A 72,089-nucleotide genomic window follows, 5' to 3' on the forward strand; every position below is an offset into this window, starting at 1 on the left:
TGTCCTAAATATGGAAATCCGGGTCTTATGACCATTTTGGAATCCACCGAGGTCCGGTATCACGCCGTGTATTAACCTCAAAATGAGTGCATGAATGCAAGTGATTAGCCAAACAACGTCTCCGACCTCACCCGACACGTCGCCACGTGTTCTAGCTAACTTAAAGTCTCTAAAAAAAATACCCTAAGGTAAATGTCGATTCTGCGACAAAATACAATTAATCATAAACAAAAGAGTGCAACCACTCACGACAACTCTTCGAGTCATCAATGCTCTCACGAAGTCTCACGCTTCTGTGGAGTCTCACACATTCACAAAGTCTCACGCTTCAGTGAAGTTTTATGCTTTCACGAGGTCTCACGCCTCAGTGAATTTACACACTTGCACGAAGTCTCACGCTTCAATGAAGTTTCATGCTGTTCACGAGGTCTCACGCCTCAGTGAAGATCCATGCTTTCCACAAGGTCTCACACCTCAGTGGAGTATCACGCATTCACAAGGTCTCACACCTCCGTGAAGCTTCTCGGCTCATCCCTTGGATGGCTAAACAATTGCTCCCAGAGCGAATGAGTATTAACATACCCAAAACTCGAAATCTTCCCAACACTTGGATCCGACGACACTTCTCATTTTCCAAAACTAAACATCAATCCAAAGCTTGCATCCGTGATTGTTATCTTTATTTAAAGGTTTAGAGGTTGTTTAGTATCTTATGAATTTCTTAATAAAAATAGCTCTTTTTGTCTTATCGTATTCCCTAAGAGTTCAAAGTTCCCATAAACCCAAGTAATTCCCTGAGAAGGTCTCGATCCATTGGAGCATGACAAGGTCCGAACTCCGTTCGTCCTTTTTAAAACTCTCTCAAAATCTCATAAAAATTCGGCATGACCTGCCCGCAATCCTCACTTTTCAGAATCTCAGGTACAAGTGTAATAGCATCATTGAAACAGCTCAACCAAAAGACATAAACAGCATATTCCAACACATCCTAAGTTAACCATGTAGCACATAGCATGTGAATCATTTAGCACACAATATCATGGCATCAAGTACTCAACAAGTTCGGCCGAAGCCTCAGAAATCATTTCAGACATTTAGCAATTAGGTGCATAACACATAAATCAAGTCGAATTTCATCGACACCTAAAGCATTATCTAGTAATTCAGAGAGTAGCCCTCACCGGTGGGTCTTCCAGCTTCCTCCTCAAGATGTTCTCCAAACTCTTCTCCTTGATTTCTTGGAATCTCCTCAAACGAACCTTAAGCAAAAATCACAGAAATCAACACCAAGAGTCAGAAACTCAGCAATCAAAGAGTCCTAGGGTTACACAGTACACTACTACCTCTGTGGTACGACAATCTAACGCGTTAAGACAAGTTTTCGAAAAATCGGATTCTCCTCCCCCCTTGATATAGCTCTCGGCCACTTTCCTTAATTGGAAGGGTCGATTTTTCTTCGATCAAACTTGGTTCCTAGGTTAACATAAGCCGTAACTAAGACGGTTCTAGGCTCGGAAAAATTTTCGGATCGAAAACTGATATAGGGGTAGTTTGGTCATTATTTTTAGCTCAGAATTTCAAAATTGGATTTTTGAAAAACAAATTGGATGGGGACGTCCACAACGACGTTTATGACGACAAATCCTACTAGCACTAAGCCAAGTCGATAGATTAGAGCGTAAAGGTTGCGACTTTGGCGAAAAATGGGTATTTAGGGTAGAAATTGATCCCGGCGGCATTTCGTCGACATTTGACAAAATCTAATCCGCAGAACACGCTCAGGAGCATGCAGGGAAGAAGTTTAGACGCTGAAATCAACTGATTTGAACAGTTTTTTCAAAAACCTCAAAATTTTGAACTCAGAAAGTCGCAGGAGAAATGGACAGAAACGACGATTCGAAGGAGAGTATAGATTACCTACCTCGAGGTCTTCGATTAGTGACGAACGGTGAAGCAAACGGGCAAGAAACGACGAAGATCCGGATCTCTCTCTCTCTCTAGAAACTCGCGGCTTGGAGGGGTGGGGAAAATGGGTTTTGTGAAAAAAATCTAATTTTTCAACTATTTATAGGTTTTGGAAAAAACGGAAAAATGATTTTTTTGCGATTCCGATTTTTCCTGCGCGTTCCTCTGCGCATTCTAAGATAGGTTCTGGCGACAGAATTCCAGAACTCAAAATAGAATTCTTGGAATTAAACCAAAAGATCCAAAATCGGCATAAGTCGGTGTAAGTCGGTTTATCCCGAAAAACTACTTTTTGCAGTGATCGTCGGATGAGAAAACTTCCTTCTGAAGAAAGATTAGGAATGATGAGAGAAGTAGGAGAACGCGGGTGGAATCTTCATTTGAGTTTCCGGATAGAAAAAGTCTTCATCGTCTGTCGATCTTAGGTTTTTCGAACTATCAGGGATTCCGTTTCGGCAAACTTCCGAGAATTGGAATTTGACGTTCGTACATTCCAGGATTTCGCATCGAAATGGTTGTTTAAGGACGGAAAAGAGAAGTTCTAACATTTCTCTGAGGATTTTTGGAATTAGTTTCCATCGTGTCCTAAAGCGTAAATTAACTATTCACTAATACCTTCGACCTAGGATTTAGCGTATGTTAATCGTGCTATAACCCTTTCGGTTTTTCGATACATTCTTGGACTTTTCCTGAACCTCTTTCCTTCCCAAATTTATCTTAATCAAATAACTCTTTTATTTTATTCACTTATCCAAAACGTTAAAACTTGGGCCTTACAGTTGCGTCGTCCTTTACAGGGCGGGGTCAGTCCACTCTCCAAGAATATTCTTTCATTTATTGCTAAGTTTTCAGAAGCATTTATTTCTCAATCATTTTATTAGGAATTGTGTAAATACATTCTCAAAGCTAAGGCTTCTTGTGCATCCTCATTTATTGAGTTTGACAAGCTTGAGATAGTTTAAAACTTGTAGTTGCTGATATCGGTAACCTATTATAGAGGTAGTTTGAAGAGCCTATTAAAATACTACCGTTTAAGCTGCCTGAAGAAATGTCATATACTTGTAACTTGTGAGTACTTACCAAAAAAATCCTAAAGTGAGATAGGAGAATAGAGGTAGCCCTAATTGTCTTGTGAAAAGTACTAGGCATCTTTTGTGGTCTTCTATCCCTTTTCTTTTACATATTCTAATTGAACTAATGTAAAATGTATTGAATTATGTTTCGAAGTTTATATTTTTAACTCAAACTCTTTATAAAAAATCACTTTGGTTATAAGGGAGTTATTTCTGCATAAAACTTCTATGGTTCCACTCGAGTGTCAATTGTCAAGCCTAACCAACATGTGTTGTATCATCAGAACAAGCTGATAGCATATTCTACCCATTAGCACATATTGTGTTTTTTATTAATAGAAAGCTTTGTAAGACTAAGATTTGGTCATGTAGTACAACTCTATGTTTTGATGATTACAAGGTTACTATTGTGTATGAACAATTATGGTACTCTAACATTGTTTTCTTAGTGTTCAAATGACAGCCTCTAACTCTGGTCAATACTCACACTTATCAGAAGCATTAAGCCCAAAGATTAACAAACCAACGCAACGCTTTCGCACTCACTATGTTCTGATTGAACAGTAGTATATGCTTCAGAAGTTCTAAAGATGATAAGCTCTGATGTAGATTCAAATCACTTAAAGTTCTGAAGACCAGAAGTTCTGAAGCTCCAGAAGCTCTGAAGGTACATATGCTTTGAAGGTTCAGAAGTTCTGAAGGTCCAGAAGCTAAGAAGTGAAGATTCTGAAGTCCAAGAGTAAGCTGGCTCTAAAGACCAAGTACTTCCAACTCTGATGTCTAGAAGCAGAAGATACGAAGGTCAGAGGATCCAAGCTTCCCTCTAACTCTGATCACCAAGCTTCACAAGTTCCAACATGAAGCGTCGCCTGATCAAAAGTTAATTAGGATAAGGCTCACGTCACTATCCAAGTACAAAAGCAGATGTTCTATCCTGACGACCTTACCTAAGACGTTCAGCCACAACAGAATCTGGAAGTTTCGGATTTGCCCTCCAACGATAGCATTCTATGCAACGGCTACAACCCTAATCCTTGGAGTATAAATAGAGGCTGAAAATGGAAGAAAGCAGCCAATATACTTTGTTCAAACTCAAGCAATTATACAACTATTCTCTTAGCAATCTTTCTTCAACCGTTCTTATTGTGTTTACCTTAGCTTTCTCAGAAGCATTTCATTGTAAACCCAAAACCTTCAAACAGTTAGTTTGTTTTCCTTAAGGGACCAAGGTTGGTCAGATCCTTGAGAAGACTAAGAGTGTGAATCTTAGTGTTTACTAGTTCATTGTATTGTTAGTCACTGAGCAGGTTGCTAGTGCAGTTGTAACAAACTTTGAATATGGATTGCCTTCATTCTAAGAAGGAAGAAATCACCTTCACGGGTGGACTGGACTAGCTTGAGCGATTATCAAGTGAACCAGGATAAAATCCTTGTGTGCTTCTCTTCATCTCTTATCTTTGCACCTTGTGTTGTTTATCTCGAAAAGATTTGTCTAAATCTTAAGAGGTCAAAAATTTATTTTGAAAACGCTATTCAAACCCCCCCCCCCTTTCTATCGTTTTTCATACCTTCAAGCTTTTCACACATCTTGTGAAAAGATTCAACCCTTTCTTGTTTCATCTTTATTCACTTAAGTTGGTATCAGAGCTCAGGTCTAGGGAAAGTCAGAATGCATCTGTTTATTATATTTAATCACAATGATATGTAGAAGATCATCACTGAAGACGGATACGTTCATATGGAAAATGGAGTGTGTGTCCCTAAAGAGTCCTTGACTAATGCTCATAAAAACAAAATTGCTGAACTCTAAGTAAAAGTTTTATATAACTTTTGTGAGCATGATAAAGTTTTATGTGAATTTAGTCCTTGTAATTTTTTTTTTTCATTTTCCATGTCCTTAAAATTTAACTTTTTTATTTTGGTTCTTTTAAAAAAAATCATTTTGAGTCCCTCGAACATGTGTTTTGAGTCCTTCATAAAAGACTAAAACCATATGGCTAGGTCAAATGGCTTAATTTTTAAGGGAATATACTTCCTCCAGTCCTTACTATAACAACCAAATTGGTACTCCCTCCGTTCCCTATTATAAGTTACATTTTTTGAGTATTTTTATCTCATAATATAAGTCACTTTACATTATCTATGAAACATTAATTATATTTTTCCATGTTTATCCTCATATTTAATACTCCATATTCAAACAGTTTTCATGTTTCCCAAAATTTTGCTTGATTTTCAAGATCCCTTATAGTGTTTTTTTTTTAAAACTACAAATTTATTGCTCTTAATTAACTTTCTTAATCTTAGAGAATTGGGTAAAAGTGACTTATAATAGGGGACGGAGGGAGTAGTATAATTTGGTCATTTTTATAATAACTAACTTGAAATTTGTGGTACATTAATTATTTTTTTGACAAAAATACTCTTATTTAATTGAACTTTCTCCATTTTTTCCACTCTCACAAGCATTAATAATGCATAAAAAAAAATTAAGAAAGTAGTTTATGAGTATCGAAAATAACTGCTCGTGCATTCGAAGACAAGAATTTTAGAAATTTGATAAAATTTATGGATAACTTGAATGCAATAAACTAAATTAACTAAATTTCTTACACAATGTGAAGTAATTACTTAATTTTTATATTAAGGACCTAGAGAGTAACTCATTTTTAGTGGACTAAAATCATTTGCAGAGACCAAAATATGAAACATAAGAACACCATACAGCGGTTGCGACGCCCTCTGCCGCCCTTGCCTTGCTCGATGTGTCATGTTCATCGTTCGTGCTTGGTTCGTGGGTTTGTTGGACCTGACCTTCATGTGCGCCACCAAGAACTCTCCTGGCTCTTTCCTTCGACGAGGCTCTCTTCTGCTCCTTGGTGTCATGGATCGTTGTCTTGGGTGTGGCGATTTTAGGGTTTTTGTTGGGGTTTGGCTGTTCCTACAGGGTTTCACGTTTTCAATCATGGGGCTTGACGGTGGCTGAGTGTTCTCAACGACTGAGCATGTGGATTGAAGCTTTCAGTGGTGGCCGTTGGTGACAGGTTGGTGTGGGTTTTTGGTTTCTACTGCACAACGCGACGGTCGTTGCTGCAGCAACGGTGGTCTGGCGGTTGTGTTGGAGCCGCTCACCGCTGGTTGCTATTTTCTCATCTGGTCTTTTATCACTTTCTAGTTGTTATTTAATTATTTGTCTTCGTTTTAAAATGGGTAAAATTGATGATTTTAAAGAAAGGATTACTGTTTTAATCAAAGATTATCTATGTTGCACGGGTACACCAAAATTTGCAGAGTACCCGTACCGGGTACGCAGTGGGTACGTACTAGGTACGTACCCAAAAGCACCGCCAAACAGAAAAATATGGGTACAGTGTGGGTACGTTTTGGGTACATAGATGGTATGCTGGATAAGTTTTTTTTTTTTAAATGAAAAATGTTCAAAACTCTGTCGTTTTGTAGTTTTTTATGTAATTTTAAAAATTAAAAATTTATTCTCAATTTATTCAAAAGACCAAAACCTAATTTACCTTTCACTCTTTCTAACATATGGCTGCTATGAAGAATGAAGAGAAAGAGCCGCTCACGTTCTTCTTCCTCCCATCATGCCATCATTGAATCCACCTTTCTGTGATGACTTTCATGTTGGTCTTTGATATGAGTATTAGCCAAGAAATATGAGTATTGTACATTAGGAGTTTTGATATTTTTAATTAATAATATTGTGGTAGAAAACATTATATTTCAATATATATATATATGTATTTATTTAAATATGTATTTATTTAAATAAATAAATATATAATTGGTGTACCCGAAACCCTGTTTTTTTTTAAAATGTCGTACCCCGTACCGGTACCGGTACCGTACCCGTATCCGTGCAAGATAGAAGATTATAATTCTTCCTGTAGATATATAAAAGAAAAGATATATAATTTTAACCAGTTATTTATGGATTTGTCATTTATGTACCTGCTTTGATATGGAAGTTGAAAATTAACGGATTATTCATTTTATTCCACTTCATTATAAACCAATCTTTTTCTATGGAAGTTGAAAATTAACGGATTAAATTATTCCTTTCCCTAAAAAAAAACCTAACCTTGTTATCTTTTTCTTCATTCCAATTTCCAATCCACGACGTGCTATCAGCGTAGCAGAACTCCACTCTTTCCTCTCCGCCGCGCCGCTCCTTCTTTACAATGTCGTCGTCGTCATTGTTGTTAAGGTTAAAGAGGTCTTCGTTTCTTTCCATCTCCACTTTTCTTCTTCCTTTTCACTCTCACCCTCAATTTCATTCTCATTCTCATTCTGTGCCTTCTCATTCCTTTCACAATCCTGATGATGTTGTTTCCTTCTTCAATCGCATGTTGCGAATGCGTCCTACCCCTTCAATTATCGAATTCGGTAAAGTTTTAGCCTCCCTCGTTAAGACGAAGCATTACTCCACCGCCATTTCGCTTTCTTACCAAATGGAGTTCTGTGGAATTAAGCCAAGCCTTGTTACTATGAACATCTTGATCAATTGCTACTGCAACCTAGGTCAAATCACTTTCGCATTTTCTGTATTGGCCAACATTCTCAAGAGAGGTTTTCAGCCAGATACCATCACCTTCAATACTCTCATGAAAGGTCTCTGTCTTCGCGGCAAGGTTAAGAGAGCACTACAATTTCATGATGATGTGGTGGCACAAGGATTTCGGTTTGATCCTGTCAGTTACGGGACATTGATCAATGGGCTATGCAAAATGGGGGAAACAAGAGTTGCTTTGGAGTTGTTGAGGCGGATTGAAGGGCGAGGGGTTAGGCCTGATGTGGTAATGTACAGCACAATCATTGCTAGCCTGTGTAAAGATAAACTTGTAAGTGATGCCTGTGATTTATATTCTGAAATGATTGTCAAGAGAATATCTCCTAATGTTATCACTTTCAATTCTTTAATATATGGCTTTTTATTGTGGGTCAATTGAAACTAGGAATTTCTTGGTTAGATGAAATGACGACGAAAAACATCGACCCAACTATTTATACTATTAATATATTGGTCGATGCTTTATGTAAAGAAGGAAAGCTGAAAGAAGCTAAGAACATGTTAACGGTGATGATGAAACAAGGTCTGAAACCTGATATTGTTACTTATAGTTCCTTGATGGATGTTTATTGCTTAACTAATGAACTAAGCAAGGCAAAATATATATTCAACACCATGGCTCAAAGAGGAGTGACTCCTAATGTTTAGAGCTACACTATCATGATTAGCGGGTTCTCTAAGATTAAAATGGTGGATGAAGCCTTGAATCTCCTTGCAGAAATGGATTGCAAAAAGATTATTCCTAATACAGTAACCTACAATTCTCTTATTGATGGTTTATGCAAACCAGGGAGCCTCTCTGAAGCTTGGGAGCTTGTGGATCAGATGCATAATAGAGGTCTACCTCCCAATGTATTCACCTACAATTCTTTTTTCGACGCTTTATGCAAAATCCACCATGTTGACCAAGCGATTGCTTTAATTAAAAAAATTAAAGAGGAGGGTATTCAGCCGAATATGCACACATACACTATACTTATCAATGGACTATGTAAAGTAGGAAGACTCAAGGATGGGCAAGAGGTTTTTCAGGATCTTTTAATTAAAGGCTATCATCTAGCTGTCCAGACATATAGTGTTATGATCAATGGGTTTTGTAAAGAAGGCTTGTTTGATGAAGCCTTGGCCTTACTGTTGAAAATGGAAAATGAGGGTTGTATTCCTAATGCTATAACTTTTGAGACAATTATTCATTCACTCTTTGAAAAAGGTGAGAATGACAAGATTGAGAAACTTCTTCATGAAATGATTGCTAGAGGTCCACTGGAAAAATAGAACTTGGTAAGATGCTTTCGTGTTACAAGTTATTTTGTGTTTTGAAGGTAAGCATCCAATCTTTATTTTATTTTATAGATACACACAGCGAGCAAAGTGTTATGGACTACACAATGGGCTCACTTTCTCCATAGTTTTACTTTTAACTAAAAGTCTTGTGTTCTTACTTGTTAGGTTCATTTTGATATTGTAACAATAATAATGATTGATTTGTTTATTATGAGTCTTGACATAAGTATCCTTTTTGAAGGGGGTGCTTTGGTGCAATGGTTGGAGTTGCTTTGGTGTATGGAGGTCACATATTCAAGTCATAGATAGAATCAATCAATTGCAAATGCAATGTAAGGACTGCCTACAATAGACACACAAATAACTATCGATCACCCTCAGCCACCTGACTTTCAAAGTGCTCCAACCAATTAAGAGCTTTTTTTCAGTCTATGCTCATTGTTATTGCTTAGAATAGACCACATAATGCCCTCCCTCTGTAACACTGCTATCCATAGCATCCAAATCTGGGGACAATGCAAAAAAATGTGTGCCACTGTCTTTGTTGTAGACAAACAAAAAATGCAAGATGCACCATTCTCTAAGATCACCCCCCTTTGTTCCAAGTTCTCCTTTGAAGCAATTCTGTTCTTCTGCACCTGCCACAAAAATAAAGCAATTTTTGAAGGTAAGATAGGCCTCAAGAATTGTGGGACAGACCATCCCTCCTCAGTGAACCATCAGGCTTCCACAACTGCACACATAGACTTGACACTGTAGAGCCCCATATTATCATGTTTCCAAATTATGGAATCTCTGTCCGCTCTCTCCCCCTGTTTGGGAACCAAAGTCTGAAGAAGTGCCTGTAATTCATAATGCTGTTGTCTCTCCCAATGCATTACATGCCCTCTTATTAACTGCCAATGCAAACACCCGAGGGAAAGCCACTTTAAGAGGCGCAGAACCTACCCAATGATCCAACCAGAAAAATACACCACTTCCCCTCCCTATCTGACAAGCCATACCATCCCTAAAGACATTGCCCACTAGCCCACTATCACGCCAAACACCATACACATCTACCAAAGGCTTAGATAATTTTTTCACATCAGCCGGGTCAACATTATAAGATATCAGCTGCAGTGGTAAACCATATTTTTTACAAACCACCTCCCTCCATAGAGCATCTCTCTCCCGACCAAACCGCCACACCCACTTCAAAAGCATAGCCTTATTTTTCCATTCAAGAAAACCCACTCATAGGCCTCCCAACTGGGTACCCTTACACAAGTCTTCCCACGCTATCCACATAATTTTATTTTCACCAGAGGGGCCCCCCCATAAGAAACGACGCATAATCTTCTCTATCCGCTGAATTATCCCCTTCGAAGCTTTATAAAGAGCCATATAGTACAATGGAATAGCATTCATAACATATTTTATCAAAACAAGTCGCCCACTTAAAGTCAAGAAACGGGAACTCCACAAACCCAATTTTGCAGTCATATTTTCCAGCACCGGATTCCAGAAAGACGATCTTCTAGGATTGCCACCCAAAGGAGACCCAAGATAAATGAAAGGTAATGTACCGATTTTAAAATTCCACCAAGTTTTAGCTTGTTGTACCATAGAAGACTGGGCTTTCATCCCATAAACAGCTGATTTATTAAAATTTACTTTCAACCCTGAACTGTATAAGTAATCTTTAATTTCCATGGCCAGAGTCTGGAACTGAAGCTCATCACAATCAGAAAACAGCAAGGAATCATCTGCAAACTGTAAGTGATTTATGCGGAACCCCGACGCCAATTCAACTCCACATGGTGCGTCCCCTTTCAGTAACTGATTAAGCATGCAAGACATCCCGTTTGCCACAATATTAAATAGTAATGGTGAGAGAGGATCACCCTGACGTAGTCCCTTCTGAATATTAAAGAAGTCAGAAGGCGAGCCATTAACCAGAACCACTAAAGAAGCTGTTGAAACACACCTGCATCCAACTAATCCATTTTTCCCCAAAACCCATTTCCTGCAGAAGCTCCAGCATAAAATCCCATTCAACATTATCATAAGCTTTTGCAAAATCAATTTTAAATAGCAAACCTCCTTCTGGCCTTCAAGCCATGGTGTGGACAATTTCATTAGCAATTAGAGAGCAATCTGCAATCTGATGACCTGCAGTGAAAGCGAATTGATTCTGACTTAACAGACCTGGCAGCATCAAACTCAAACGCACAGAAAGGACTTTTGACAGCAGTTTATAAATACTTCCAATTAAGCTGATTGGCCTGTAGTCCGATATTTCCTCTTGTTGACCCCTTTTAGGTATAAGAGCTATAAAAGTAGAATTTAGACCCCTCACCAGCCACCCTGACATGAAAAAATCATTGAAAAAACAGAGTAGTTCATCTTTAATTAAATTCCAGAATTTTTTGAAAAAGTCCATGCTGAAGCCATCAGGTCCTGGAGCTCTATTCCCATCAAAATTTTTTACCACCTTCCATATTTCCTCCATTGTAAAATCTGCTTCCAAAAAGAGCTTTTGTGCCTCCGACACTTTATTTAATTTGATGTTGGAGAACCACGGCCTAGGACCACCATCCTTACGGAAAAAATTAATGAAATGTGATCGCATAGCTTCCTTTATCTCCTCTGGAGTAGTTAACAGACGCCCACCATACCTTAGTTGCGTGATGGTTTTCTTTACTGTACGTGCCTTACATACACGATGAAAGTATTTTGTGTTTCTGTCTCCCTCCTTCAACCACCTTACCCTTGACTTTTATAACCATATTATTTCCTCCTCACGGTATGCCTGCCACAAAGCCTCTAAAACCATCCTTCTCTCCTTATTCAGAGCCTCTGGACCCCCCTCTGCTTCCAACTCACTCATCACCCCCTGTAATCTCTTCTCTAAATTTGCAATTTTTTCTACACCCCACGCACCCTTCTTTCTACGCCACTCTCTAATTTTTCCTCTCAACCCTCTTAGTTTTTGTTGCAACACATAACCCGACCACCCTTGATACTCAGCAGATGTCCACCAAGACTCCACTAATTCCTTAAAATCCTCCTCATCAACCCAATGGTTAAAATAATAAAATGGTTTTGGTCCCGAATCAGGCACCCCAAAAAACAAACCCACCGCCCTATGATCAAATACATTCCATGGTAAAACAGATTGAGAAATATTAGAGAACGTTACCAGGACCTCATCAGACACCAACCAACGATCCAAGCGACTCCAAATCCCGTCATTACGGCTAGAAAACCAAGTATAATCGCCATTATTCAGTGGTAAATCCAATAAATTACTGTCTTGTACAAACTGCTGAAAGGATGAGTCACCCACATCAAGGACACGTCCTAAAGTGCGTTTAGAGGCCAGTAGCACCGCATTAAAATCTCCCCCTATGCATACCAAACCGCCATGTCGTAAAACCCGTTGCTTTAGAGCTTCAAGACAAAGGCTACGATCCGTCACAGAATGAGGACCGTAAACATTTCCAATCAACATTGTTTGATCAATATTAGGCAACTTCACAGTCAGCAGAATAAACCACGTTTCTACGACCACTGTCTAGACCTGCAAAGAACTCTCCCTCCACAAACACATCAAACCCCCTAGCTGTTCCAACAGAAATAGATTCAGCATGCTGCATATTGAGACTTTTAGTCCAAGAAATTACTGTACGCTCCCGAAGTTCATTCAGTTTGGTTTCCTGTAACAGAACCAGTTCTGGTTTCAAATGCAAAATTGCTTTCTTCACTACTTCCCGCTTCGTTGTTTTTCCCAAGCCGCGCACGTTCCATGTCAGCCATGGACCTGACATATTAATTAAGGTGTGGATGATTTTGACGAATTTGGGTTTCTAAACCACGAAGCATCAAAGCCTCTGATCCTCGCAGTTTCAAACGTTTTCCAAGTAGCCATGTTCTCTGAGCTCTAGTTGACACTCCATTCTCCCCAGGAACCGACTCTAGGAAATCAAGTGGGAGGGGTTTCGATTTGTTCTTGCTTCCCTTAGGACGACCCCGCTGTGAAGACTTCTTTGACGAATTTGTATTCAGGTCGTTCTCTTCTATTCGAGTCACAAGGACAGCAGCAGCAGCAGGTGTGACTGGACCAGGAAACACAGAAGATGGCGAAAGTGGTGAGCATGAACGAATTTTTACCTCAGGTGTGGAAGCTAGGCGCACTGTAGCCTCTGGTATTGCACGATGTCGAATTATTTGGTGTGGTGATTGTAAGATCAAGTTTTGATCGAGTAGTACAACTCTATGTTTTGATGATTACAAGTTAACATTTTAGTATGAACAATTATGGTACTCTAACATGTTTTCTGAGTGTGCTCTTAACAGGCTCTGACCTTAACACAATCTCACACAAATCAGAAGCACTGTGCTTAAAGAGTGACGCAAGCAACGCTTTCGCAATCTCTATGTTCAATCTTAACTGTAGAAAAGCTTCAGAAGATCTGAAGATAATCAAGCTCTGATATGGACTCAACTCACTTCAAGTTCTGAAGATCCAGACGTTCTGACAACCCAGACACTCTGAAGGTTCAGATGTTCTGATGGTGTAGAAGACTCTGAAGATCCAGAAGCTGAAAAGTGAAGACTCTGAAGTCCAGAAGCAAAATGGCTCTGAAGACCAAGTACTTCTCCTCTGAGTTCAGAATCAGAAGATACAACGGTCAGAGGATCTATGCTTCCATCTGACTCTAATCAACAAGCTTCACAAGTTCCAACACGAAGCATTCCTCTGATCAGAAGTCTACTAGGTTAAAGGTTAAGTCACTATCCAAAGTAAAAAAGCAAATGTACTATCCGGACGACCTAACCTAACATTCTCAGCCATAACAGAAGCTGGAAATTCCAGATCTGCCCTCCAACGGTAGCATTCCCATGCAATGTTCAAACCCTAATCCTTGGAGTATAAATAGAGGCTGAAGATTGAAAGATGCGGTTGGAAGATTCTCATACGCGCAAGCCATATTCAAACCTTCTAAGCATTCTTTCTTCATTGAATTCATTGTGTTTACTACAAGCTTTTAAGAAGCAATTTCTTTGTAAACAATATTTCTTAAATAGTTGTTTAGTTTACCTTTAGGAGATCAAGGTTGATCGGATCCTAGAGAAGACTAAGAGAGTGAATCTTAGTGTGAGCTAAGTCAGTGTATTGTTAGTCACTTGTAGGTTTCAAGTGCAGTTGTAACAATTATCTGATTAGTGGATTGCCTTCATTCTAAGAAGGAAGAAATCACCTTAACGGGTGGACTGGACTAGCTTGAGTGATTCATCAAGTGAACCAGGATAAAATCCTTGTGTGCTTTTCTAATCTCTTATCTTAAGCACCTTACTTGTGTCTCGAGAGATTTGATAAAATCTTAAGGTGGAAGTTCTATTCTGAAAACGCTATTCAAACCCCCCCTTTCTACCGTTTTTCATACCTTCAATTGGTATCAGAGCGCAAGTTCTGATTACCACACCAAACAGTGTTCAGTGATCTGGGCCGGTGTGAAAAACAAATGGCTACCACCAGTGAAACGCAAAAAGATGGCTACAATGCAAAGCCTCCCATGTTCGATGGTCAAAGGTTCGAATATTGGAAAGAAAGAATAGAAATTTTCTTTCTGGGCTTCGATGCAGATCTCTGGGATATCATTGTGGATGGCTATAAGCGTCCAGTTGATGCAGATGGCAAGAAGATCTCCAGATCAGAGATGACTGCTGAGCAAAAGAAGCTCTACTCACAGTGTAACACCCCGATTTCGGTGGCGTCACTTTAGTAACCAAAAATCAAATAAAGCGGAAAAGCAGGTATATTTTTTTTTCTCGTTTTGTTTAAATAATAAACTTAAAGACTTGTCGAAATAAAGACTCAACCCAATCGCGATTAACAGCGACTAATATACAATATAAGTACCGCCCTTGCTGCAACTAAAAACATCGTCACGAGCGTCCTCAAGAGACGGAAAGTAACGTCATGTAACTGAAAGTAGTGCCCGCAAGCAAATAAGTGCAACCCATAGTCAGAGTCATACGTTTTATAAATACAGTCCTCCAAGAACGTAAGTCAGCCTAAAACGGCCTCCAAAAGACCTCCTACGTCCGACAAACTCCTTGTGATCCTCATGGAAGAGAACCACACAACAAGCTTATAGTCGGGGACCTACCCTGCCCCAAAATAAGAAATGGCAATCAGAGCTATGACAACAACACCCGATATACTACACCCCTAACATCGACCCTCATCTAATCCTGCATGAAGTTCGGTTCCACGTCGAAGGCTCAGTAATAGTCATCTCGCTCCGGGTCCTCCCCGATTGACGAACCATCACGAATCAGTTGTTGAACGTCTGGCAGCAGGCCGACCGCCCAAACACAAACATGAACACAAAGCCAAGGCGCGAGGGTCAACTCACATAATATAATAGATAATACAAGCAACATGTGAAGAATAAGGGGGTATATATATATGTTATATATATACATATAAGTTCTGTATTGCCTTCCCTAAGGTATATACATGGCATGTTATCGAATCTTTAGTAACAACACAATATTCAATATCTCAACAATTCAACAAATAACATGACGACGTTCACCAATATCAAATCATCAAAATCTCAACATATGAAGTTAGGTGATAACGTTAGTCAAACAATGTATCGTCCTCCCAACGCACAAGTGTCTAACTAAACAAATGTTCCCTGTCGTTCGCCCTGGGGTAAACGACGATGAAATCTCACGCTTCAATGAAGTCTCACGCTTCAATGGAGTCTTACGCTTCAGTGAAATCTCACACATTCACGAAGTCTCACGCTTCAGTGAATTTTCGCGCCTTCACGAAGTCTCACGCTTCAGTGAAGTTTTGCGCCTTCATGAAGTCTCCCGCTTCAATGAAGTTTCACACCTTCACGAAGTCTCACGCTTCAGTGAAGTTGCACGCCTCCGCAAAGTCTCCCGCTTCAGCGAAGGTTCCCGTCTCCACGAGGTCTCCCGCCTCAGTGAAGTTTCTGCTTTCACAAAGTCTCACACTTCAGTGAATTTGCACACTTTCACGAAGTCTCACGCTTCAGTGAAGTTCCATGCTTTCACGAAGTCTCATGCCTCAGTGAAGCTTCTCGGCTCATCCTTTGGATGGCTAAATAAACTGCTCAAAGAGCGAAGGAGTACCAATGTACTTGGAAACTTATAGTTGCCTGGCTTATCCTTTAGATAGCCAAACAACAAACTGCTCATCGAGCAAAGATTACCAACATACTCAGAAACTCATTAGTTTCCCCAAAACTTGGATTCGGCGACACTTCTCATTTTCCAAAACTAACATCCAAGCTCTAAGCTTTCATCTGACATTGTTATCATTATTAAAAGGGTTCAGAGGTTGTTTAGTGTATTATGAATTTTCCTTGTAAAATAGTTTCCATTTAGGTTGATCTCTAATCTTATAAGTTTAAAAGATCCCATCATCCCAAGTAATTCCCAGAGAAGGTCTCGATCCATTAAAACAATAACAAGGCCCGAACCTCCGTTCGTCCCGTTAAACTTTCCCAAAATCTCATGATAAATCTGGCATAACTGCTCGTTATCCTCACTCTGATGTACAACAAATATATGTGTAATTGCATAATCAAATTAGCACAATCTGAAAGTCATGGCACATATATCAACACATCCTAGATTAACCATTTAGCACATAGCATGTGAATCAATATCAACACATCCTATATTAACCATTTAGCACATAGCATGTGAATCAATAGCAAAAACAAATCCAGCGATAAATATTCAACATTGTCAGCCGAAGCCTCAGAAAACGTTTCCCAGTCAATCACAATCAGGTGCATAAACAATAAATCGAGTCGAATTCATCGACGCCTAAAACATTAGCTAGCAAGGTAAGTTGCCCTCACCTCTAGTTCCTCCAGAATCACAGTGTCAGTCACACTCACAAGCTTGCTCAGTCAAGTCCAAGGTTTCCACAAACGAACCTTAGAGCAAACAAAGCAAAAATCAATCAAAATAAGTCGGTACAATCGAAACAATACTATCTAACGTTAGACAAAGCTCAAGAAGCTTCAGAGTACAACATTTAGGCACGAATGGAAGGGCTTTCCCCGAATGGATGAGTTTTGACTCGATTCAGGTTTTGTACAAAAACACTTTATTCGCTAAAACGTGCATAACTCGAGCTACAAACTCGGAATGACACGAAACCAAAACCAAAATTTCGACAACGGAGAGAGCTATGCTATAATTCAGGTCATATAGACCCAAAAATTATTTTTGGACACGGTACCATGGCAAATAAGTTTCGGCCACTATCAAAATAGGGTTTTCCGAACTTTTTCTTCAATCTAATTTAATTCCTAGGTATTCTTAGGCGATATCTAGGCCATGGAAACTCTCAGAAAATTTATTAGGTCGAAAACTAACACAGGGGTATTTTGGTCAGTGTTTTCAGCCCGAAAACTAAATTTGATGAGCGTGTTCCTAACGACATTTATAACAACTAATCCTACTGACACTAAGCTCAGTCGAGAGTTTTTAATCAAAAGAACGAAGCTTTGGTAAGAAAATGTGTATTTTCAAATAATTGAAGCTCCGCGACGATTCGGCGAGATTCAGCAGAAAACAACCGGATATTCATGCTCTTGGGCATGTAGGCAATAAGTTTAGACACTGAAATCAAGTTATTTGGACAGTTTTACAAAAAGCTCAAAACTTTGAGCACAGAAAGACATAGAGAAAAGCGACAGAATTGACGATCAGAAGTAAGGAATAGCATCTACACCTCGAGGTCTACGCGTAGCAACGAACGGTGCAACGATCAGGCAAGAATCGGCGAAAATCAATTCCCCCCTTTTTCTTCTCAAGCTCGCGACCTCTTGGTGATGGTGGTGATGAATTTTTTTCATTTCTCACCTATTTATAGGTGAGGGAAAATGCGGAAAAATCAAAATTTCACGATTCCGATTTTTCCTGCGCGTTCCTCTGTTAATTCTAAGATAGATTCTAGCGACAAAATTCCAGAACTCGAAACAGGTTTCTTGGAATTAAAGCAAACGATCCAAAGTCGTGTGAATCGATTTAACCTGAAAAACTACTTTTTGCAGTTGATGTCGGATGAGAAAACTTTCTTCTGAAGAAAGATTAGAAACATCGAAAGAAATAGGTACACGCGTGTGGAATCTTCGTTTGAAGCTTCGAATAGAAAAAGTCTTCATCGACTGTTTATTTTAAGTTTCTTGAGCTATCAGGGATTTAGTTTCGGCAAACTTCCGATAATTGGAATCGGACGTTCGTACATTCCAGAGTTTTGTGTCGATACACTTGTCATGGAAATGAATAAGAGAAATTCTTATATTTCTCTGAAGATTTTTGGAATTAGTTCCTATAGTGCTTTAGGAGTAAATTAATCGTTTACTTACGCTCTTGCCCTAGGCATAAGTGAATAAGACTCGCGCTATAACTTATATCGACTTTAATACTATTCTTAGTCTTTTCCTGAACTTTCTCCTTCATAAATTTATTCCATTCAGTAAACACTTGTTCAGGTTTCCTTCACGATACATCGAAATCTAATCGTGGTTAGGAATTTAATTAATTAATTATATAACTGAAATTTTGGGTCTCACACACAACACCACAAAGCTAGAGCTATTCTTCTTAGTGCTATTTCCTATGGAGAGTACCAGAAGATTACAGATCGTGAGTTTGCCAAGGGCATCTTTGATTCCTTGAAGATGTCTCATGAAGGAAATAAGAAAGTGAAAGAATCAAAGGCGCTGTCCTTGATCCAGAAGTATGAATCCTTCATCATGGAGCCTAGCGAGTCCATTGAGGATATGTTCTCCAGATTTCAGTTGCTTTTAGCTGGAATAAGACCTCTTAACAAAAGCTACACTACAAAAGATCATGTCATAAGGGTCATCAGAAGTCTTCTTGAAAGCTGGATGCCTTTAGTGACTTCAATAGAGCTTACAAGAGATGTTGAGCATATGAGTTTAGAAGAAATCATCAGCATACTGAAATGTCATGAGCTGAAGCGCTCAAAGATGAAGGATCTGAGGAAGAAATCTATAGCCTTGAAATCCAAATCTGAGAAGGCTAAATCTGAGAAGTCAAAAGCTCTTCAAGCTGAAGCAGAAGAATCTGAAGCAGCATCATACGATTCTGATGAAGATGAGCTGACTCTGATCTCTAAAAGGCTCAACCGTATCTGGAAGCACAAGCAGAGCAAGTACAGAGGCTCTAGAAAGGCCAAAGGAAAGTCTGAATCCTCATCAGGCATGAAGAAGTCCTCAATATAGGAAGTCACATGTTTCGAGTGCAAGGAATCAGGGCACTACAAGAGTGACTGTCCAAAGCTGAAAAAGGACAAGAAGCCAAAGAAGCACTTCAAGACAAAGAAAAGTCTGATGGTGACTTTTGACGAATCAAAGTCAGAGGATGTTGACTCTGATGGTGAATTTCAAGGACTCATGGATATTGTCAAAGACAAAGAAGCAGAGTCAAAAGATGCAACTGACTCTGACTCTGCATCAGAAGAAGATCCTAACTCAGACGATGAAAATGAGGTATTCGCCTCTTTCTCAACCTCTGAACTAAAACATGTTTTGTCTGATATTATGGATAAGTATAACTCCTTATTGATTAAGCATAAAAAGTTGAAAAAGGATTTCTCTGCTGCTTCTAAGACTCCTTCTGAACATGAGAAAATTATTTCTGAGTTGAAAAATGATAATCATGCTTTAGTGAATTCTAACTATGTGCTTAAGAACCAAATTGCTAAGTTAGAAGAAGTAATTGCTTGTGATGCCTCTAATAGTAAACATGAATCTAAATATGAAAAATCCTTTCAAAGATTCCTGGCTAAAAGCGTAGACACAAGCTTAATGGCTGGCTTCAATGATCTATGGCGTAAGCAGAAATGGAATGCATGGCATTGGCTATTCTAGACCTAATAGAAATGAGCCTCCTATGCCTAAGGCTAAATCTTTATATGAATGCTTTATACCCTCTAGTACTATATTGTCTGAACCATTACCTGTTAAAGTTGCTAACCCCCCTCTCAAAAAGGGAACCTTCTCCATGTCTAAATATCATGCTAAAATTCCTTTACACTATCATATTGAGAAACCCAAGGTGATCAGAACCTCTAAGGTAACTAACAAGAGAGGACCCAGAAAGTGGGTACCTAAGCATACGATTATCTATGTTGCAGATATCCTTGATAGTTCCACTGAAACACCAATCATGGTATCTGGACAGTGGATGCTCGCGTTACATGACGGGAGAAAGGCGTATGTTCCAAGCGCTAAAACTTAAGCCTGGAGGCGAAGTTGGCTTTGGTGGCAACGACAAGGGTAAAATTGTTGGTACTGGTACTATTTGTGTTGATAGTAGTCCATGCATTGATAATGTTTTATTGGTAGACGACTTAACTCATAACTTATTGTCTATAAGTCAATTAGCTGACAAGGGTTATGATGTTATTTTCAATCAAAAGTCCTGCAGGGCTGTAAGTTAGATCGATGGCTCTGTTCTGTTTAACAGCAAGAGGAAGAAAACATTTATAAGATCAGATTATCTGAGTTGGAATCTCAGAATATGAAGTGTCTTCTTTCTGTTAATGAGGAGCAATGGGTATGACATAGACGGTTAACGCGTGCCAGTATGAGAAAGATTTCTCACCTGAGTAAGCTCAACCTTGTCAGGGGCTTACCCACTCTGAAGTTATCTTCAGATGCTCTTTGTGAAGCATGTCAGAAAGGCAAATTCACAAAAGTCCCTTTTAAGGCAAAGAATGTTGTCTCTACCTCAAGGCCGTTGGAACTTCTGCATATCAACCTGTTTGGACCAGTGAAAATTGAGTCTATAGGTGGCAAGAGATATGGGATGGTCATTGTTGACGACTATAGCCGCTGGACATGGGTAAAATTTCTATCCCGCAAGGATGAGTCTCATTCTGTGTTCTCTACCTTCATAGCCCAAGTGCAAAACGAGAAGGCTTGTAGGATTGTGCGTGTCAGAAGTGACCATGGTGGAGAGTTTAAGAATGACAAGTTTGAGAGTCTGTTTGATTCCTATGGAATTGCACATGATTTCTCTTGTCCCAGAACTCCTCAAAAAAATGGTGTTGTTGAGAGGAAGAACAGAACTCTTCAGGAGATGGCTAGAACCATGCTCCAAGAAACTGGCATGGCTAAGCACTTTTGGGAAGAGGCAGTAAACACAACATGTTACATTCAGAACAGAATCTCTGTGAGACCAATTCTGAATATGACTCCTTATGAATTGTGGAAGAAAATAAAACCCAACATTTCTTATTTTCATCCTTTTGGCTGTGTTTGTTATGTTCTTAACACTAAGGATATATTGCATAAATTTGATGCTAAGTCTTCTAAATGTCTATTACTTGGTTACTCTGATCGTTCTAAAGGTTTCAGATGCTAAAACTATTGAAGAATCTATTCATGTTAGATTTGATGATAAGCTTGACTTTGATCAGTCAAAGCTAGTCTAGAAGTTTGCAGATTTAAGTATAAATGTTCCTGACAAAGGCAAAGCTCCAGAGGAAGCTGAGCTAGAGGAAGATGAACCAGAAGAAGAAGCTGGTCCCTCTGATTCACAATCTCAGAAGAAGAGTAGAATCACTGCGGCTCATCCTAAGGAATTGATTCTGGGTAACAAAGATGAACCAGTCAGAACCAGATCAGCCTTCAGACCCTCTGAAGAGACCTTGCTCGGTCTCAAAGGATTAGTGTCCTTAATTGAACCTAAGTCAATTGATGAAGCTCTTCAAGACAAGGATTGGATTCTGGCTATGGAAGAAGAACTGAATCAATTTTCCAAGAATGATGTTTGGAGCCTAGTGAAGAAGCCTCAAAGTGTTCATGTAATTGGAACCAAATGGGTGTTCAGAAACAAGCTGAATGAGAAAGGAGATGTAGTCAGAAACAAGGCAAGGCTAGTTGCTCAAGGCTACAGTCAGCAGGAAGGAATAAACTATATTGAAACATTTGCTCCAGTAGCAAGACTAGAAGCAATCAGACTGCTAATCTCTTTCTCAGTGAATCACAACATAATTCTTCATCAGATGGATGTTAAGAGTGTCTTCCTAAATGGTTACATCTCAGAGGAAGTCTATGTTCATCAACCCCCAGGCTTTGAAGATGAGAAGAACCCTGACCATGTTTTCAAATTGAAGAAATCACTCTATGGTCTGAAGCAAGCTCCTAGAGCATGGTATGAGAGACTCAGCTCATTCCTTCTGGAAAATGAGTTTGTAAGGGGTAAAGTAGATACAACTCTCTTTTGCAAAACTTACAAAGATGATATCTTAATTATGCAAATTTATGTTGATGATATTATATTTGGCTTTGCTAATCAATCTCTATGCAAAGAATTTTCTGAGATGATGCAGGCTGAATTTGAAATTAGTATGATGGGAGAACTCAAGTACTTTCTGGGTATACAAGTTGATCAAACACCAGAAGGAACGTACATCCATGAGAGCAAGTACACTAAAGAACTTCTGAAGAAGTTCAACATGACAGAATCTACAATTGCTAAGACTCCAATGCATCCTACATGCATCCTGGAGAAAGAAGATGCAAGTGGTAAAGTTTGTCAGAAGCTCTATCGCGGTATGATATGATCACTTCTATACTTAACTGCATCTAGGCCAGACATTCTATTTAGTGTTCATCTATGTGCTCGTTTCCAATCAGATCCGAGGGAAACCCACTTAACTGTTCTTAAGAGGATCCTGAGATATCTGAAAGGTACCACTAACCTTGGCTTGATGTATAATAAAACATCAGAGTATAAGCTTTCAGGTTACTGTGATGCTGATTATGCTGGAGATAGAACAGAGAGAAAATGCACTTCTGGAAATTGTCAATTTCTGGGAAGCAACTTAGTCACATGGGCAAGCAAGAGGCAATCAACCATTGCACTATCCACTGCAGAGGCAGAATATATCTCAGCAGCAATTTGCAGCACTCAGATGCTCTGGATGAAACATCAGCTGGAGGATTATCAAATCCTTGAAAGCAACATCCCAATCTATTGTGATAACACTGCTGCAATCTCACTGAGTAAGAATCCTATCTTACACTCAAGGGCAAAACACAATGAGGTAAAGTATCATTTTATTAGAGATTATGTTCAGAAGGGCGTACTTCTTCTGAAGTTTGTTGATACTGACCATCAATGGGCAGATATCTTTACAAAGCCCTTAGAAGACGATAGATTTAATTTCATTCTGAAAAATCTGAATATGGACTTTTGTTCAGCATGAAGATGGATCAGAACCTCTGACTATGATGCTTCTTTATCAGAAGATGTCTAGTTCATAAGGTAACTCCATCAAAGGATAAGTACCCATTGGTGCTCACTCTGATGCCGAGACAGTAAACGTGTGTCAGTAGCTATGATACATCGTTCCTTGTGCCCGTACTGACAGTCTATCGTAATGAGTGTTGATGTGCTTCTCTCCATCGTGTGCTATGTGTATTAACTGTTGCTATGATGTCTTTAATTTTTAACCGTTGATTTTACCTTTCTTTTTAATCAACAACGGTTATTTTCAAAAACCCACTATACACACATGTTCTCCATCACTTACTGATTTACTCTCTCTCTCTTCGGTTTGAAAATCCCTTAACCCCCACGATCTCTCTCTCTCTATTCATCCTCTTTCTTTCTACCCAAACCATCAACCGCTCAAAGATGGTGAAATCTAACAGAGGTAAAACTGCCGATGGAACCAGATTTTCTGTCATGGTAGTAGGTCAAATTACCGGTCAATCGGGCTCTGCAAATCAAAGAAATCAACCAGAAGCTCAAGCTACAGGGCAGATGATTCCTCTCGCACAAAGGGGTTGTGCCGTTACGTGTGTCTACTCTTCTGATGAACTCTAGGTTCTTGCTGAATGGAGATTCGACCTTGACAACATTGCTGCAAATGGGTATGATCTTCGTCCTGAAGTTCAAGCTCAAGGCTGGGAAGAATACTTCAACAGGCTTCGTGGTCCAGTCTACGTCAAGTTGGTAAAGGAATTCTGGAAACATGCCGATTTTGATGACAATCAAGTGGTTTCCTACATTGTTGGCAGAAGAATCATCATCACGGAGAAATCGATTGTTGATCTTCTGGGTGAGCACACTGGCACAGGCTATAGATTCCAACTGACGGAATCAAAGGTGAAACCCAAGACCAAAGAAGGAACCAACAAAGCTCTCTACACAAACTATAAGCCTGGCAAGAGTGACTACAAAGTATTGGAACTTCATCCTAAGCTGAGGATTTGGCACAAGATTCTACTTCATTGCATCAATCAAAGACCAAAGGGAAGCTCTCCAGACTACATCAACTTTTGTCAGAAAGTGATGCTCTTCTTCATTCAGGATCGCAAGAAGATCTGCCTTCCTTTATTCCTGTTCTCTTACCTCAAAGAATGCATCAGGAAGTCCAGAACAACTGCTTCTCTAAAGTCTGCTATCAGATACATTACTTTTGGAAGATTGCTCTCAGACCTCTTCATTGAAAGCAAGTTAATAGAAGATTTGACTAAGGTAGGCTGCACAGAGGATCTGACGACTGTTGTTGGTGATGTCTTCACCTCCACATCCATGAAGAAGATGGGTTTAATCAAGAGAAAGGTTGCACCTGCTCATGAAGACACCTCTGATGAAGTCAGACAGAGAAGAGTCCCTCTGATCAATTACCCTCTGTGGTCCCAAGCTGATGATCCAGTTGCTATTTTGCACTATCTCGATGACTTGAGGCAACAAGGTTATGAAATAGATGTGGACGAGTTCTTCAGAACCCTGCCACCAGCTCCAGAGTTTGATTCTCCTCCCAAGAACAAGAAGAAGAAAAAAATCATAATAGAGGAATCCTCTGAAGAGTCTGATCCTTCTGATGGTGTTGATCAGAAGAAGAAGAAGAAAAATGACAAGCCTAAGAGGAAGCATGAGGAACCCACCAAGCCAGATGCTCCATCTGATGGTGATGGTGATGATGCTCCTGCACCAAAGAAGAAAAAGAAGCAAGTGAGAATAGTGGAGAAGCCAACCCGTGTGGAACCAGCTGTTGAAGTAACGAGAACTGAGGCTCCTGCCAGGGTTACTCGGTCTGCAGTGAAATCTTCAAGTAAGTTTGCTATTGCATTTAATGATGATGATTTAAATGCTTTTGATGCACTCCCTATTTCTGCACTTCTTAACCGAACTGCTACCCCACTCTCTCCTATTCAAGAGTCTCAACCAGCTGAACAACACACCTCTCCACCCACTTCACCAAGATCTTCATTCTTTCAACCCTCTCATGAAGAAGCACCTCTTTGGAATATGCTTCAGACTCCAAGACCCTCTGAACCTACCTCACCCATAACCATTCAATACAACCCACAAACCTCTGAACCCATTATCTCAGAACAATCTCAACCTGAACCCAGAACCTCTGATCACTTTGTCCCCAGAGCATCAGATCATCCTGTTCGCAAAACAACTGATATAGAAACCACAACTCCTTGTCCCTCTGTATCTTTTCCCACAAATGTTGCTGACTCCTCACCCTCCAATAACTCTCAATCCATTCGCAAATTTGATCAAATTGCGAAAGAAAAGGAGTCTGCCATTCCTGAGTACTACCATACTGTACCAAGCCCAAGGAGATATCATGGAACTAGACCAGAACGTCTAGTTGACCCAGATCATCCTATTCAAGTAGTCCCTCTGAATGCAACATCTCCTTCATCTCAACCCATCCAACCAGCACTTCCCTTACAACCAGAACTTATTCAACTAGAACCTATTCAACCAGAGAACTCAGTCTCTAACCATTCCTCGGTTAGATCTCCAAACCCTGAGGTTGAAACCTAACCTTGAGATCAACAATTCAAATGTTCAAACTTTAGATGTTGGTTCTCCTCAAGGTGTTTCTGAAGCCAATATCAGTAACCACCCCACTTCTCCTGAAACCAATCTCTCCATTGTTCCCTATACATATCTCAAACCAAATTCCCTTCTTGAGTGCATCAGTATGTTTAATTATGAAGCATCATTAATGATCCGCAATGTGCAAGGTCACACTGACCTTCATGAGGATCCTGACTCTGTTGCTGAAGAATGGGATCATCTGTGTGATTGGATGATTGCTCAAGTTCCTATTATGATGAGTCATCTCACAGCTGAAAGGGATCAGAGGATTGAAGCTGCTAGGCAGCGTTTCAACATAAGAGTGGCTATGCATGAACAACAGCTAAGGGTTGAGTTACTTGAAGCTATTGAGGAAGCAAGAAAGAAGAAAGAACAAGCAGAAGAAGCTGCACGCCTAGAAGCTGAACAAATTGAAAATGCAAAGTTAGAAGCTCTGAAAGAAGCTGAAAGGCTACAGGCTGAAGCTGAAGCTCTAATATGTGAAGTTCTTGCACCAGTGCCTTTTACAAGTGCTGCCTCACAATCCACTCAAGCTCCTCACTCTGCTCAGGATGTTCAATCTACTTCTACACAGCCAAGTTCTTCCAGACTTGATATTCTGGAACAACGTCTCAACACTCATGAGACTCTCCTGGTCAACATGAATCAAGCACTTCAAGAGCTCCTGCGTCGCACTGCCAAACCTTAGTTTTAGGATCTCTATCGTTTACTTCTTTAATTTGATAACTTTTAGTTCCTTATTTTCATAACTTTAAGATATTTGCTTCTATGTGTTATATCTATTTATTTCCTTAAGTGATTGTTTATTTCATGTTTCTTATTGCATTTATCATAACATACGTTTGAAAACTTTTTCTTTATAACCATATAACCATTACATCATACATTTACACAAATCTAGAATGGAGGATCCTTCCTCATTCTTCTACATTCCTGGCGCTGCTCCACTCTTTCCCTCTCCAAACGATCCAGTGTGTATTCTATGTTGCCGAGCCTGTTGCTCAGCTCATTCTTCTCCAGACTCTCCTCCATCGTCTCGAGTTTCTTCTCCACTGCTTCTTTCTCTTCCAATAGATTCAGCTCCAGCTGGTACAACTCCTGAATCTTCTCCACGAAGCAGAGGAACTCCTTCAGATCTTTCTCCAACTCTAGACTAAGATCCTCTCCCAGCAGTGTTGTGATCAGCTCATGTATGGTTCTTGAACCATTTGGATGCCTAACATTCAAAAACAAATCTTCTTCAAAGGCTTTCTTTCTGAGCTCTTCTAATGCAACCATGTATGATGCTATTTTATTTGGAATTGATCTTGTTGTGAAGATTACTTAGTTCCTAATCGCTTTATATAAGCATCATCTTCTCTCCGGAAGTTATTGCAACTGCAGTTTCTCGAGGATAAAGTATTGGTAACTGAAGCTTCTATTTACTCCCGTGGCCGGTGGTAAACGTTCTACACATGCATTATTTTTTTTTAATTCGCTAATCTCTTTTTCATCATTAATTAATTCTCCATCTTTTTGAACTTAGTCCTTCCTTAAGGGGGACTACCTTGTACTTCAAGCTAAGTTTTTCACACTTCAAGCTTTTTGCTTATGACAAAAAGGGGGAGTATAACCCAGAGTTTTTGATGTATATGCTGATTAGTGTGATTTTGTTATTCCTTGGAGAATTTAAGAGTTCCATTGTTATGACCATAGATATGTCACTGGGCAAATACAAGGAATACATTTCACTTCTTCTGAAGTGATTTTAGCTGACTCTGATACCCTACTCGTGACTCTGAATACTTATGCGCTATGATTATTTCATTTCACCTATGTCATGCGTTTTCACTATGAACTCTTGTTTTATTTAGCTCAGAATCTAGATATTACTAACGTTTTCATTAAGTCTTAGATTCAGGGGGAGCTAAGCTCAGAATCAAGCTGTGACTTGGATTCAGAATGAGCAAAATAGACCATTCACTTAAGGATAAGTCTAATTCTATTTCTCTAAACTCTGAGTGAATTCAGTTTATTGTTTAAGAATTGTTCATCAAAATACTTGGTTTTGTCATCATCAAAAAGGGGGAGATTGTAAGATCAAGTTTTGATCGAGTAGTACAACTCTGTGTTTTGATGATTACAAGTTAACATTTTAGTATGAACAATTATGGTACTCTAACGTGTTTTCTGAGTGTGCTCTTAACAGGCTCTGACCTTAACACAATCTCACACAAATCAGAAGCACTGTGCTTAAAGAGTGACCCAAGCAACGCTTTCGCAATCTCTATGTTCAATCTTAACAGTAGAAAAGCTTCAGAAGATCTGAAGATAATCAAGCTCTGATATGGACTCAACTCACTTGAAGTTCTGAAGATCCAGACGTTCTGACAACCCAGACACTCTGAAGGTTCAGATGTTCTGATGATGTAGAAGACTCTGAAGATCCAGAAGCTGAAAAGTGAAGACTCTGAAGTCCAGAAGCAAAATGGCTCTGAAGACCAAGTACTTCTCCTTTGATTTCAGAATCAGAAGATACAACGGTCAGAGGATCCATGCTTCCCTCTGACTCTGATCAACAAGCTTCACAAGTTTCAACACGAAGCATTCCTCTGATCAGAAGTCTACTAGGTTAAAGGTCAAGTCACTATCCAAAGTAAAAAAGCAAATGTACTATCCATCTCCGGCGCCGCCACCTTAACCGGCAAAGCCGCACCCGCCGTGAGACTCACATCTTCCAGCGCAACAGTGGATGCTGGTTTACAACAAGTTTTCAAAATCAATCAATATGAAAAACTATAAAAGGAAGTTTATAAATAAATATATGTGAAATTCATTAGACAATAATATGCAATCAATGTTTTGGACTGGGTGAACCTGTTATGCTCATAGAGTTTTCCCAGGAGAGGATTTGACCACTCTTGGGTGACTCTGACACTACCAAGCGGGCGACCACAACCTGATGTGTGATCCGTTAGCTGACGAGCGAGTCCCCATTTGGCGAGTCATCTCACATGTGGCGAGTCATCAGTAATGACTCCTTCATCCCATTTCTCATGCTATGTTAGCGATTCGAGTATTATTTATGCCATAATGGCGATAAATAAGTAGATGAGTTAGAGACTGTGAAATCTTTTGCTCCTACACACATATTTTTTCTCTACTTCTTATTCGTCTTCTAACAATGATAACACTCAATCCTCATCATTTCGTTAATTTCAATAGGTGCAGGTGTACACTTCTTCTCATCTCTTACCCATGAGCTAGGGGACATATAGGTTCAGTGGTCCAGGAATCAATCCATAGAGGGTGAAATTTATATTTCCGATGTACCAAAAAAAGATACACTACATGTCAAGATAAATTATATGAAATAATTTAAGTATAATATCAATAATTTCATAAATGACAAAATATGAGATTACTTAATTTAGTTCTACAACTAAGATAGGCAATTTAGATGATATTGAACAAAATCTATCATGAATTTCGTTGGTTTTGGCCTAATTGTAAGGGATGATTAAAGTCAGATCATGGCTTCAACATGCTCCCCATTTGGCCTTAATTACGCTGGATTATGTGCTAGCCGAGAGCATGTTCTTGAGATTAGATATTAAAATTTGTCATCCAATGGGGTTTACATCTCTGGTTTCTGAAATATATATTCTTTTATTACATGCATGGTTTGAAGATGGTCCTCCGAGTTTATTACCTAATGTTACAAACAATCTAATATCGCTTTCTGATTAAGAAAGTTTTACTTTACCCTTTTAAAAATCATGTGCACTATAAAGAAATATTAAATGTTTTACAAGACATATAAAATGCATATTTAAACTCTTAAACACTTATTATATATAAATAAAATCTAATAATCTAAAAACTAGTGAAAAAACTCGCAAAGAATAAAAAAATTATTATATTTTTTAACCCTTTTTGACAACATGCCAATGTCATAACAACAAGCAAATCAAACCCTTGCTCGACGTCTACGAAATTTAACGTGATCAGCAAGTGACAAAACATGCTCATCTTCTGAATAAATGCATGTCATGCCAATTTTATCAATTGATAATTACAAAAATAATTACCAAGTAAGTTTATCATTTTAACCGCTAGCTTAATATTATTTCTTTATTATTATGATTTTAAATTGAAATATCTTACGTAAAATTATCATCCAAAAGTTTTTTCACAATTAACATTAACATCTCTTATTTTTTAGAAAATAATAATATATGAAATCCATAAACAAATAATATATTTTATAGTATAAAAATACTTTAAGTATATTTTTTTTTTGAAATGACTTTAAGTATATATATTTGTAACAAACATTTATATATTCGTGCAATTAAAAAGTTATTAGAAAAAATATTTGTGCAATTAAAATTACAAAAAATTAAAAAAATAATAGTGCACAAATATAATGATAAGTTAAAGTCACCCATGCGATGCACGGGTATTCAACTAGTTTATCTCTTAACACAAATGCTCCCCATCCCTAAAAATGTAAACCCTCCCATGTTTTTAAGGTTATGATTTTAGCGGATTTCGATTCCCTCGATTCCAATTCCGCAAATGAATCCTTTAATTGTTAATTTTTCTTCTCAAGTTGCTAATCATTGGACATAAAAATTAATAGACTTTTTTTAGTCCTACTATCTATTCGATCATGTAGTAGTGTTATGGAGTCGAGAAAGTGTGAAGATAGGAGAAGCCGATTAATGAATTAATCTATTTGAAAACGTAGAAAGTCTAGTTACTCATATAGATCTCATAAATTTGATTATCTCTCAATTCTGTTAATAAAAATCATAATTGTTAGTTCCAATTATCTAATAAAATACCATGAGTGATCCAGTTAGAATATAGAGATAAAATAGGGTGATAATCTAATCAAAACATAAAACAACTCACTAAATTAAAACTGAGATTGAGCGCATCAATTGCATCATAAACTCAAGAGATATGTTTAGTCACAAATCATTAACATGAGAGATACAATCATATTAATAATGATAAATTATATCATAAAAAAGACGAATAGATAAACTAATAAGAGATATCTTTGTCTCAATAATAGATTCTTCTTGTTCCTCCAATATATATATATATATATATATATTTTTTTTGTGAGGTGCATATATACCTCGAATAGCAGGTAAATTACACAATGTTATAAAGAGGAATATCTTTCCATCATATTTAATCTTACTCATTCTTAATTTGCTTACTTATTATGAATTACTCAACATAAAACCTCTAAGTATTTACCAGAGCAAGGTACTAATAAAAAGTGTATTTTTGGGTCAATAAAGATGCTAATAATGTTAACACATATTCTATTTCTTAAAATAAAATCCTACTTTACTCATTGAATTATACATGTTGCTTAATTAGCTCATTGAATGAGATGCAAAATAGACTACATTTTTCACCCGTGCGTTGCATGGGGGAGCATATATCAATCAATTCATACTTTATAAACAAATAAATAAGTATAAATCAGCGCAATAATATGACGGTGGCTTTTAAAAAGACATAAATTTACACCAATTGACCAAAATATTTCAGTTAAGTCCATCATTCTATTTTTTTAGCTAAACATGCGTATTCTATTCAATGGATAAGGGTTATGAATAACATTTTTTTACAAAAACCATAAATAATAATACAAACAGGGGAAAATGGAATTTGAGACTCAAAATAACTTCTTTCATTCAATTCATTTTTGTTCGGACCAAAAGACAACAAAACAGAGACCTGAATAAACTAATCTGCCATCCCAAAACATACTAATAATAGGCACATTGAACATTAAGATTGAAATGAACCACATAAAACGGAAAAAACCACGTTTTTTTTTTAGAGCAAAAGAGATTTATTTAATAAAAATCGAAAGAGGAAACAACCCACAAAGAGGGAAACAACCACCAAACCAACAAAAGACCAAAAACAACCACCCAAAAGAAAAAAGCGCAGCCGACCTAACACCTAAGAAAAAAAAATTCTTTAACTTCTGCCAGCCCTCGAATGGCATCTTCATCACTACCAGGGAAGGACATGCCTGCAAACTGAGCAAGACACCAAGCCTTCTTTGCCCGCGTGAAATAAGGGCCCGATGGAGACGGAGGACTAGGCGGCGCCGGCATAAAAGCGATATTCACACTCTCATAATTACGAGGACGTCCCCTAGGTCGTCGAGAACACTGCCTTCTAATCAACGCCTCTTTAGATTTCTTAGGCCAACCACGAGGACGAATTCGGAAAAATCTGCCATAGTCTCAGAGCTGAGATAATGGACATAATTAAACTAAGATAGGTCCCTTTCGGAGAATTCATCTTTTTTAACAGAGGGGTTGAAATTGACAAGAAGAAATCGGGCCAGAAGTTGAAGAATGCCTCTCACACAGATGGACAACAAAGAAGGCCCTTTGTTTTGGTCTTGACGTGCTTTGAAAAACATAGAGATAACATCCAGGACTACAAAACAACACACTTAACAGCTTGAAAAGACAACCACAATAGCAAAACATCAAAACAGCCGACACAACAAAAAAAAGTCTTCAGATCTTCTCCTTTTTCACAGCTTTCAGGGGTTTCTTGCCAGCAACTGAGACTCCAACAACTTCGGCATCAGGGGGGATGGACGCTTGGAGGGAGGGGAAATCTAGCTTTCAACAAATACATCCACTTCAGGCTCTTTAGCAGTTTCAGCAGCTTGGATAGCTTCAGCAGATTCAACACCAACAATCTTCATCTACAATAAAAAGAGACATGATAACGATGCTATTATTTTGCTGTATATAAAGCCAGGAAAAAATTAAATAGAAAACATAAATATCTTTTATAAATCTTTTCCTTAGGCTTCAAATATGTTTTAGAAGATTTTTTAGTTGAACTAATGCAAGCAAGAGGAACAACAGTAGCTCGAGGAGATTGCTCACCACTGGGACCATCAGAATCAGCAGACTTATTGATGTCCAATTCACCCGCAGGTTCAATCTCTTTTAGGGTCATATCATGTTTTGCAGACTTATCTCCATCAATTTAAAATAGAATACATAAATATCAATTCACAAAAGAGAACTTAATAATAAACATAAATTTAAGAAGCCTATTTATAACTTGTAAAAAATTTACTTTAGCTTTTGGAGTTGGATCAGAAGGGACAGGAGAGCTTCGCTGAGTATCCGAACTCAAGCCAACAACAGGAGAATTAAACGTCTCCACAGCATTGGAATTTCCAGCATTAACAAACTCGGCATTAAGATCCTAAATTTATTTCCAAAATTAAATTAACAATCATTGAAACAATTACATCAAAATTGAAGTTGTATTCAAAGTAAAGTTTACCTTCACTATACTTGAAAATGAAGATTCACCCTTTAGCACTGAAATAGGGGTCCCCATAATCAACAATGGAGCAGAACCCTCAATAGAGGGGAGGGATGCCTGAAACTGACACATAAACTCTGAGTCAGAGCAGATTTTCTTAACTCGGTACGATGGTTTAAATATCGAGTTTGAGCTGTTATTGACTTCAATTTTGAATAGAAATGTTTGATCAATGAGTTCCAAAACATCAGCAGGAACTTCAAAATCTGTAGGATCCTAAAAAATGAAAGAATTAATAAACATCAGCTCCATAAAAAATTCATATAAATAAAAGATTTAATAGTACATTACTTACCTTGGTTGGATCTTTGACCAAAGTAGCACATGGTTTATTAAGTAGGACATATGCCTCTTGATCAAAGATAACAAAGGTTGTGGATTCCGTAGTATCAACAACTCTGACTTGCAACTTATATCTGGGGATTGGTAAAACCATATGGCAAACACAATTCTCACAGAAAAACATTCCGTCTGCGGAATACACCTTCTTGTTACACTTGCATGCGGGATACCACCAAGGACCTTCTGGAATGAACTAAACTGCAGCCAGAACAGCACATGTAGACTTCTGAAGAATAGAGAAATTTAGGAAAACTAATGTCAACATAGTCAGAATTAATAAAAGTATTACAATTAACTTTAATATAAGAAAAAATACCTTTGTTAAAACCTTTATCTGCTCAATTGTCTTCCCTTCAGTAAGGTTCAAGAAATCTTCAGCAATGGGAACTTTGCAAGAGTCTTGTAGCTGACTCAAGACTTGGGATGCAGGGTCAGTCAGTGCAAAAAATCTGCAAGGAAAAAATCAGCATTTTAGTTACTATACTGGACAACAAATGAGAACCAATGCTTTCAACAATAAATAACCTTTACACGAAGTGGAGCTGCCTCTTCAACATCAGGATTAAAAAGGATCTTTGTAGCTCCATACACATTTTGAATGCTTGATATCCCTGACATGCAAAACACATGTTAAGACAATATATAAATTTAGTACAGACTACATAATAAGAAAATATTGCATGTGACAACCTCTGAATGGTTTCATCTTTGCAATTTGCAGAATAACAACTGCATTAGTCATATCTCCGGATGCTAATTGTCCAAGAATCTCTGGTACATATTTTCCAAAGAATGCACACTCAAGACGAACACTGCATAAAGGTCAAACATTATTAGAGAACATATATAAAAAGCAACATGATAACCAATAAGTGTAATAAGTTATAGGAATGTCGCCTCACCCTCTTGCAAAAGATCAAGAGTAATTCTCTTTTCCAGTTTTCCATCCTTTTCAAATTCTTGCTCGCCACTGGACCTAGTAAGAATCCCAATAACATCTAAAGTAAAAGGTTGTTAAATAAATGAGAATCAATAATAGAAATTTCAATCAAACAACAAAATAAGAGAATTCAGAGTTTGCAAAAGATTTTAACCTGTCAGATAAGACGAATCTAGTACATTGAACCGGATGTCAGAAAGAGGAGTGAAAGAATAAGGACTCATGGTTATCAGAGTGTTTGTGGCCAATCTCACAGTGGTGTGCATCTCAAAGTTAATCTTATAAGTATGCATTGTTGTCCTGAACTCGCCACCATTTTCACCAACACTAAAGTACGATATCTGATAGACACGACCCTCTGTGATCAAAGGCTGAAACCTATACAACAGGGACTTCCGCACAGTAGCATGGATCTTACAACCCTAGAGTAATATTTGGATTAAATCATATATAATACAACAAAGGGGAGTAAAATTATAGCAGAATGTCAAATAATGAATTAGATGTACCTTGGCATCCATGAAAACTAATTCCATTGAGAACGGCAACTTTGATCCACCGAAGCAAGGACTGACCCACATTCGGTTCACTTTCACAACAATAGTCCAAGTATCCTTTGAAGGGTTAACAGCTAAAACATCATCAACCTTGATAGCCATTAAGAAAGAACGCAAAAACAGAAGTAAAGCGATATGAGGAAATAAGAGGCAGAGGATGATGGATTCAACATCAGAGATGGTCCTTAAATAGGGGAATTAGAGAGAGGATGGTAGATCCCCAAATTTGAATTAGGGTTTAATGAAATGAATTAAGGATTTAGAGTTCCGAAAACAAACCTCGGGTAAGGTTGAGGGGCGGCTGGAATCAAATAAATGGCCACCTTGGGTAAACATCCACATGATTTGGATTGCCAGACTTAGGGAGAAGCATCACGCGTGTTTGTATGTGCAAAATCCGAGTTAGGGTTTAGACACAAACCTGAAAAACGAAAACAATAAATAGGAAAGGTAGTCTGTGGTTTGGCATTCCTGAACCTCTAGTGTCGTTCAAAATTCTGTGGTAAACCACTCACCTCGGATTTCAGAATCCTCATCAGATCGCAAGGAAGAGTCGGAGCTCAGATATTCATGTTCTATGCAGCTATCGTGCCAAGCATGTAAGTGTTTATCATTTCAACAGCCTTCAGTGTATGAGCTAATATTTCTCTATCTTGAAAGAATTGCGGGTCTTTCATTTTGTGAGAAAGGTCAGGATATGTATATTTAATCAATTCCATTAATGGGTCCGGACTAATTGGGATGAGCAGATCTAGCCGGATTTGAACATCATACTCTCCTACTCCGGAATCAGAATGATCGTCATTTTCAATTTTAAGAATCCAATATAGAAACTTTGATTTCTTTTGCTTCATCGGCCGTCTTAGGTGGGGTTAGTCGCTTGTTCTTAGACAATTTCTTAACTTTGAAATGCTTCCACAATGATGAAGAATTTATGAAGTATTTGTCTAAAATTACCTCCAAGTATTACTACTTTTCCTCCAAAAGGTTAATGTATGTGGTCTTCATTTTTCAACCTCATTAAATCTGAGAGTGTAACATCTAGAGCTTCGAAACAAAAATTTTTCAACATTGGAGTTTCATCTCATATAATAAGGCTTGTTTCAAGCAAAAGCTTTGCTCGTAGACTTTCCTGCTTTAATGCTTGATGGGAGTTTTAGCGTTGGAGAGGGAGATAGTACAGAATGGGGGAGTTCTCCAACAATTGATCACATGAAAAAATCAAAAAATAAAGAATACAAAAAGGAAAGGATAGGAAAGAATGAATAAATCACTTCTTTTTTATTTGATTTTTTTTAATTTTAAAAAGTATTTGTTTATCTAAAATTCAATAACTAAATTTTAAAAAGTATTAAGTGTATGATATTTGGAAAGATTGATGAAATTTATTAATTAAAAAAATATCCTAAATTTATTTAAACCCATAATTTCTAAAAGTAAAAAAGGATCCAAATAGTAAAAAAATCTAAATATATTATTATAGGAAAGTTTGATATATATATATATATATATATATATATATAGATGATATAATTTTGTTTATTATCATAAATTCATTATAATTATAATTAAGGTACAGATTTATACCAATAAAAAAAGCTACAGATAAAAATTGATTGATAAAAAAATCACATGAAAGGCTTCATCGTGAATGGGGGAGTAATTTTATGTTTTTTTTGGAAACAAACAAAATAGTGGGAGAGAGAATGAGTTCTTAATAATGAAGGAAGATAGTGGGAGAGAGAATGGTGAGTGGAGCTTGATAAAAAAACAGGAAAAAGAAGGAAATGCCGCGGTACGTAAAAAGGAGAGAAGAGCTTGTAAAATGCCATGTGGAATTTCACTAAGTCTAAGATTGCATGAGAGAGCAGAATGCTTGTGGTTGCAACACATCAGCATTTTTTCATTTGAACCTTTGCTCTTTTAATAGTATTATTGATTAATGAACACACAAACATGGTATATAAAATCACCCGGAACAAAAATCAAGGGCGTCAAGTGTAACCCTTAGATTTTCATTGGTTATAGCAATTACAAAAAATATAACAATCCTTCAAATTATTTTCATGTTGGTGCTTCACTCTTAGAAAGTAGACATATTAAAATGTATTTTTGAAAGAGTCATATTAAAATGTTGAAATTGAATTTATTTGTCTTAATAAAATTAAAACGAGTCCTGATTAAAATAAAGACATGCACTTCTACAAATAAAAGAGATTGAAAAACACAATTTATTTATGTATTCATAATACATAAATAATTGAAAATTTACTTATAGGAAGATCTTGGATAACTCTATAATCCTAAACATCTTGAGCATAATATATGGAATTTGATGGAGATAAACTAAAACAACACCATATAATTTAAGAAATAAACTATTCAAATTAAGAAGATAAATAGATTTGACTCCTCTTATGTGAGTGAAGCACTTTAGAAAGAAAAGTAAGTCATTAAAATCATTAAAGTAAGCCGTCAGAACCAATGATTTTGATGATTTACTTTACCCTTTAAGGTGACTTCCTCCCTTAAACAAGAAAATTCCAAAACTTCGAAGAACTACTGCAAGGGATGATGAGCAGAACAACTTAAAGAGCCAAGACCAATGATTTAGATCAACCACTGCGTTCAATTAGGATCTGACTAGCCCATGTAGATGGCTCCAACGTCAAAAGATTGATATCCCATTTCGAAGATGTTTGACATGGCAGCTAAATTGGGTATTAGAATGTCATCATCATCATCGGAGACTGATTTAGGTTCCATTTCTGGGTTAGGGCTTTCAGGTACTCCATGGTTAATCATTTTGTCACCGTTCTCCAGCAGATCTGATATGGGTATTAGAATGTCATCATCATCATCATCGGTGATTGGCTTAGGTTCTATTCCCGGGTCAAGGCCTTCAGGTTTTCCATGATTTACTATTTTGTCACCGTTCTCCAGCAGACCTGACACCAGCATGGGAGAAATAGCAAATAAACTAACGCTTCCAATGTTGGTGGGTGTCTTGGTTTGCGATGTGCTGGGTAAATGGGTCGCTAATGGATTGAGCTGTGAGGTGCCGCAAAGCATGTTCTGGTGAGGCGGATTCATGTGATCGTGATCCCCGACGTATGTCACAATAAACATGCTCGGGTCTGTTTTGCTTCGCTCCACTAGCTTTTTCGCGTCACATGTTTTCATGCTGCGGCATTTGTAATAACTCCTGAAATAAATGACAACTTTCTCAGATATTACTACTATGTTGCATCTTCATATTTAAATGTGTGAAAGTTTCAATAACGTATGTGTACCTTGGATGCGGAGAACCTTTGATGGGTTTTTGTCCATATTTTCTCCATGCCCACATATCATTTGTTATTTTGTCAGTGGTCATCTGCCGAACTGTTTTCATCTGATCTGTTAACCTCGATAAAGCAAATGTAGAATGTATCTATTCATTAATGCCATGGGACATTATGTGTGTAAAACGCTTCAATTTTTTTTATCTAGTGAGATTGATTAATGATTGATTTTCAATATGAAAAATATTAATATTTTACCTTCTTCGTTTGGGTGCTTGGGTTTTGGTCTTTGACAAAGCCACAAGATTGGTTTGGGGTACTTGGTGTTGGACGTTTGGCTGACCCATAGGACTTGTTTGGGGAACATGAGTTGGTAGAGCTACAGAACTGGTCTTGGGTACTTGGGGTTGGTGTTGCTGGAGTAGGGGTTGTTGTTGTTGTTGATGGAATATGTTAAGGCCAGGACTGGAGGCTCCAATGGGATCGCATGTTGTGAGAACAGGCACAAGATGATGAAGGCCTTGCTCCATATGTTGTTGTCCACAGATTCCTGTAAGGTTAGAGAAAGTAGAGTTAGGATTGAGATTGATGGCATTACCACTAGTGTTAATGATTGTGGTATTTGGGACTGTGTTGGGTATAATTTCTATATTGGTGTTTGTAGTAATAAAGGTGACATATTTTCCGCTGCGGACAATGGAAAAGAGATTCCAGTCCTCACTAGACATCTCAGAGAATAATTTGGATTTCTAGGTGTGTCTAGAAATTCTCACTAAACCTGAGTGTGTGTAAAAGAACGACGTTGTGTTTTTTGGGAGAGAGAGAGAGAGAGAGACCAAGCAATTTGGGGATGGAGCACATGCCAAGATGGAAATTCTTGATTATTTATAGGAAAAATGTTTGTTCCCCCGAGCCCCCTAATAGAAAGATAGAAATAAAATTGAGAAAAATAAGAGAAATGATAACTAATGTGATAAAAAAGGAGAAAAATATTAAGTCAACCCACACCTAATAGACTGAGATATGAATAAAAGAAAAAGAAAAAGAAATCTGATATATAATGTGATGAGATAAGAAGAAAAAATGAGTCAAAATGTGAAAGAAGATAAAGTAGATGTGAATGTATTAAATAAAATAAGTCATTTGCATTGAAAAATAAACAATAAACAAATGGATGAGGATAGAGATCAGATAGAAAGGATAATGTAATTATTTTTGTTCTTATCTTTTATATATTTTGTCAGGGATTTAGGAGTTTTTTTGAGGGATTTTTTCTTCATCTATAAAATATCAAATTAAACTCACTTGTATTTTTCATTGACTTTGATCTAATTTTAAAGGGTAATCAGCTAGAGGGGCACTGATTCCTATGCTTTCTTAAGGTGCTTCTACAAACCCACACACAGGGGTTTGCTTAGATACGGCTCAGCCAATGAATACTCTAGTGAATACATGTTCCAGGTTTGATGCATTCTCAGCTGCGTTTCTGTTTCAACTTTAAATACAAATTTAATGATTTTTGTATCATTTTCTTAGCTTTATGTGAAAGTCAAAAAGCAACGTACGTAAGAATTTAATAACATCAGTGACTTTTAAAGTCCAATTAACTTTACATTCGGAGTGAAGTGATTTTGGAAAGAATTTAGTAAAAGTAATTTTAATAGAAATAATGTAATTTAAAAGTATTTGACTGTGAATTTTTTGGTGAACCTCATCTATCCTTTATTGAGACATATTGAATCCATGTGGTAAAAGTTAAACGAGTTTCTAAGAACTGTGTATCCTGTATGTAAAAATTGAACTTTCAATGTCAGATATTCAAACAACTATTTTTTAACCACTTCGTTTCAAAATAAATTTTAAAAAAAACACGCATATTGAGAAATTCAATAAATATTGTTAATTTTTAAAATAAACTATTTGTTTTCGTATTTTACTCTTTTAAATGTATTTTTATCTCTCTCCCGATTTATTCTTCTCATTGGGGCATTATATGAAAAATATCAATAAACGCTCTATTGAAATGCCCTGTTTCAAAATAAATTTTTATAAAGAGAAGAAACACGCTTATTGGGAAATTCAATCAATATTGTTAATTTTAAAATATATTATTTTTTTCTATTTTACTCTTTGCAATGTATTTTTGTCTCTCCATATTTATTCTTCTCACAGAAGCATTATATGGAAAAATATCAAAAAATGCTTCATTGAAATTATAACTAAATAAATAATATGAAACAAATTTTACTCTCTATATGTATAATTGTTTTTGAAACAGAGATAGTATTTTTTAGAAGTTGACTTATGCATAGGGGTGCTTTGAATACACACTTTAGTTTCTTTAATAAATCATTAAGATGACATTAATGATTTACTATTATAATTAATGTAGGTCAGGTTTACATTAAATTTATAACTAAGAAATTTTCATTGTTCACATTAATGTGTTAAAATTTACTTAATGAAGCATTATTACTTATAGTATAAATTGATATTTGATTTAGTATTCTTATATTTAATTGTATTTATATTATTAAATACTTCAATTATAAATATAAAATGCTTATTTGTAACTTACCTATTAGGTTTAAAAAAAAACATAAATTAAGATGAAAGATGGTGCCTTATTTTAAAGTTGTCAGATTCAAAGAGCACTTACATGAGACTTACATATATCAGACGTCAAGAGGATGAGTGGGCTTCCAACAAGAAGCGTGTCAAATATGAGACCAATCATGTTCCATTGGACCAGCCTCTTAGGGTTAAAAAATTTAAATATTGAAATTACTTCTTGAAAAGAACTTTTTAAAAATAAATGAATAAAATAAGTTATAAAGTAAGTTTTTTACGTTTAACTGTATTATATTAAGGGATAATTATGCTTTTGGTTGCATTGGCTTAAAAAAATGTTTTTGTCCCTAAACGTTGAGCGAGGGCTCATTTTAGTCCCTCACTAGCATAACTTCCGGAAATGGTCCCTCCATTTAGGATAATAGCTGGCTTTGGATATCGCCAAAAGGGCATCTCCGACCAACATGCTTACATGTCACCACCGTGCCTATTTGGCATTGCCACGTATAATTTTTATTAAATATGAATTTCCACGTACATAACTAAAATGAAATAAATCTCAAAATTTCAATTAGAAATATAAATCTTGCACTTCCAAAAAATCAACAACTACCAACGACACCTAGGGTGGAGATGTATACCGTGATCGTGATTTCGATTTCGACCTTGGCCTGGAAGATTTGATTGGTGAAGCTGATATGCTATTCAAAGATCTACTTCTAACCCTTTTTGGACTTCTGCTCCTGTTGAGGCTTCAGTTGCAGCTCCTTGAATGTCTGCTCTCAAAGATTCTTACGAATGTGAACGATGCAGATGCCCAAATCCCTCTTCTTCAACCAATTCTCTTCTTCTGCAAACCCTTCATTTTTCCTGCATTGTACCAGACCCATGTCTAGATGCTCAAGACTTGAAGTTCAGGAGATCCAAGCAACCTCGTGACTCTGATTAGAAGCTTCACTAGTTTCAATGAGAAGCGCCTCTAAAGATTAGAAGTCAAAAGAAAAAGGCATGGGTCACTATCAAAAGTTCAAGCGCAGTGTACTATTCTGACTCCTACCTAACGAGGATCAGCCACAATAGGTTCTTGAAATTCCAGAAGTGCCCTCCAACGAACAGAATCCTTCAACGGATACATCACGTGAAGCTTGGAGTATATAAAGGCTGAAGTAAGGAAGAAATCGCTAAGACACATTATTGCGATAAACTCAAGCGAATACCTTAGCCATCTATTTCTTCATTGTTCTAAAATTTGTTTACACTTGCTTGTTTAGAAACACTTCATTGTAAACCCAAACTTGTTTGAAATCGGTTTGTAATTCCTTAAAGGACCAGTTCGGTCAGAATCCTTGAGAAGACTAAGACTTGTGTGTCTTAGTGGTTGCTAGTTCTTAGGTGTATTAGTCACTCAGCAAGTTATGTTAATGCAGATTGTAACAACCTTTGATTAGTGGATTACCTTCATTCAACGAAGGAAGAAATCATCTTGACGGGTGGACTGGAGGTAGCTTGTGGATTTTCAAGTGAACCAGGATAAAATCATTGTGTCATTCTCTCTTTATCCTTTGCACCTTCTACCCTTTGAAACCGAAAGATTTACTTGAAATCTTAAAGAAAAACATTTTATTTGCAAAATCCTATTCAAACCCTCCTTTCTAGTGTTTTTCATACCTTCACGTATTACAATGCCTTATTAAATTTGGTTCATGAGATAAACAGAACCAGTTTTATTTGATGAGTCGATTAGGCTTTATAACATAATTAGGGTTAGCCACCATGGGAGTGCATCCCAAGAGGGCTTATAACAAGAGAATAAGATGCTCAAAAGCTAGTTAGACACTTTGCTTAGACTCTAGCCTCTGGAAGCTCATCGAGCCACAAGGGTTTCTAGTAGGAGCAATCACATAGACTAATGTAGAAACGAAGCTGATATTGCTTTGTGTCCTCACTTCTTCAAGAGGTTATTCTTGTTTTCTCTTGTGAAGGTATGAAAAACGGTAGAAAGGGCAGGGGGCGGTTGAATAACGTTTTCAGAATTAAAACTTATACCACTGAGTTTTTCACAAAACTCTCGAATCAAGAAGTAAAGTGCTAAGATAAGAGTTGAGGAAAGCACACAAGAATATTATCCTGGTTCACTTGATAAATACCTCAAGCTAATCCAGTCCACCCGTTAAGGAGATTTCTTCCTTCTTAGAATGAAGGTAATCCACTAAGTAGAGTTTGTTACAACTACACTTGAAACCTACAAGTGACTAACAATACACTGACTTAGCTCACACTAAGATTCACTCTCTTAGTCTTCTCAAGGATCTAATCAACCTTGGTGTCCTTAAGGAACACTAAACAAACTGTTCAAGATTATGAGTTTACAAAGAAATTGCTTCTAGAAAAGCTTGTAGTAAACACAATGAATTCAATGAAGAAAGATTGCTAAGATGATGTTTGAATATTGCTTGCGCGAGAACAAGGTTTCTTAGCCACATCTTTCATCTTCAGCCTTTTTGTATACTCCAAGGATTAGGGTTGAATGATGCATGGAATTCTACCGTTGGAGGGCAGAACAACAACGTCAGGTTCTGCAGGACTGAACGCGGTAGGTAAGGTCGTCAGGAATTGTACAATGCTTTTGTACTTTGGATAGCGACGTGACCTTTATCCTAGGAGACTTCTGATCACAGGGATGCTTCATATTGGAACTTGTGCAGCTGGTGATCAGAGTCAGAGGGAAGCTCGGATCCTCGGACCTTAGTAACTTCTGCCTCTGAACACAGAGTGAAGTACTTGGTCTTCAGAGCCAGCTTGCTTCTTGGACTTCAGAGTCTCCACTTCTCAGCTTCTGGACCTTTAGAGCTTCTGGACCTTCAGAGCGTCTGAATCTTCAGAACGTCTGAATCTTCAGAACTTCTGGTCTTCAGAACTTCAAGTGGTCTGAATCCAAATCAGAGCTTAAATAACTTCATATCTTCTGAAGCATTTTCTACTGTTCAGATTGAACATAGAGTGTGCGAAAGCGATGCAAAGGTAACTCTTGGGCATAGTGCTTCTGATTTATGTGAAATTAGACTAGAGTCAGAGCCTGTCACAAGAACACTCAGAAAACAACGTTAGAGTACCATAATTGTTCATTCACAATAATTAATATGTAATCATCCAAACATAGAGTTGTACTACATGATCAAAAATTGATCTTACATCTTGCGTGTTTGTTTTTCTTTTTTATATTTTATTTGGAAGACTTAGTTGATGGTTAAACAAAAATATTTTCTTAATCATATGCATGGGGTATTGAAAAAATGCGGGTGTATTTGATTCAAATAACTACAAGAGTAAGATGAAAAAATAATTAATGATATATAGCGAGGATGATTTGTTTTATTGGATAACTAAAGATTTAATTTGAATAATTAGAAGAGATAGAAATAAGTTGTAAATTACGCCTTCGGTCAGGTTTGGCAGAGTTTGAAGATGTCACTTTGCTGTTTGAATTTGATGGAGAAGGTTGTTGTGTGTGTTGACTGGGAGGTTGCGTATTCACTTTAACTTTAACCCATGTTACATTTCTACTGCTACCTCGCTGCTTGTGGTTGCTGCCTTTGTTAATTGTTGTTTGTTATTTGATACTTCGTTTTTTGTTGCTTTCGTTCACTAGTTGTTCTTGTTGTAGTGTTATCTTAACCTTCGACTGTTCATTTTCCTGTTAGTTAGTAACTGTTATCTTTCCTTTTGAATAATGACTTAGTTGGGAGAGTTTGTTCCCAACATCCTTTCTATCTTTATTATATATATATATATATATATATATATATATATATATATCTTGTTGTTGTCAAAAAAAAATACGCCTTCGGTTGGTTTCTTTTGCTTCTTTGGATATAGGGAGTGCTCCAGGTGATCGTTGTAGGATGCGAGCTGTAACACCCCGACTTTCGGGAGTCACAATTAGTAACCTATTAAATAAAATGGAATTATTTTCCAACAAGGATTTAATAAAAGCGGATATATTTTTTTCGTTTGCTTTCTTTCCAAAACATTTCCAAAACCTGATATGTATACTCTTACCCAAACCCTTACATCCGGCCTTGACAAGGCAAGCACCCGTGAGTGACGACTGATGTTCAAGACATAAAATATACAGTGAAGTAATGTCTTAACCGACAACAAAGTTCAAAATGCGATAACACCCTAAGTCCAATATACTTCCTACAATCCCCTCACTGGAGATTCGCAGAAGAGTAATGCATCAGAACTTACCCAAGACCAAAGTAAGTAATATAATCATCCCTACGAGCTTCAACCAATGACGGTAAGCTTCTCTACCCAAGGCTCTAGCCTTACATCTAACTATTACTTCCACAAGTCTTCGGTTGGTTCACTCACTCCAAGGAAGTCTCATCGTCAATCAGTCCAATCACCTTCTTGCAGCAATCAACAACTCCTCGGAGACACATGTAAGACCCAAGTTTTTAAACTTATGTCAAGTAAATAAAATCCTATTCACGATTAGGGATGATGTATCGTGAAGGGAAACCTGAACAAGAGTTTACCAAATGAAATAAATTTATGAAGGAGAAAGTTCAGGAAAAGTCTAAGGATTGTATCAAAATCGATAAAAGGTATAGCACGATCGATATACGCTTAAACCTAGGGCAGAAACCCTAGTAAATAGCTAGTTTTCACTTAAAGTCACAATGGAAATTAATTCCAAAAATCTTCAGAGAAATGTTAGAACTTCTCTTATTCCTTATACGACAATCGTTTCGAGGCGAAACCCTAGAATCTACGAACGTCCGATTCCAATCCTCGGAAGTTTGCCGAAACTAAAACCCTGGTAGTTCAAAACCCTAGAATCAACCGATGATGAAGACTTTTTCTATTCGGAGCTTCAAATGAAGATTCTACACGCGTACACCCATTTCTCTTGATGACTTCAATCTTTCTTCAGAAGGAAGTTTTCTATTCCGACATTCGATGCAAAAAGTAACTTATCGGGTTAAAATAGTTTTACACCGACTTTGCATTAGTCACCTAAAATACCAGGAAACCTCTTTTGAGTTTTGGATTTATGTCGCCAAAACCTATCTTAGAATTCACGGAGAATGAAGCCGGAAAAATCGGAATCGCGAAACTTTCATTTTCCCGCGTTTTCCCAACCTCTATATATAGCCAAGAAATGAGAAAAAAAACCACAAAACTTACCCATTTTCATCCAAGAAGGCCGCGAGCTTCACAAGGGGAGGAGGAGAAGAGATTTTCTTCATTTCTTGCTTGATCGTTGATTCAACAGTTGCTGCTTGAAGGTATCGAGGTATAGTCGCTAATCCTTACCTCTGATCGTCTTTTCCATAGCTTTTCTCTATGTCTTTCTGTGCTCATAGTTTTGAGGTTTTTGCAAAACTATCCTAATAACTTCATTTTTGATTCTAAACATCTTCCCTACGTGCCCAAGAGCATGTTTAGCTAATAATACTTCGCCGATTCTCGAAAAACTACCGTCGAGTTTCAATTCTGCTTAAAATACCCATTTTGGGGCAAAGCTTCGTCCTTTGGGCTGAAAACTATCGCCTTAGCTTAGTGCTAGTAGGATTAGTTGTCATAAACGTCGTTGGTGACGACCCATCCAATTTGTTTTTCGAAATTTCAGTTTTGAAATTCTGAGCTAAAAATAGTGACCAAAATACCCCTGCGACAGTTTTCGATCCGATAATTTTTTCGAGTTTAGAATACCCTTAGTTACGACTAATAATAACCTAGGAACCAAGTTTGATCGAAGAAAAATCGACCCACCTAATTACCAATAGTGGCCGAGCACCCTAGGGGGGAGGGAGGAAAATTCCTTATTCGAAAACTTGTCCTTTCGCGCTAGATTATCGTACCTCGGAGTATATACTACTTCGTGTAACCTTAGTGAGTATTGTTTGCTGAGTTTCTGACTCATTGTGATTGATTTCTGTGGTTTTGCTCTAAAGGTGCTTTTGAGGAATTTCCTGAAGAGCAAGACATTGATTGTGAAGGAACGCTAGACGGGAACCCTGGAGAATCTTCAGGTGAGGGCTACTCACTGAATCCTTAGTTAATGCTTAGGTGTCGATACTTCGACTTGATTTACTGTTTCCGCACTTGTTTGTGTTTGACTAGAAAAATGTTTTCTGAGGCTTCGGCTGACAATGTAGATGATTCATCTACTGACTGTTTTTGAGATTGAATTACATGGTACGTGCTAAGTGGGTAATCTAGGATGTGTAATGCATGCTTTATATGCTAAGTGCTACGTGGTTATTTTAGAATGTGTTGATATATGACATGTTTGTTGACTGTACTGATTTAACTATGCTTTCACTCATATCTGTGATTATGAGGAGTGAGAATAGCGGGCAGGTCATGCCGTTTTTATTTTGAGTTTTTGGGGAAAGTTTGATAGGACGAATGAGATTCGGGCCTTGTTATGGTTTTTCATGGATCGAGACATTCTCTGGAGTCATTTGGGATTAGGAGATCCCGAGAACTGATAAGATTTGCGTTAAGACAAAAGTGGAAACTATTTTGTAAGAAAAACTCATAAGACATTAAACAACCTTTAAACCTTTTAATAATGATAATAATCTCGAAGGAAAGCTTAGGTGTCAAATCTTAGTTTTGGAAAACGAGAAGTGTCGTCGGATCCAAGTGTTGAGGAGATTGGTAAGTTCTGAGTATGTTGATACTCCTTCGCTCTTTGAGCAGTTTGTTTAGTCATCCAAGGGATGAACCGAGAAGCTTCACTGAGGCGTGAGACCTTGTGAATGCGTGATACTTCACTGAGGCGTGAGACCTTGTGAAAAGCATGGATCTTCACTGAGGCGTGAGACCTCGTGAATAGCATGAAACTTCACTAAAGCGTGAGACTTCGTGCAAGTGTGTAAATTCACTGAGGCGTGAGACCTCGTGAGAGCATAAAACTTCACTGAAGCGTGAGACTTCGTGATGGTGTAAGACTCCACTGAAGCGTGAGACTTCGTGAGAGCATTGATGACTCGAAGAGTTATCGTGAGTGTTTGCACTCATTTTATGATTATTGTATTTTGTCGCAGAATCGACTTTTACCTTAGGGTATGCTTTTAGAGACAATAAGTTAACTAGAACACGTGGCGACGTGTCGAGTGAGGTCGGAGACGTTGTTTGGCTAATCACTTTGCATTCATGCACACATTTTGAGGTTAATACACGGCGTGATACCGGACCTCGGTGGATTCCAAAATGGTCATAAGACCCGGATTTCCGCGTAAGAGCGCTATTAGGCGACTCTTAGTAGCAGATCGAAATGGCAGACCTTCGGGTTTACTGCTGATCTGGCTACCTTTGTGTGGTGTAAGAGGCACGCGGGCAGAAATGGTCCCACCGTTGCTGGTGCTAGGATTGATCCGTTGATGTCCATCCGTTTCCGGAATGCATTTGGTTAACTAGGTTAACCGCCATCCGCATTTCATGCAACATGCATACTGACTTAGTTGTTGAGTGTGATTGATAATTGTTAATCCTATTTGATGCATGCAATTTGTTATTACTGTCGTTAAATTCATTATGGAATATACAACTATAGGATGTTATCCCTAGCTACAAGCCTCAGTGGCTATTCTCTTATCTGTATCTATTGGTGATATTATTTACATAATTCTTTGGAGTTGGCCCTCGCGTCTTCTGTGTGTGCTTTGGCGGACTACGCCCTTTGTCAGATGTCCATGGCGGATTAGTTCATGATGGTTCACCCTTCGGGGGGGAACTAGGTTTGAGATGCTGGAACAGGAGCGCATCGCGGTAGCGAGAGGAGGACGGATGGTGTACATAGACTTGGTCGTTCTGAATTCAGATTCAGACGACGATCATGCTAGTATGTAGGTTTTAGTGTTGGCGTGAGCTCCTCGAGATGGGATTAGTGTAGGAGTAGAGTCTTAGCTCTGACCGTCATTGTTTTCTTTGGGGACAGGGTAGTTTCCCACCTATAGCTTTTTGTGTAGTTTCTTTACAGGAATCACAGAGAGTTGGTTGGACTTAGGAGGTGTTGTTTTAGGCCATCTGGGCTAACTCGTTCTCATTTTTGAGGGTTTGTGTTGCGAACACTTAACCTTTTCTTTTGGATTGTACATTTTGCCTACGGGCGTTACTCTCTTTCACTTTCCGTCACTGGAGGTTACTCGTGACGAGGTTGGGTACTTACGGCGGGGGCTGTAATATATATTGTATATTAGTTCTGTTGTCTTTCGCATTTGCGTTTTATTTATTTCAGTCTTGTTTACATTATCGTCAAAAAAAAAATATATTCACGTTTTTCCGCTTAAACTTTCTTTTTGGCTACTAAAGTGACGCCACCGAAATCGGGGTGTTACAACACACCTGTTAGGGCCTGGCAGTTTGCCGACTGCCCAAACACAAACAAAGCAAACAAGGCAGAAAGGGTCAACTTCCTAGAGTAATGTAATATAAGTCCTATCTTGATTTAGCATAGTTAAGTAGCGTGTGAATAATAATTAGACACAACATAAGTCAATCTCTATCCTTTGAACGTCAAGTCATCAATCCATCACTCGCCGTCTACGCATAGATGTATCTTCATTTCCTTGCCAGGGCAGTATCACGTCTAACCAATGGAAACGCACGACTCAGCGGTCAATCATCTAGCACGATGAGCTCTATACTCTCTAATCAACAAACAGATAACAGGATCAAGGACTAGCCCCTTAATCGATCCAAGTAATAGGAGTTAAGGTCTAACCTCTTAAGCAAATAACAAATAGTATGACTAAGGTCAATCCTCTAAATCAACTAACACATAATACGATTAAGGTCCATCCTCTCTAATCGATGGATAAATAATATGATTAAGGACAAACCTCTTAATCAAAGAATAATTAATAGGATTAAGGACAAGCCCCTTAATCAAGTCATGCAGGTATGCAAGAGCTAGCAAACCACGATTCGTCCTCACCCGGATACGTGTTTAGCTATGGTTCATGTCTCTATCGTTTTTCCCTAAGGTAAACGTCGGTCCTTTGACCAATCACTTCACACAAGGAGTAGCACCTGCACTTAATGGCGGTTCTACTCATAACTGCTCCTCTTCATGATGTTCACAACTCGAATCATTATCTTTGCTCGAACCTCGAATCTTCGACCCTTCCCATTTTCGAACTCATTTCATATCCTAAGTTTTCCTCAAAATGGGTTATCTTTATTATTCAAAGTGTTCTATTTTGAGTTAACTCATTATAGAATTTATTCTCAAATCAAGTCTTATGCATTCATTTGTTTCAAAATCTAACAAGTCAAAAGATCAATATCATCCCCAAGTTCTCTTTCCTAAGAAAGCCTCGATCCATCACGTCAGCAGTAGCTCAGACCTTCCGTCGGGTCCTACTTGCTAATTCTTATAACACTCCGCATTTACAATCGATATAATCATAAGGTTTTGGCATAACTTCATGTTTATGCACATACCTAATTCAAGAAATAGCAAATGTCTATCCATTAAAAGAAACAAGACTGAAATCTCAGTAAACGGCCGAAGCCTCAACAGTCAACAGAAGCATAAGCCTCACATATCAATATCATTTAACAATTGCCGATTCTTCGACACCTAAGCATATAGCTAATAGCTAGGAGAGTTGCCCTTACCTTAGCCAATATTTCTTTCTCCTACGCCTTTCCTCAAGCGTTCCAATTTCCTCGAGTCCCAAGCTTGCACGTCTCAAACCTTAAGCAAAAGTACGATCACTTAATCACTAAGTAACAACTCGACTTAAAACGACTACCAAAACCGGAAAAAGCTTTCTAAGCTTTAGGAATGCAACACTTAGGCACGAATAAGAGGATTACCCCGAATGAGTGAAATTGACCCAAAACTCAAGTTTCAAGTAAGCAAGTAGCAAGTACGCAATTAATGTTCTAACCTCAAATTAAAAAACATGAAACTTGTCAACAACCATAATTGATTATCCTAATCATGCTCCTAGTGCATTTGGACATTTTCTCCGCTCATTTTCTACATTAAACTCACGGCCTCAAGCCCCCTTTTTAGCATACAATTTCATATTCATTTTTACGCATGCCATCACTGAAACATGGTAACAACAACAATAAGTAGCAACAGCAAAACAGCGACAACAGTTACAGCAAAACAGCAACAATAACAGTAATTACAGCAGGTCAGCAACAGCAATTACAGCAAAAACAGAAACAGTGACAGCAACAATAAAAACAGAACAGCAGCAGCAAGTATAGCAAAAACAGAAACAGTGACAGCAACAACAAAATCAGAACAGCAGCAGCAGCACTTGAAACAGAACAGAAACAGCAGCAATTAAACCAGCAAAGTCCCGTTTCCTTTCTCATTAATATAAAATTCATGCAACTTGATCATGCTTCAAACCTGAACAAGTCTCTATAATTTTTCCCAAAGCTTCAGCTCATTTTTAAATCACCATGCTTATAGTTGAATCTAAATTTCTCATCATGCATTCATTTATGCCATAAAATGCACTTACTTAAGAAACAAGTAGCACTTAGCATACCCAATCATTTAAACACAAAATCAACCTCAAGCTTACTCCAAAACATATCCTAAAAACATGCATCAATTGATTCAATTCTAATCTTCAAAGGAGGAATTTTTCCTCCCCTCAACACACAAACAAGGTCACGGCCCCCCTCCAAAAATTAGGGTATTCCAACTTCTCTTTTGAATCCAATTAATTCTTAGGCATATTTATACTCTAACTAAGGTAGGAAAACCATCCAAACACTCATACAACTTCATTTGTGAATTAACATTTTTCCATGCCCAATTGAAACCTAAAAATCCAAAGTTGATGTTTTCTCAAAATTGATTGCACATAGCTCATTCTCAGACCTATACTAGCAACTAATGTGAAGACCCTAAGCATGAATATGACTCTAACATAATTAAAGCTTAAGAATTGAGAAAAAATGGGTATTTCTACCCTTTTTCCACATAATCATCAAAGAACATAGCATCTATGCATATAAGTTATCAATTCGGACACTAGAGCATGCATATAAGCTAATTGAAGCAAAGTTTGAAGCTAAACCAACCTCTAACTCAAAAGCTCAAAATTGAGATGAGAAAAGGTTGAAGAGAATAGAGGTGGTGGCTGCCTTTGGTGGCTTGCTCCCGGTGGTTGTGGTGCTTGCGTGGAGTAGAGGAAGAAGGAGTAAAGGTGGTGGTGTAGCTTCGTGTGGATGAAAGGATCAGCCATGGTGATGATTGGTGGTGCGGTCACGTTGAAGGAGAAGATAAAACCATTTTGATGGTGGTCTCGTGGTGGCTGCTCACGTGAAGAAGGAGTAGCTCGTGCTTGCTTGCTCCATTGAGAGAGGAGGTACGGTGGTGATGAGAGGAAGGATAAGTTGAAGATGGTGATGGGGTTCGGTTGCTGTAACAAGAAAGGAAGTGAAGGAGAGTTTAAGGGAAAATTGGAGAAGTGTGGGTCGGTAGCTTGGGAGAAATAAGGAGGAGAAGAAAAGAAGAAAAGAAATGGGTCTACAGCAGCAAAACAAAGAAAATGAAACTGAAATTAGAAGAGAGGGACAGTGTGCGTGAATGATAGTAAGGGAGAGGACAATAGATATTTGTTGGTAGTCAGAAAAATCAAATAAACATATGAGCAAGGGACGCGGAGGAGGGAGAACCAAGGAAAATGAGAAGATGTAACATCCCGATTTCCGGGTGTCACTTAAGTAACTCAAAAATAAACCTTAAGCGGAAAACAGGTATTTTTTTTTCTTTTTCTCTTTAAATAAGGTGATAGAAAATAAAGACATAACACAGCAACTAAGACTAACCGATGTACATCATAAAAACAGGTACAGCCTCAGCTGCACTCCGACGTCACGCGCTCTCGCAGTGACTCCAAAGTAGTGTGCCCGTAGGCAAATATATACAGATCCAGAAATGTAAGTGAGAAAGTTATAATTACAATCCACTAGGAGAAAGTCGGCCTCAAAATGGCCTAAGCAAAGACCCCTACAGTCCGACTGACTCACTATGATCCCTCAGCATGAGAACCACACAAAAAGCCATGCGTCGGGAACCTACCCTGTCCCAAAAGCAAAACGAATCAGAGCTCTACACAAAATATGACTCCTACCTAAACCTACCCTCCAATACCGCTCAAGGATCCTCCTCCTCCTCCTCGTCAGACGTCCACGCTCATCAGTCCGGTCCTCCATGACCCTTCCCCAGTACGTCGCCCGATGATCCACAGGATCGATCACCCAAGCGGTGGGGACATGTCGGTCAACCAGCACAAACCTTATCACCCCCATGGGAGAGACCATCGAAAACCAATCCGCCATCGACATCTGGCAGCAGGCCGACCGCCCAAACACAAACATAAAACCAAAGCCAAGGCGCTAGGGTCAACTCACAGAATAGAGTAATTATACAGACAACATGTGATTGGGGGTATAGATATATATGTTTATGTATATATATAAATATATTCCTAGCATGTTATCGACTCTAACAATAATTCGGTAATTAAAACAGCATACAATTCCAGTCAGGGTGAATGTATGCGTGAAATGCAATTCAATATGACCCGGATAGTTGTTTGGGATGGGCACCATCGAGTCTGCCCTACAACGGCCTAGTGTCAACAACTCTACTCGGGTGTCGCTTACAACCCATGCATAGTCAGATCAGTCCCAACCACCCTAGGTTGTACCACTCTGCCCGCTATGCCGAAGATACACCCAAGTGTTCTTCGATGAAGGCCGTCTCAACCTTCGTGAAGCCGTCCCAACTTCACCGAGGCCCAATCTTTCAATCGTACAAACCTCGAATGTATGCATGATGCAATATGGTTAGCCAAACATCGAATCGTCCTCGCACGTACGTGTTTAACTAAGAGAAGATCCCAATGTAAAAACCCAAGTGTTTAAGATCGACCAAGACGACATAAACCCCAACGGAAGAGTACTAGAGTACTCGGTGGCCTCCTCTCGTCACCGTGGATCGCCTTCGTGGCTTCCACCAATTCCCAAATAGCTACAAGACTTGTTGACATTTCCCCGTCTTTCGCAAGCATAACCCATTCAAGTTCCCTATGGTTTATTCGTTAAAGAAAACGATTCAAATTGAATTAGTCAGGTTATGAGTTTAATTCTTGAAGACTAAGTTCTCTAGGGTCTCTAGTTCCAAGATTCTATTCATTCTAAGTTTGACAAAATCCCACCAATTGTAACCCCGGGGAAAGTCTAAGTATACAAACGATGGCTAGGTCTCAAACCTCAGGTTTGGACTTGCCTAGGGTTGTTCATCCAACCCGAAAGATCAAAAGGAATCAGTTCAGTGATTCTTCGCTCCGAAATCGCGTCAAGGCGCACAATTTAATACAACATCAATATCATAAGTTATGGAAACAACATAACAATAATTCATCATCATAACCAATATCAAAGTAATACACAAGTCGAATTTATCGACGCCTATCATGCAATCTTAGCTAATAGGTAAGTTGCCCTAACCTCGAGTTGTTCCAGCCTCGTGGTATAGGTTTTCCTCACAGTAAAGCTTCGTAGTACCCAAAGTTCCTTCAACTGAACCTTGGAGAAAACAAAGCGAAAATCAAGTCAAACACAATTGATTCGAACCTAACGAAGTTAACTAACGATAGACAAAGCGTTTGAAGCTTAAGAGTACAACAATCGAGCATGAGAGGACGAGTTATCGCAAAAACGAAATCCTCCCCCCCTTAAAACATGCTCTCGGCCACTTTGGAGAAAAGGTTTCCGGCGCTTTTTCTTCGATCTAATTTAATTCCTAGGTAGTTTTAGGGTAAAACTAAGGTAAAGAAACTGTCGGAAAAATTTTAGAACGACCGGGTCGAAATACGACTAGTTAGGGGCATTTTGGTCCAAAATTAAAGCTCAAAAACTCAAAGTTAAAACTTCGGAAAACAAATTTGATGGGAACGTTCACAACGGCATTTGTAGCAACTAATCCTAAAGGCACTAAGTCGGATTGTGGCTTTTCGACGATAAAGTTTCAATATGTGCGCAAAAGGGTTCTTATACAGTTTTTCAGATCCTCGGCGACTCGATTGAAATCGGCGCACCACGGCGAGTGTTTAAGGTTGTTGGGTAAGTATAGAAGATGGATCTAAAGAAAAATCTGGAAAATTGAATACTTTTACGTAAAGTTCGAAACTTTGAGCTTAGAAAGAGATAAAGAAACGTGATAAAAAGAATGATCAAAGGTAAGAATCAAGTAAGTTACCTCCGTGCCGTGAAATAAAGACAAAAAGCTCAAAGATCAGTCAAGAAACGACGAAGTTCTTCTTCCCTCTCCTCTCCTCCAAGCTCGCGGCCTCTATGTGGTGAATGGGTAAGTGTTGTGATTTTTTTACCATTTATAGGAGAGTGAAATCGCGGGAAAATGAATATTTCGCGATTCCGATTTTTGCAGCACGTTCATCGGTGAATTCTAAGCGAGATTCTGGCGACAAAATTCCAGAACTCAAAACAGGTTTCTTGAATTTGAGAAAAACGATCCAAAAGCGGTGTAAGTTAAATTGCCCCGAAAAACTACTTTTTGCTGTGAAAGTCGGATGACAAAACTTCGTTCTGAAGAAAGATTGGAAACGTCGAAAGAAATCTGGTAACGCGGATGGAAACTTCGTTAAAAGCTCCGAATAGAAAAAGTCTTCAATCAGCGTTTGAATTTAGGGTTTTTAAAGAAAAGAATTTAGCTTCGTCGGACTTCCGAGAAGTGAATCCTATGGTGCGTACAGTCTAGAGTTCCGAAATGAAACACTGGTCGAAGGAAAAATAAAGAGAACTTCTTATTTTTCAAAGGATTTAGAATTTCGCTTAAACAATGCTTTACGAGCGGAATTAGCCTATTCTGGACACTCTCGCCATAAGGCGGGTGTGCAGACGACTCGCACTAACTCCTAAAACGACTATGGTACTATCCTCAAGCAATTCCTGAAATTTCTTCTTCATTAAACTTTCCCAAACAGAAAACTCCTGTCACGATTACACCGGTCCTACGCGTGAGTCGGAAATTAAACATTAAATCCAGTTCTGCAAATCCGGATCTTACAGAAGATATTTTGTTATTCGGTACGAATTGATTTAGACACCGAAAGATTTAGCTCATAGGGTTAAGAGAAAAATATAGAGGTGATATATTATTATCCTAAAAATTATGAGGATCTTTATGAAACAGTAGAATATAAATTATGATCAATTTGAGCAAATTAAAATGATCTATGAACCAAGAAATGAATAAAGACCTAGTTAAAGAATAATCGTGAGACAATTGGAATATATATGATGTTGTCACATTGGGCATCTAAGCTAAGTATCTCCCCATAAAGGTCGATACTTATTCCAAGTTCATTTCAATGGCAAGATGGCTTGAACGCAGTCTGCATCAAAACCTGCGGCAGAACTGCTTTTTGCGATTGACATCGGATGAGAAAACTTCCTTCATAAGAAAGATTCCTATTAGCGAAAGAATTTAGACCACGCAGATGGAAACTCCGTTAGAAGCCCCGAATAGAAAAGCTTTTATTTAGGGGTCTCACTTAAAGTCCTTGCGGAGATAAAGTCTAACTTTATCGAGTTTCCGATAAGTGAACACTACCGAGTTTACAACCAAAAGTTCCGTAATGGAACACGGGTCAAGGGAAAAATACCCTGAAGGTCTTATTCTCTTGTCGTTGTCGAACTACATCTTAAGCAGTGCTCTAGTAGCGAAAATAACCTTTTTCGAACACTCTCGACCTTAGTCGGGTGTGAATACGGCCCGTGTTATATTTTAAACTGACTATAGTGTCATAATTAAACATATATTGAGTAGTCTATAAAGTTTCAATCGACAAATCATCAAACTCTAGTTCAAGTTCCTCTCAAGCTTACACAGCATCCTAGGCGTGAGTCAGAATTTAATTAATTATTCTAATTCTAAAAATGTGGGTCTTACACGGGCCGAGAAGGTGTGACTTGTTGGGAAGTGTGTGGGCTTGAGTTTTGATTGTGGGGACGAGGAGGCTGTCTCCAGGCTAGAAGTTGAAATGAAGGATTAGTGGTCACCCTGAGTGTCGAGGTCTCTATAGGTTTTTTGTATTGGTTCTAGTTTAGGTATTTGACTTTGTTTTCTTTGCCTCCTTAAGGTCTCCGCGTTCTGGTTCATAGCAGTTTGTATGTTTTCTTTTAGGGTTGAACGCGGTTGTTTATCGTGTGGAAGGAAGGGGATTTTTTATTTTGTTATCCCCTATGTTGCCCTGTTTACTAGGATTTTGTCCTATGTCTTGAGCTTAGTCTCTTACCCACTTATCTATTTATTTGGATATATATATATATATATATTATATATATATATATATATCACATGATTATATTTACATTAGGGAGACAAATTTCTGTTTCATTAATAATGGTATTTTGGAATGTGAAGAGATAAGGATTTTTCAAAATATTAGATTTCATTCTAGAACTTTTATCTTGTGGGTTTTTAATTAAATCAAACTGATTTAACTTTTAATTAAGTAGATTTTTTATTTGATTAAAATTCAGCTCTTAATTTGCTGGAAGGTTCTATAAATATAATCAATTAATTTTCTAAATAAAAATAGAAATTAATGGTTACTTGGGGATAGGAAAACCTAGGCTCAAACTCGGCTATAAATATACCTTGGTAAAATCACCCCTTGGAATTGTACCTTTTTCCTTCACTTACAATTCTCTCTTGAGGAAAACATTAAATCATCAATCTCACTCTCTGATTCATTCTCACGAGTCTCTCTCTCTTCCCTAGAAGAAAACTCAAACCCTCTTCCTTGAAGATCAACCTGTGGTGGAGCTCCAGTTCTGAGTCATGGTTGAAGATCTTCATCCAGTTCTTGATGTTCATCTTGAAATTCTTAGAGGTATTTGTTCGATCCTCCCTAGAATGTTAATTTCCCTTAGAGATTTTTTCTTTAGTTTCATCTTTAAAAACAAGGGAATACTTCCCCTTTGTTTTTCATAGGTGTGATTAGGAGCATAAATTAGGGTTATGAGTTCTTTTCTTATGTGTGAGTGCGTGGGTGTCATGAAAATTATCCATTAACGAGGGAATGAATTAACAATTTGAAATTTAAGTAGGGGTATTGCGGTAAGTGGATAGATAGTTGAATTTAAGGGATGGGATTATATTTTTAAGAGTAATAAATTAAATCTGAAAACTTTCTTTAAAATTATTCTGAAATAATAAACTTACAAATTGAATTGATATTTGGAAAGATTGATGAAATTTGGAAAGATTGATGAAATTTTAAAAAGTATTAAGTGTATGATATTTGGAAAGATTGATGAAATTTATTAATTAAAAAAATATCCTAAATTTATTTAAACCCATAATTTCTAAAAGTAAAAAAGGATCCAAATAGTAAAAAAATCTAAATATATTATTATAGGAAATTTTGATATATATATATATATAGATGATATAATTTTGTTTATTATCATAAATTCATTATAATTATAATTAAGGTACAGATTTATACCAAGAAAAAGAGCTACAGATAAAAATTGATTGATAAAAAAATCACATGAAAGGCTTCATCGTGAATGGGGGAGTAATTTTATGTTTTTTTGGAAACAAACAAAATAGTGGGAGAGAGAATGAGTTCTTAATAATGAAGGAAGATAGTGGGAGAGAGAATGGTGAGTGGAGCTTGATAAAAAAACAGGAAAAAGAAGGAAATGCCACGGTACGTAAAAAGGAGAGAAGAGCTTGTAAAATGCCATGTGGAATTTCACTAAGTCTAAGATTGCATGAGAGAGTAGAATGCTTGTGGTTGCAACACATCAGCATTTTTTCATTTGAACCTTTGCTCTTTTAATAGTATTATTGATTAATGAACACACAAACATGGTATATAAAATCACCCGGAACAAAAATCAAGGGCGTCAAGTGTAACCCTTAGATTTTCATTGGTTATAGCAATTACAAAAAATATAGCAATCCTTCAAATTATTTTCATGGTGGTGCTTCACTCTTAGAAAGTAGACATATTAAAATGTATTTTTGAAAGAGTCATATTAAAATGTTGAAATTGAATTTATTTGTCTTAAAAAAATTAAAACGAGTCCTGATTAAAATAAAGACATGCACTTCTACAAATAAAAGAGATTTAAAAACACAATTTATTTATGTATTCATAATACATAAATAATTTAAAATTTACTTATAGGAAGATCTTGGATAACTCTATAATCCTAAACATCTTGAGCATAATATATGGAATTTGATGGAGGACACATTTGTCAAACTAAAACAACACTATATAATTTAAGAAATAAACTATTCAAATTACGAAGATAAATAGACTTGACTCCTCTTATGTGAGTGAAACACTTTAGAAGGAAAATTAAGTCATTAAAATCATTAAAGTAAGCCGTCAGAACCAATGATTTTGATGATTTACTTTACCCTTTAAGGTGACTTCCTCCCTTAAACAAGAAAAATCCAAAACTTCGAAGATTGATCTGGTGGGTGTCTTGGTTTGCGATGTGCTGGGTAAATGGGTCGCTAATGGATTGATCTGTGAGGTGCCGCAAAGCATGTTCTGGTGAGGCGGATTCCTGTGATCGTGATCCCCGACGTATGTCACAATAAACATGCTCGGGTCTGTTTTGCTTCGCTCCACTAGCTTTTTCGCGTCACATGTTTTCATGCTGCGGCATTTGTAATAACTCCTGAAATAAATGACAACTTTCTCAGATATTACTACTATGTTGCATCTTCATATTTAAATGTGTGAAAGTTTCAATAACGTATGTGTACCTTGGATGCGGAGAACCTTTAATGGGTTTTTGTCCATATTTTCTCCATGCCCACATATCATTTGTTATTTTGTCAGTGGTCACCTGCCGAACTGTTTTCATCTGATCTGTTAACCTGGATAAAGCAAATGTAGAATGTATCTATTCATTAATGCCATGGGACATTATGTGTGTAAAACGCTTCAATTTTTTTTATCTAGTGAGATTGATTAATGATTGATTTTCAATATGAAAAATATTAATATTTTACCTTCTTCGTTTGGGTCCTTGGGTTTTGGTCTTTGACAAAGCCACAAGATTGGTTTGGGATACTTGGTGTTGGGCGTTTTGCTGAGCCATAGGACTTGTTTGGGGAACAAGAGTTGGTAGAGCTACAGAACTGGTCTTGGGTACTTGGGGTTGGTGTTGCTGGAGTAGGGGTTGTTGTTGTTGTTGATGGAATATGTTAAGGCCAGGACTGGAGGCTCCAATGGGATCGCATGTTGTGAGAACAGGCACAAGATGATGGAGGCCTTGCTCCATATGTTGTTGTCCACAGATTCCTGTAAGGTTAGAGAAAGTAGAGTTAGGATTGAGATTGATGGCATTACCACTAGTGTTAATGATTGTGGTGGTCATAGTGGTGGTTGTGGGGTTAATGAAATTCAGTAGTGCTTGGCGTAGCTCTTGGAACCCATTGGTTCTAGGTTGCACAATATCAGAAAAAGGGGATGAGTCATTTTCTTGTCTAATTGGAAAAAGGGTTGTGGTTTCTTGAGGGGATATGGTATTTGGGACTGTGTTGGGTATAATTTCTATATTGGTGTTTGGAGTAATAAAGGTGACATCTTTTCCGCTGCGGACAATGGAAAAGAGATTCCAGTCCTCACTAGACATCTCAGAGAATAATTTGGATTTCTAGGTGTGTCTAGAAATTCTCACTAAACCTGAGTGTGTGTAAAAGAACGACGTTGTGTTTTTTGGGAGAGAGAGAGAGAGAGAGAGACCAAGCAATTTGGGGATGGAGCACATGCCAAGATGGAAATTCTTGATTATTTATAGGAAAAATGTTTGTTCCCCCGAGCCCCCCGATAGAAAGATAGAAATAAAATTGAGAAAAATAAGAGAAATGATAACTAATGTGAGAAAAAAGGAGAAAAATATTAAGTCAACCCACACCTAATAGAGTGAGATATGAATAAAAGAAAAAGAAAAAGAAATCTGATATATAATGTGATGAGATAAGAAGAAAAAATGAGTCAAAATGTGAAAGAAGATAAAGTAGATGTGAATGTATTAAATAAAATAATTCATTTGTATTGAAAAATAAACAATAAAAAAATGGATGAGGATAGAGATCAGATAGAAAGGATAATGTAATTACTTTTGTTCTTATCTTTTTTATATTTTGTCAGGGATTTAGGAGTTTTTTTGAGGGATTTTTTCTTCATCTATAAAATATCAAATTAAACTCACTTGTATTTTTCATTGACTTTGATCTAATTTTAAAGGGTAATCAGCTAGAGGGGCACTAATTCCTATGCTTTCTTAAGGTGCTTCTACAAACCCACACACAGGGGTTTGCTTAGTAACGGCTCAGCCAATGAATACTCTAGTGAATACATGTTCCAGGTTTGATGCATTCTCAGTTGCGTTTCTGTTTCAACTTTAAATACAAATTTAATTATTTTTGTATCATTTTCTTAGCTTTATGTGAAAGTCAAAAATACATCAGTGACTTTTAAAGTCCAATTAACTTTACATTCGAAGTGAAGTGATTTTGGAAAGAATTTAGTAAAAGTAATTTTAATAGAAATAATGTAATTTAAAAGTATTTGACTGTGAATTTTTTGGTGAACCTCATCTATCCTTTATTGAGACATATTGGATCCATGTGGTAAAAGTTAAAAGAGTTTCTAAGAACTGTGTGTCCTGTATGTAAAAATTGAACTTTCAATGTCAGATATTCAAACAACTATTTTTTAACCACTTCGGTTCAAAATAAATGTTAAAAAAACACGCATATTGAGAAATTCAATAAATATTGTTAATTTTTAAAATAAACTATTTGTTTTCGTATTTTACTCTTTTAAATGTATTTTTATCTCTCTCCCGATTTATTCTTCTCATTGGGGCATTATATGAAAAATATCAATAAACGCTCTATTGAAATGCCCTGTTTCAAAATAAATTTTTATAAAGAGAAGAAACACGCTTATTGGGAAATTCAATCAATATTGTTAATTTTAAAATATATTATTTATTTTTCTATTTTACTCTTTGCAATGTATTTTTGTCTCTCCATATTTATTCTTCTCACAGAAGCATTATATGGAAAAATATCAATAAATGCTTCATTAAAATTATAACTAAATAAATAATATGAAACAAATTTTTCTCTCTATATGTATAATTGTTTTTGAAACGGAGATAGTATTTTTTAGAAGTTGACTTATGCATAGGGGTGCTTTGAATACACACTTTAGTTTCTTTAATAAATCATTAAGATGACATTAATGATTTACTATTATAATTAATGTAGGTCAGGTTTACATTAAATTTATAACTAAGAAATTTCCATTGTTCACATTAATGTGTTAAAATGTACTTAATGAAGCATTATTACTTATAGTATAAATTGATATTTGATTTAGTATTTTTATATTTAATTATATTTATATTATTAAATACTTCAATTATAAATATAAAATGCTTATTTGTAACTTAACTATTAGGTTTAAAAAAAAACATAAATTAAGGTGAAAGATGGTGCCTTATTTTAAAGTTGTCTGATTCAAAGAGCACTTACATGAGACTTACATATATCACACGTCAAGAGGATGAGTGGGCTTCCAACAAGAAGCCTGTCAAATATGAGACCAATCATGTTCCATTGGACCAGCCTCTTAGGGTTAAAAATTTTAAATATTGAAATTACTTCTTGAAAAGAACTTTTTAAAAATAAATGAATAAAATAAGTTATAAAGTAAGTTTTTTACGTTTAACTGTATTATATTAAGGGATAAATATGCTTTTGGTTGCATTGGCTTAAAAAAATGTTTTTGTCCTTAAACGTTGAGCGAGGGCTCATTTTAGTCCCTCACCAGCATAACTTCCGGAAATGGTCCCTCTATTTAGGATAATAGCTGGCTTTGGATATCGCCAAAAGGGCATCTCCGACCAACATGCTTACATGTCACCACCGTGCCTATTTGGCATTGCCACGTATAATTTTTATTAAATATGAATTTCCACGTACATAACTAAAATGAAATAAATCTCAAAATTTCAATTAGAAATATAAATCTTGCACTTCCAAAAAATCAACAACTACCAACGACACCTAGGGTGGAGATGTATACCGTGATCGTGATTTCGATTTCGACCTTGGCCTGGAAGATTTGATTGGTGAAGCTGATATGCTATTCAAAGATCTACTTCTAACCCTTTTTGGACTTCTGCTCCTGTTGAGGCTTCAGTTGCAGCTCCTTGAATGTCTGCTCTCAAAGATTCTTACGAATGTGAACGATGCAGATGCCCAAATCCCTCTTCTTCAACCAATTCTCTTCTTTTGCAAACCCTTCATTTTTCCTGCATTGTACCAGACCCATGTGTAAATGCTCAAGACTTGAAGTTTAGGAGATCCAAGCAACCTCGTGACTCTGATTAGAAGCTTCACTAGTTTCAATGAGAAGCACCTCTGAAGATTAGAAGTCAAAAGAAAAAGGCATGGGTCACTATCAAAAGTTCAAGCGCAGTGTACTATTCTGACTCCTACCTAACGAGGATCAGCCACAATAGGTTCTTGAAATTCCAGAAGTGCCCTCCAACGAACAGAATCCTTCAACGGATACATCACGTGAAGCTTGGAGTATATAAAGGCTGAAGTAAGGAAGAAATCGCTAAGACACATTACTGCGATACACTAAAGCGAATACCTTAGCAATCTATTTCTTCATTGTTCTAAAATTTGTTTACACTTGCTTGTTTAGAAACACTTCATTGTAAACTCAAACTTGTTTGAAATCGGTTTGTAATTCCTTAAAGGACCAATTCGGTCAGAAGCCTTGAGAAGACTAAGACTTGTGTGTCTTAGTGGTTGCTAGTTCTTAGGTGTGTTAGTCACTCAGCAAGTTATGTTAATGCAGATTGTAACAACCTTTGATTAGTGGATTACCTTCATTCAACGAAGGAAGAAATCACCTTGACGGGTGGGCTGGAGGTAGCTTGTGGATTTTCAAGTGAACCAGGATAAAATCATTGTGTCATTCTCTCTTTATCCTTTGCACCTTCTACCCTTTGAAACCGAAAGATTTACTTGAAATCTTAAAGGGAAACGTTTTATTTGCAAAATCCTATTTAAACCCTCATTTCTAGTGTTTTTCATACCTTCACGTATTACAATGCCTTATTAAATTTGGTTCATGAGATAAACAAAACCAGTTTTATTTGATGAGTCGATTAGGCTTTATAACATAATTAGGGTTAGCCACCATGGGAGTGCATCCCAAGAGGGCTTATTAATAGAGAATAAGATGCTCAAAAGCTAGTTAGACACTTTGCTTAGACTCTAGCCTCTGCAAGCTCATCTAGCCACAAGGGTTTCTAGTAGGAGCAATCACGTAGACTAATGTAGAAACGAAGCTGATATTGCTTCGTGTCCTCACTTCTTCAAGAGGTTATTCTTGTTTTCTCTTGTGAAGGTATGAAAAACGGTAGAAAGGGGGGGGGGGTTGAATAACGTTTTCAGAATTAAAATTTATACCACTGAGTTTTTCACAAAACTCTCGAATCAAGAAGTAAAGTGTAAAGATAAGAGTTGAGGAAAGCACACAAGAATATTATCCTGGTTCACTTGATAAATACCTCAAGCTAATCCAGTCCAACCGTTAAGGTGATTTCTTCCTTCTTAGAATGAAGGTAATCCACTAATTAGAGTTTGTTACAACTGCACTTGAAACCTACAAGTGACTAACAATACACTGACTTAGCTCACACTAAGATTCACTCTCTTAGTCTTCTCAAGGATCTAACCAACCTTGGTCTCCTTAAGGAACACTATATGAACTGTTTAAGATTATGAGTTTACAAAGAAATTGCTTCTAGAAAAGCTTGTAGTAAACACAATGAATTCAATGAAGAAAGATTGCTAAGATGATGTTTGAATATTGCTTGCGCGAGAACAAGGTTTCTTAGCCGCATCTTTCATCTTCAGCCTGTTTATATACTCCAAGGATTAGGGTTGAATGGTGCATGGAATGCTACTGTTGGAGGGCAGAACTGCAACGTCAGGAATTGTACAATTCTTTTGTACTTTGGATAGCGACGTGACCTTTATCCTAGGTGACTTCTGATCAGAGGGATGCTTCATATTGGAACTTGTGAAGCTGGTGATCAGAGTCAGAGGGAAGCTCGGATCCTCTGACCTTAGTAACTTCTGCCTCTGAACACAGAGTGAAGTACTTGGTCTTCAGAGCCAACTTGCTTCTTGGACTTCAGAGTCCCCACTTCTCAGCTTCTGGACCTTCAGAGCTTCTGGACCTTCAGAGCGTCTGAATCTTTAGAACGTCTGAATCTTCAGTACTTCTGGTCTTCAGAACTTCAAGTGGTCTGAATCCATATCAGAGCTTAAATAACTTCAGATCTTCTGAAGCATTTTCTACTGTTCAGATTGAACATAGAGTGGGCGAAAGCGATGCAAAGGTAACTCTTGGGCATAGTGCTTTTGATTAATGTGAAATTAGACTAGAGTCAGAGCCTGTCATAAGAACACTCAGAAAACAACGTTAGAGTACCATAATTGTTCATTCACAATAATTAATATGTAATCATCAAAACATAGAGTTGTACTACATGATCAAAACTTGATCTTACAATCTCCCCCTTTTTTATGATGACAAAACGAGTATTTTGATGAACAATTCTTAACTAATAAACTGAATTCACTCAGAGTTAAGGGATTAGAAGTAAACTTATCCTGAGGTGAATGGTTTATGTTGCTCATTCTGAATCCAAGTCTCAGCTTGATTCTGAGCTTAGCTCCCCCTGAATCTAAGACTTAATGAAAACATTAGTAGTATCTAGATTCCGAGCTAAAATAGAGCGAGATCAAGTTCAGAGTATATGACATAGACAATATGTGAATATCAGAGCGCATAACTATTCAGAGTCAAGGGCTAGAAGTAAAGGACAGAGTTAACCGATTTAGAATACGATCACTTCAGAAGAAGTGAAAATGTATTCCTTGTTAATGCCCTCGGACAAATCTATGGTCATAAAGGTGAGATCTCTTGATATTCTCCAAAAGAAAAAAAAATCACACTAACACAGCTTACACATCAAATACTTATTATTGTACTCCCCCTTTTTGTCATAAGCAAAAAGTATGAGGTGTGGAAAAACTTAGCTTGAAGTACAAGGTACTCCCCCTTAGGGAAGGACTAAGTTAAAAGTAATAAAAATTAAGAGAATGAGTAATTACAAAAACAGGTAAATGGTGAGATTAATTAATGCTCAAGCAAAAACTTAAATGAGGCGTTTACTGGCCAAGATAAGAATACGTTTACCACCGACCAAGGAGTTAAGAAGAATACTGTTTCCCAACAACTAATCCTCGAGAAACTGCAAGAGCAATAACTTCTGGAGACTGGAAAATGCTTATAAAAAACGATTAAGAACAAAGTAGGCTTCACAACAAGACTACTTCAGAAAACTATCAAGCAAAATGGCTTCATGGATTGTTGCATTGGAAGAGCTTAGAAGAAAAGCATTTGATGAAGATCTGTTGATCACGGTGAGGCACCCAGTGGGTCCTACGATCCATGAGCTAACTACCAAGCTGCTGGAGAAGGATTTGAGTCCAGAACTGGACAAGGAGCTAAGAGAATTCCTTTGCTTCGTGGAGGAAATTCAGGAGCTCTGCCAGCTAGAGCTAAACTTGCTGGAAGAAAAAGAAGAAATAGCGAAGACTCTAGAGACGATGGAGGAAAGTCCTGAGAAGTAGGAGCTTAGCCGAAGACTCTACCATCTGAAGTATAGGCTATATCGTCTGGAGAAGGATAGGACCGAGCAGCAAAAAGAGTGTAGAAGAATGAGGAAGGATCCTCCATTTTAGGAAATTGTAATGCAAATGTATATGTAATGCTTGATTATTAATAGAAAAACATCTTCAGTTATATGTTGTGTTATAGATGCAAGTAGTAAACAAGAAAATAACATATCAGAGTTAGAAACATATAATGCAATAAGAAAATGTGAAACACAAAATTCAAACAAATAACATAATATAATCATAAGAAGGAAATAAGATGAGAAAAGCGAAGAGAAATCCTAAGCTAAGGCTTTGGGGTTCTGCGAAGAAGTTCTGCAAGTGATTCTTCTATACCCTCGATCATAGACTGTTGAGAGTCAAGGCACTGTTCAATAACATCGAGTCTGGAAGGCCTTTGTTGAGTAGAAGTAGATGGAACATCTTGAAAGTTGCCCGGATCAAAGTGATGATCTTGAGCATTGTGAGGAGCTTGAGCAGACGTTGACGCCTGGTTAGTGAAAGGAACAATAGCTTGATTCCTAAGAGCATCAGCTTCAGCCTGAAGTCTTTCAGCTTCCAACTTTGCAGCTTCATGTTGTTTAGCTGCAATTCTTGCAGCTGCTTCTTCTTGTTCTTTCTTCTTCCTGGCCTCTTCAATAGCAGCGTGCAGCTCATCTCTTAATTGTTGTTCATGTATAGCCAATCTTTTGTTGAAACGCTGCCTAGCAGCTTCAATCCTCTGATCCCTTTCAGATGTAAGAAAGCCCATCATGATCTGAACTTGTTCCATCATCCAAGTGCACAGATGATTCCATTCCTCAGCAACACAATCTAGATTCTCATGAAGATTAGTGTGACCTTGCACGTTGCGAACCTTTAGTGATGCGTCATGATTAAACAGATTGATGCACTCAAGGAGGGTGTTTGGTCTGAGATGAGTGTAGGGAATGATAGAGAGATTGGTTTCAGGAGAAGAAGGGTGATTGCTACTATTGGCTTCAGAAATTTCCTAAGGAGGAGAACCAACATCCAGAGTTTGGAGTTGAAGGGTAAAAGTGTTGGTCTCATGGTTTGGTTGAGAAGTCTCAGTCTCAGGATTTGGAGATTTAACAGATGAGTGATTTGAGACAGACTTATCTGGTTGAACAGGAGGAGGTGGAGGAGGTGCAGCATTCAGAGGGGGTACTTGAATAGGGCAATCTGGATTAACTAGAGGTTCTGGTCTGGGTCCAGGATATCTCCTTGGGACTTGAATGAAATGTTCTGGAATTTCAGAGACCCTTTCACGCGCAATTTGAAGAAATTGGCGAGTAGCCTCAAAGTTGTTTGAAGGAGAAGAGAATGCAACATTGGTTTCAAAGGAAATAGAGGGAAAAGGGGTGAAACTCTCTTCATCAGTATTTCTGCGAATAGAGTGATCAGAGGTTCTTGCGTCAGGGTTAGGTTGTTCAGAGGGTTGAGGTTCAGAGTCTTGTGGGTTGTATTGGAGGATAATGGGTGAGGTAGGTTCAGAAGGTTTTGGAGTCATATGCATGTTCCAAAGTGGTGCTTCTTTAGCACTAGGTTGGAAAAATGAAGGTCTAGGAGATGATGTGCGAGTGGTTGTTTGTTCTGTTGGTGGGGGCTCAGGAACAGGAGAGAGTGGTGAAATGGTACGGTTAAGCAGAGCAGAGATAGGAAGTGCATCAAGTGAGTTTAAATTATCTTCATCAAAAGAAACAACAAACTTACTTGAGGCTCTTGCTGTGGATCTAGTGACTCTGGCAGGAGTTTCAACTCTTGTTGCCTTAGGAGCCGGTTCCACATGAGTAGGTTTCACTATTATCTTCACCTTCTTTTTCTTCTTCTGAGGTGGTGGAATATCATTGTCATCACCATCAGAGGGATCATCTGCCTTAGAAGTGTCCTCATGCTTCCTTTTAGGCTTTTTCTTCTTGATCGGCTGATCATCATCATCCTCAGAGGGATCCTTCTCTTCAGAGGTACCCTCAAGATTCTTCTTTGTCCTCTTCTTCCTAGGAGACTCAAAGTCTGGAGGTTTTGGTAGGGTTCTGAAGAACTCATCCACATCTATTTCAAAACCTTGCGCCTTCAGATCATTGATATAGTGCATGATTGCTTTTGGATCATCAGCTTTGGACCAGAGAGGGTAGTCCTTCAGAGGGACTCGTCTTTTTCTAACTTCTTCAGAAGTGTCTTGCTTGACAGGTGTGTTCATGGATGAAGAAGAGCATAACCTTCTGACTGAAATTGATGTAGTCTGGAGAGCTTCCTTTTGGCCTCTGATTGATGCAGTGCAGCATAATCTTGTGCCAAATTCTCAGTTTGGGATGAAGATCTATTGTTTTGCAGTCAGTTTTGCCCGAACTCCAGGTTTTGTAAAGGGCCTTGTTGATTATTTCTTTGGTCTTTGTCTTGACCTTTGATTCTTGTAACTAAAATCTGTAACCCTTGCTGGATTCTTCACCCAGAAGCTTGACGAACGATTTCTCAGTGATGATGATTCTTCTGCCCAGAACATATGAAACTACTTGTTTATCATCACAATCAGCATGCTTCCAGAATTCCTTCACCAATTTGACATACACTGGACCGGAAATCCTGTTGAAGTACCCTTCCCGGTCTTGAGCTATTACTTCAGGACGAAGATCAAACCCATTAGCAGCGATGTTGTCGAGATCAAAACACCATTCTACAAGAACCTGAAGTTCATCTGGAGGGAAAACACAGGTGACCGCACAACCCCTTTGTGCAAGGGTAGAGAAAGAATGAACGAGGGAGAGAGAGAGAGCGTGAAGGTAAGGGTTTTTACAAACAGGAGAGAGAAGCGAAAATAGCGAGTGATGGAGAACGTGTGTGCATAGTGGTTTTTGAAAGTAACCGTTGTTGGTTGTCAGGAAAAAGTAAAATCAACGGTTGAAAATTAAAGACATAATTATGAACAGTGAATACACAAAACACACGGTGGAGAACAAGCGCATCCAACCATTGCAACAGAAAAGCTGGACGGGCACAAGGAACGAGGCATCAGAATGAACTGACACACTCTTGCTGTCTTGTCTCAGAGTAAGTACCAATGGGCACTCAGCATCTGACAAGTTACCGTCTGAACTAGACAACCTCTGATAAGGAGGCATCATAGCCCGAGGTTCTGATCCATCTTCATACTGGACAAAAGTCCATATTCAGATTTTTCAGTATAAAATTAAATCTATCATCTGCTAAGGGCTTTGTAAAGGTATCTGTCCATTGATGGTCAGTATCAAAAAACTTCAGAAGAAGTACGCCCTTCTGAACATAATCTCTAATAAAATAATACTTTACCCCAAAGTGCTTTGCCCTTGAGTGTAAGATAGGATTCTTACTGAGAGAGATTGCAGCAGTATTATCACAACAAATAGGAATATTGCTCTCAAGGATTTGATAATCTTTTAATTGATGTTTCATCCAGAGCATCTGAGTACTGCAAATGGCTGCTGAGATATATTCTTCCTCTGTAACACCCTGATTTCCAGGTGTCACTTTAGTAAGTCAAAAAATAAACTTTACGCGGAAAATAGGTATTTTTTTTTTCTTTTTAATAAAGTGATAGAAAAATAAAGACATGACCCAGTAAACTAAACTAACCGATGTACAACATATATAAACATGTACAGCCTCAGCTGCACTCCCACGTCACGCGCACACGCAGTGACTCCAAAGTAGTGTGCCTGTAGGCAAATATGTACAGATCCAGAAGTGTGAGTACGAAAGTCATAATTACAAACCTCCAAGAGTAAGTCGGCCTCAAAATGGCCTAAGCAAAGACCCCTACAGTCTGACTGACTCACTGTGATCCCTCAGTAAGAGAACCACACAAAAAGCCATGCGTCGGGAACCTACCCTGTCCCAAAAGCAAAACGAATCAGAGCTCTACACAAAATATGACGCCTGCCTAAACCTACCCTCCCAGTACCGCTCAAAGCTCCTCCTCCTCCTCCTCGTTGCTCGGCGAGTAGCTGTCGACGTCCGTGTCGGAGTCAGAGTCCACCGTGATCATCTCGGTATCCAAGTCCACGACCTCCTTCCTAACTATCCTGCGAACAACCCTAGTCGAGCCCATCTCAACATCTACCTCCTCAGAAAGGATATCCTCCTCCACCACACGAACCAGGGGTTCCACACGGTAGCCGCGTGATGGAGTAAACGGAAAACGGCGAGAGGCAGTTGGAACAACAGGCTCCCTCTTCGGCTCCAGGAGCCTCGACGACGACGCAACGTCGGTAGGATCGACAGCAGTAGCGGGAAGTGGCTCGTCATCAGATGAAGATGAAGGTGGTGCAGGTGGTCCTCGACCAGTACCCGGTCCACAGCAAACTGAAGGCGGATTGCTCAGCTCCATGCGTCGTAGAACTCCCCTCGTCAGGCGTCCACGCTCGGCAGTACGGTCCTCCATGACCCTTCCCCGATACGTCGCCCGATGATCCACAGGATCGATCACCCAAGCGGTGGGGGCATGTCGGTCAACCAACTCAAACCTGATCCCCCCCGAGGGAGAGACCATCGAAAACCAGTCCGCCATCGACATCTGGCAGTAGGCTGACCGCCCAAACACATACATGAAACCAAAGCCAAGGCGCTAGGGTCAACTCACGGAATAAAGTAATTATACATACAACATGTGATTGGGGTATAGATATATATGTTTATATATATATATATATATTTATAAATAATCCTAGCATGTTATCGGCTCTAACAATGCTTCGATAATTCAAATAGCATACGATTCCAGTCAAGGTGAATGTATGCGTGAAATGCAATTCAATATGATCCGGATAGTTCAATTGGGATGGGCACCATCGAGTCAGTCCTAACACCGGCCTAGTGTTTAACCATTTCCGCTCGGGTGTCACTTACAAACCCATGCATAGTCAGATCAGTCCCAACCACCCTAGGTCGTACCACTCTGCCCGCTATGCCGAAGATACATCCAAGTGTTCTTCGATGAAGGCCGTCCGAACCTTCGTGAAGCCGTCCCAACTTCACCGAGGCCCAATCTTTCAATTGTACAAACCTCGAACGTATGCATGATGCAATAAGGTTAGCCAAACATCGAATCGTCCTCACAACGCAAGTGTTTAGCTTAATTCTCAAATTCAAAACTCAAGAGTTTAATGCCGACCCTACGACATAACTCCACCAACAAGAGTACCCAAGTACTCGGTGACTTCCTCTAGTCACCGTGGCTCACCCCCGTGGTGTCCACCAATTCTCCAGAACCCACGACAAAGTCGACTTTTCACCGTCTTTCGCAATCATTTTCCCTTTTAGATTCCATATGGTTTATT

At 38.0% G+C, this 72,089-nt stretch overlaps 3 protein-coding genes and 1 pseudogene across 8 annotated transcripts; 1 reads left to right on the forward strand and 3 right to left on the reverse strand.

Annotated features, from left to right (window-relative positions):
- Positions 1-7,237: 7,237 nt before the first annotated feature.
- On the forward strand, positions 7,238-8,901 carry LOC130736444 (putative pentatricopeptide repeat-containing protein At1g12700, mitochondrial; annotated as a pseudogene).
- A 23,256-nt stretch (positions 8,902-32,157) lies between these two features.
- Positions 32,158-34,329, reverse strand: LOC130738027 (uncharacterized). 4 transcript variants are annotated; one of them, XM_057589917.1, is made up of 9 exons: positions 34,261-34,329; positions 34,096-34,181; positions 33,887-34,019; positions 33,524-33,796; positions 33,373-33,444; positions 33,187-33,291; positions 32,974-33,105; positions 32,778-32,865; positions 32,158-32,590 (listed from the first exon to the last, which is right to left on the reverse strand). In XM_057589917.1, the coding sequence occupies exons 4-9, from the start codon at positions 33,692-33,694 to the stop codon at positions 32,571-32,573; spliced, it is 588 nt and encodes a 195-aa protein (XP_057445900.1). In that variant the 5' UTR covers positions 33,695-33,796; positions 33,887-34,019; positions 34,096-34,181; positions 34,261-34,329; the 3' UTR covers positions 32,158-32,570. The 4 variants fall into 4 exon arrangements, 3 of the variants coding, with proteins under 3 accessions (XP_057445900.1, XP_057445899.1, XP_057445898.1); XR_009019112.1 differs by having other exon boundaries at positions 32,778-32,870; positions 33,187-33,444; XM_057589916.1 differs by having other exon boundaries at positions 33,187-33,444; positions 34,102-34,181.
- On the reverse strand, positions 34,317-36,445 carry LOC130738029 (replication protein A 70 kDa DNA-binding subunit B-like). Its single transcript, XM_057589918.1, has 5 exons — positions 35,347-36,445; positions 35,020-35,157; positions 34,665-34,932; positions 34,473-34,546; positions 34,317-34,382 (listed from the first exon to the last, which is right to left on the reverse strand). Exons 1-5 carry the CDS (start codon positions 35,407-35,409, stop codon positions 34,371-34,373), a joined length of 555 nt encoding a protein of 184 aa, XP_057445901.1. The 5' UTR covers positions 35,410-36,445; the 3' UTR covers positions 34,317-34,370.
- A 194-nt stretch (positions 36,446-36,639) lies between these two features.
- LOC130738026 (probable WRKY transcription factor 27) lies at positions 36,640-52,536 on the reverse strand. Of its 3 annotated transcripts, none has more exons than XM_057589912.1 (6): positions 52,005-52,529; positions 50,568-50,646; positions 39,188-39,268; positions 38,610-38,901; positions 38,361-38,474; positions 36,640-38,272 (listed from the first exon to the last, which is right to left on the reverse strand). In XM_057589912.1, the coding sequence occupies exons 3-6, from the start codon at positions 39,210-39,212 to the stop codon at positions 37,711-37,713; spliced, it is 993 nt and encodes a 330-aa protein (XP_057445895.1). In that variant the 5' UTR covers positions 39,213-39,268; positions 50,568-50,646; positions 52,005-52,529; the 3' UTR covers positions 36,640-37,710. The 3 variants fall into 3 exon arrangements, with proteins under 3 accessions (XP_057445895.1, XP_057445897.1, XP_057445896.1); XM_057589914.1 differs by lacking the exon at positions 39,188-39,268 and adding an exon at positions 41,564-43,998 and having other exon boundaries at positions 36,641-38,272; positions 52,005-52,536; XM_057589913.1 differs by lacking the exon at positions 39,188-39,268 and having other exon boundaries at positions 36,642-38,272; positions 52,005-52,528.
- Between the last annotated feature and the right edge of the window lie 19,553 nt (positions 52,537-72,089).

Source organism: Lotus japonicus, chromosome 2 (genome assembly GCF_012489685.1).
Source record: "Lotus japonicus ecotype B-129 chromosome 2, LjGifu_v1.2".
NCBI classification, from domain to species: Eukaryota; Viridiplantae; Streptophyta; class Magnoliopsida; order Fabales; family Fabaceae; genus Lotus; species Lotus japonicus.

Coding starts and splice junctions, on each gene's coding strand:
- LOC130738026 (XM_057589912.1), bottom strand. CDS start 39,212: ATGTGCTCCATCCCCAAATTGCTTG. Junction 38,475..38,609: donor CAAGCACCCAAACGAAGAAG/GTAAAATATTAA, acceptor TGCTTTATCGAG/GTTAACAGATCAGATGAAAA. Junction 38,273..38,360: donor AAAGGTTCTCCGCATCCAAG/GTACACATACGT, acceptor CATTTATTTCAG/GAGTTATTACAAATGCCGCA.
- LOC130738029 (XM_057589918.1), bottom strand. CDS start 35,409: ATGTGGATGTTTACCCAAGGTGGCCATTTATTTGATTCCAGCCGCCCC. Junction 35,158..35,346: donor GCCCCTCAACCTTACCCGAG/GTTTGTTTTCGG, acceptor ATGGCTATCAAG/GTTGATGATGTTTTAGCTGT. Junction 34,547..34,664: donor AGATTCGTCTTATCTGACAG/GTTAAAATCTTT, acceptor GATTCTTACTAG/GTCCAGTGGCGAGCAAGAAT.
- LOC130738027 (XM_057589916.1), bottom strand. CDS start 33,694: ATGTTTTTCTGTGAGAATTGTGTTTGCCATATGGTTTTACCAATCCCC. Junction 32,866..32,973: donor ATCCAACTCCAAAAGCTAAA/GTAAATTTTTTA, acceptor GATGGAGATAAG/TCTGCAAAACATGATATGAC. Junction 32,591..32,777: donor TGATTCTGATGGTCCCAGTG/GTGAGCAATCTC, acceptor TTTTTATTGTAG/ATGAAGATTGTTGGTGTTGA.